Raw genomic sequence first — 60,948 nt, 5'->3', positions numbered from 1 at the left:
TTCCTACTGGCAGAGTAGGAAATAACTAACCCCATGGCATCGGCTTTGGCAGTTTCCCAAAGGATGGATGGGCTACTAACTGAGCTTGAGTTAATGTCTAGGAACACCCAAAATTCCCTAAAAAAAACTCCAAAAACTTATTATCCTTCAGGATAAAGGGATCCATTTGCCAGTGCCTCGGACCCACTGTAACATCCTTAATCTTAACCAACAGATACACTGGAGCACGATTGGAGATGGTAATATTACCAATCGCACAAGATGCCACCAAATCCAGGATTGCCATGGGGATCGGAAAAAAAAAATCAATCCTGGTGTGACATCTGTATGAATGAAAAAAATGTAAAATCCCTGCCTGTAGGATGGAGACACCTCCAGACGTACACCAACCCTAACTCAGATCCACTAATTGTTTAGTTTGTACAGAGCGTATCGGGGGCCTTTGGGCAACCTGTCTACTGTGCGACTCATGAGACAGTTAAAATCTCCCCCTATAACGATATGCTGGGACTCAGGACTGATCAATTTAGAGAATGTATCTACCAGAAATTTGAGGGGATGGGCCGAAAGGCAATAAACATTTAAAACAACATATTCTTCCCCGTTTATCAGAGAATTACAAACCTCCTATGTATGTCTTTAACACACTCTAGTAACATAAATGGGAGATTTCTCCTAACCAATATAGCCACTCCCCTCCTTCTGGTATAAAAAGATTAAAAGTAAACGTAATCAAAGCCATTCTGCTGTAGTTTCAAATGCCCCCTTTCATCCAAGTGTCTCCTGTAATAAAGCAATATCCACCTTTTCCTTTCCCAGACTCTTCTTCTTCTTAATTGGTGAGTGACTCCCTTGATGTTCCAGGTACAGCATTTAATCAAGTCATTAGCCATAACTTTCTGCAATAATATTTAAATTCCAGAGAGGAGGAACTCAAACCACAAATCGCCGAGCCTTATTGTCGCAAGATCCATCAAACATAAAAACCACATAAACTAAAACTACTACAGTTAACAAACCTACAAAGCTATCAAAGATTACATACAACAAGAACCAAAAAGCAAGCTAACATATAAAGTGCAAACAGGGCTGAATAGGGGTACCCACCCCCTGCCAAAGGGGGCAATTACCCATCCCAAAATCCAATTTCCCATTCCTGCTGCCAAGACTGAAGCCTGGGCATTTAAATACCCAAACTGGGTAAAAACTGTCCGTAAGTCGGCACCTAGCCATCCCAACCATTTTCCCTCCTCCTAGCTGGAGCCGCACTGCAAACACAAGCAGAAAAGAAAGAAAGTACACCATGGAATAGCCATGTGAATAAAGAGATTTTGAAAAAAAAGGCTAAATATCCCACCCATCCTTTGGTATAACTTAACTGAGAAATTGAAAGCACACATCTCAACCCCCGCCAAACATGAAAGCTTAAACCAGATTATTAGTGGGCGGCACGGTGGCACAGTGGTTAGCACTGCTGCCTCACAGCGCCAGAGACCCGGGTTCAATTCCCGCCTCAGGCGACTGACTGTGTGGAGTTTGCACGTTCTCCCCGTGTCTGCGTGGGTTTCCTCCGGGTGCTCCGGTTTCCTCCCACAGTCCAAAGATGTGCAGGGTCAGGTGAATTGGCCATAATAAATTGCCCGTAGTGTTAGATAAGGGGTAAATGTAGGGGTATGGGTGGGTTTCGCTTCGGCGGGTCGGTGTGGACTTGTTGGGCCGAAGGGCCTGTTTCCACACTGTAATCTAATCTAATCTAATCTAATCTAATATTACCAATAAAAAAAGGAAAAGAAAGCCCCAACCAGACTTCCTCTGTTTTTTAAAGAAAAAAAACAAAGACATACCCAAACAACACGACTATTTGTACATACTAAATTGTCCAGATTAAGTTAATTTGTCCACAAAGTCTCATGCCTTCTCCGAGGTATCAAAGAGATGTACGGGTCCACCTAAAGTGAGATGAAGCACCACCGGATACCTCAGAGAGTACTGGATCCCAAGCTCCGTCAGTCTTCTCTTGACACTCTCATAAAATTTTCTTTCTGGATCACCACCGCTGAGAAGTCCTGGAAGAACATGATCTTAGAGCCCTTGTAAATTAGGACCTTCGGATCCTTCCCCTGGATTCTGGAAGCTTCCACCATTCTATCCTTATCTCTATAATGATGAAACCGCACCAAGAGAGGACGAGGATGTTGAGCCAGACCTGACCTCCGCGCCATGATCCGGTGAGCCCTTTTGATTTCAAGCCTCTCATTCCAGCCTCCAAGATAAGGAATTTCAGCAACCGGTCCTCAATAAATTCCGCCAGCCACTCACCTTCCTTACTCTCCAACAGACCGAATATTTTTACTCCTGCCCCTGTTCTCGAGGTCATCAACTTGGTCACGCAAATTATGGACCTGCGTCTCTAGGGCTTGGATCCTGTCCTTGGAGAAACTGGGATCAGCTTTCGCTTCTGTGACTCTGTGCTCAAGCTCATCCATCCTTTTTTCCAGGTCTCCCAGCTGCTGTTCATGCTTCTGCAGCATGATAGAAATTGGAGCCAGCTTCTCATCTAGCTGCTTACCCAGCGTCTCACAAGATTTCACGAGCTCCTTTACTTGGTAAGTAATCGAGTCCAAGGATCCTGTGGACTGGATCGCAAGTCTGACCTTCGACACTCCTCCTCCCTTCTTCAGCATCCCTGGACAGCAAAAACTCAGGTAGGTTGATTTTCTACAAGACCTTTCCAGTGCCCCAGGGTATCGCGATGGTCCGGGTTGGGCAGGTTAAAAGTCCATCCCGCTTATGCTGCAGTGCAGAGCTCTACAACGTGATCCTCCTAGATTGGCGCCATGTTAGATCCCCCCTTTCATTTCTTCTTGACCAATCCTGAATCTGTGATATTTGGTTAGGGTTGAGTCATATGCACCTTACCTTCATTTTGTGTAAGAAAATCTTAACTCTCAATCTGATGAAGTATTTAAGTGCTTTAATTTAACAGATTGTGTAAGTTGGACATTTTCATTGGCCCTGGAGCGTTGGAGGCTGAGGGGTGACCTTATAGAGGTTTACAAAATTATCAGGGGCATGGATAGGGTAAATCGGCAAAGTCTTTTCCCTGGGGTCGGGGAGCCAGAACTAGAGGGCATAGGTTTAGGGTGAGAGGGGAAAGATATAAGAGACCTAAGGGGCAACTTTTTCACGCAGAGGGTGGTACGTGTATGGAATGAGCTGCCAGAGGAAGTGGCAGAGGCTGGTACAATTGCAACATTTAAGAGGCGTTTGGATGGGTATATGAATAGGAAGGATTTGGAGGGATATGTGCTGGTTGGGTTGGGATATCTGGTCGGCACGGACGGGTTGGACCGAAGGGTCTGTTTCCATGCTGTACATCTCTATGACTCTGTGGGTGATTTTCTGGTGAATTAGATATTTTCACATCCTCAATCGTGTTATTCCAGGTTTACAGCTTATTTAGTGTTACTTCAATGAAACTGACAGTTCTCCTCTGAAGATGGAGGATTAAGATCTTCCTCTTGAATTTGGGTCATCTCATCACCTGACATTAAAGTCAAATCTGCTGCACTGATTTTTTTCACCACAATCCTTTGCTGTCTGAATAACTTCAGTTAAAGATTCAACCATCAGCTCAAGTGGGTTGCAATGCAAATTCAGTTTCTTCTCATCTGCATCTTCTTGAAAACGTTGTTGGTTTTGGTCATCTGAATCTTCTTCAGTGATGATACGAATTGAAAATTTATGCAATCCTGTGTAGTCATGGATTTTACAATGGTTTGTGAGATCTTCAATCTCTCAGGAGATTTCTGAATGCCAGACTACTTACTGGGTCCTGGCTATACATCGGACAATATTGCAATGATCCCAATCTCTTTTCAAGAAACTGGAATAATTTGTCTTTAATCAAACACTAAGATGTTGTCCATAATTTTGAAATACTGCCAGTGCTCAAAGTATGTGTTCTTGGCCAACTCGCTAGACATTTAGTGAAGGTTTAATTTCATTTAGAACAATGGAAACACCTTCTTTCTCTCTTTTTCTTATAAAATTTGCTTGAAACTCTGTGGCTTGCTGGACACTGGTTCTTCTTGGCCATGTGAAATGTTATATTTGTGCCATTATGGGTATATCCATGGATTTCTTGTTTTTTTTTTTGGCTTCTTCCACAAGTCTCAGAAGCAAAATTAAATCTACCTTTCGCCCATTGACTGGCTGGTCAACAAGTTAGGAGCTGGAAACTGATTCAACTAGTTCTGCTACTTCAAGGAAACTCAGCTGTGAACTTGTATGCAGCCTCAAATGTAAGCGTTGATTGTGAATTGTGTGGTATGCATTTTCAGCTCTCAGGCTGTTTGTGTCACACTGTTACTTGTTGAAAATTTTTAATGCTGTGATTTATTCCACCTGGAATAGGCAGTCTCATCTGATCTGACAAGGTAGTGACACTCGTCCCTGTGCCACGCCAAAATTAATGAAATGTCCATTGACATAAATAGTTGTTCAAACTGAGTTGTTTGAATTACAGTTTCCTTTTGAAATGCCTCAGGTGATTTTCCAGCGATGGTGGTTCTATCACATCAACATTGTATGAGAAAGCAATTTGCCTTTTTGTTGCTCTGAAACTGTGTGCTAACATCTGCATCTTCCTGTAAAAGTGGCCTTTCTTTAGTCATGGCTGAGGATTTCTTGTGCCTAAGATTCTTCTTGGTACACAATGCTGACACTGAGTCTTAAATCTGAGGTCTCCTAATTGGTTTGGCTTTTTGTGTGTGTTTTAGAATGTTCATACTTTATAAAGCGGATAGATTCTGTTGCTCTTTTGCAATAAGGTAGATCTTCTCCTCTCAAGATTTGTCTGTATATGCCTGGTTGATGCAAATGACTTTCTCCAAACTGAAATATTCTTTTTACTAGAATAAATGTGACAAAGATTCATCAATAATTTCAACAATAATCTGATCTGTTATGAATTCTAGTTTCAAAGCACCATAATCAGTTATCCACTTATCTGCAGACATCATCAAAATTATGTATGGATTTCTTGGATGCTGAACTCTTTGGGTCAATCTTGTACTTGTAAGAATTTTGTTTCTTCTCAGATTCAAATAATTGTGAAAACTTGTAAAACTTCTTCAAATGTATCTGTGTCTGTATGTTTTGATGATTTATAACATCATCCACTATGGGTCCTGTTGAATACAATTAGAAATGTATATCTTCAATTCAGGATTTAATACATTAATTAGAAGAATTTTTGCGTCTTATTGTTTTCTATAATATATCCAATCCTGTGATATTTTGGATCGTACTGGTATAAAATCTTTAAAGCAGTACTTACTTCTCCTATCATTTTCTTTTAAGACATTTATCTTATGATTATCTTAAATTCTGCAATGTTTGAATATTTGGATATGAAGCTTTTAATCATGCAGTAGATAAATGCTGTTATTTTCTAGAACAAAGAACAATACAGCACAGGAACAGGCCCTTCAGCCCTCCACACCTGGCTGACACATTTTGCCTTTCCATGCTAAAATCGTCTTCACTTACAGGATCCCGTATCCCTCTGTTCCCTTCCTATTCATGTATTCATCCAGATGGTTCTTGAATGCTGCTATAAACGTGTCTGCTTCCACTATCTCCTCTGGCAGCGTGTTCAAAGCATTCACCATCCTTTGTGTGAAAAATGTGCCTCGCACATGTGTTTTAAACTCCCCCCACCACACAGACACACCCATAGAACCTGTGTCTCCTACTAATTGACCCCTCCACCCTAGGAAAACACTTCATACTTTTCACTGTATCCATGCCATTCACAATATTGTAAACTTCTGCAAGGTCACCCCCCAACCTCCTGTATTCTAGTGAAAACAAACCCAGTCTATCCTACCAAGCAACATCCTGGTAAACCTTTTCTGTACCCTCTCCAAAGAATCCACATCCTTCTGATAGTGCAGTGACCAGAACTATACACAATATTCCAAGTGTGGTCTAACTGAAGTTCTATAAAGCTGCAGCATAGCTTGCCAATCCTTATACCTGTGCCCCTTCCAATGAAGACAAGCATGGCATAGACCTTTTTTTTTACTGCTTTATCTATCTGCGCTGCCACCTTCAATGACCTGTGGACCTGCACACCCAGATCCCTCTGCATGTCAATACTCCAAAGGGTTCTGCCATTCACTGTATAATTTCCACCTGTACTTGACCTTGCAAAACGCACCACCTCACATTTGTCCAGATTAAACTCCATCTGCCATTCTTCTGACCAACCTCCAACTGATCTATATCCTGCTGTATCCTCTACAATCCTCCTCACTATCCGCAACTCCATCAATCTTTGTATTGTCCACAAAAATACTAATTAGACTAGTCACGTTTTCCTCCACATCATTTATGGGCAGCACGGTGGCACAGTGGTTAGCACTGCTGCCTCACAGCGCCAGAGACCTGGGTTCAATTCCCGCCTCAGGCGACTGACTGTGTGGAGTTTGCACGTTCTCCCCGTGTCTGCGTGGGTTTCCTCCAGGTGCTCCGGTTTCCTCCCACAGTCCAAAGATGTGCAGGTCAGGTGAATTGGCCATGCTAAATTGCCCGTAGTGTTAGGTTAGGGGTATGGGTGGGTTGAGCTTCGGCGGAGCGGTGTGGACTTGTTGGGCTGAAGGGCCTGTTTCCACACTGTAAGTAATCTAATCTAATTTATGTCAACCATGAACAGCAGAGGTCCCAGCACTGATCTCTGTGGAACACCACTATCACAACCCTCCATTCCTAAAAGCATCCTTCCACCACTACCCTCTGTCTCCTATGACTAAGTCAGTTCTCTATCCACCTTGCCAGCTCACCCTGATACCATATGACTTCAACTTTTGGACCAGTTTGCCATGAAGTACCTTGTCAAAGGTTTTACTGAAGTCCATGTAAACGACATCAACTGCTTTTCCCTCATCAATCAGTTTCATCACCTCCTCAAAAACTCAATCAAGTTAGTGATGCAAGACCTCCCCCTGCACAAAACCATGCTCAGTATCGCTAATAAATCCATTTGCTTCTAAAAGTGTATAGATCTTGTCCCTGAGAATCTTTTACAATGATTTCCTTACCACCAAGGTGAGGGTCACAGGCCTGTAATTTCCTGGATTATCCCTGCTACCCTTCTTAAACAATGGACAACATTGGCTATTCTCCAGTTCTCTGCGACCTCACCGGTGGCCAAAGAGGATACAAAGATGTCTGTCAATGCTCCAGCAATTTGTTCTCTTGCCTTCATCAATATTCTGAGATAGATCCCATCAGGACTCGGAGACTTATCTACCTTAATACTTTCTAGGATGCACACCACCTCTTCTTCCTTTTTAATAGCAACTGGCTTAGAAATTTTGTCTCTGAGTTCTGAAGAAGGGTCGCAGGATTTGAAATGTTGACTCTGCTTTCTCTTCACAGATGCTGCCAGACCTGCTGAATTTCTCTAACAATTTTTGTTTATGTTTCAGGCTTCCAGCATCCACATGTTGTTTTTAATATCTTGGTCTTTTAAACTTTGTGACTTTGTTCCATTATTTATCTTCCTTTAACACTTTAAATTCTGCATTGAAGCAATGCTGCATTTCTATTCTGCTTACTGGGGGTCCCATCTTAAGCAGAAGAGGCACTTGTCTGAGCAAGGTGTAATTTATAACTTAGCAAGTCATATTGGCTATTAAATAAGTCATGATAAGTCAGTTTATCTGGAAAGTTTTCCTCGGATGATGGTGGCTAGCACGAGGGGACATAGCTTTAAATTGAGGGGTGATAGACATAGGACAGATGTCAGAGGTAGTTTCTTTATGCAGAGAGTAGTAGAGACATGGAATGCACTACCTGTAACAGTAGTAGACTCGCCATCTTTAAGGACATTTAAATGATCATTAGATAGTTATATGTACAAAAATGGAATTGTGAAGGTAGATGGGCTTCAGATTGATTTTACAGGTCGGTGCAACATCAAGGGCCGAAGGGCCTGTACTGCGCTGGAATGTTCTATGTTCTATGAAATAATGATGACAAGTTGTCTCCATTAGGATCTCAAGCTAAACTCCACTTCTCCACACCCAAGACTGTATGATATCAGGATTGGGTGGAGCTTGATGCAGGCTGCAACATGAACTCTTTCAGAAGCACCACCTTACACAACAGTGTTATTAAATCGAAAAGTGTGGTATTGGAAAAGCATAGTCAGTCAGGCAGCATCCGAGGAGCAGGAGATTCAACATTTCGAGCATAAGCCCTTCATCACGAATGAGGGGTTGGCCAAGGGGGCTGAGAGATGAATTGGATGGGGGATGGGGCTGTGGGGAAGGAAGCTGGGAATGCGATAGGTAGATGAAGGTGGGGGTGAAGATGATAGGTCAGAGAGGAGGGTGGAGCGGATAGGTGAAAAGGCAGATGGACAGGTAGGACAGTTCAAGAAGGCAGTGCAGGGTTGGTAGGTTGGATCTGGAATAAGGTGGGGGGAGGGGAAGGAAAATGGTGAAATCCACATTGATCCCGTGTGGTTGGAGTGTTCCAGGGTAGAAGGTGAGGCATTCTTCCTCCAGGCATCGATTGGCAAGAGTTTGACCTCCTAACTCACCACCTCTATCTCAAACTGTCCTAACTGTTCATCTTCCTTCCCATCTATCCACTCCACCCTCCCCTTTGACCTATCACCTTGACCCCCCCCCACCTTCATCTACCTATTGCCTTCCAAGCTTCCTCGCACCCAGCCCCACCCCCCACCTGTCCAATTTATCTCTCAGCCCCCTTGGGTCAACCCTCATTCCTGATGAACAGCTGATCGAAACGTCGACTCTCCTACTCCTCTGATGCTGCCTAACCTGCTGTGCTTTTCCTGCACCACACTTTTTGTAAGAAATGGGAAAGTGTTGTTTTACGCATAAGAAAAAGGGTCTAAGCAAGTATTAGGAAATAACTTTAATGTAGAATTATTAAAGAAAATAATTCCTTTTAACATAATATTTAAAAACAACAGTTTCCGCAAAAAGCTAAGATTACTGAAACATATAAACGAGGCAATAAAAGATACATTGTTAAGATGTATGTACAAGAATGGAATGTACCTGTGGACAATGAAAGAAGTTACAAAGGGAACATCGAGATAAGAGTTTAGCCTTATGACAGCACATGCAAGAGGGAAAATTGCCAACTTGGAAAGAAGGGGGCAATGGGCGTGGAGCGTAGATGGGCAGAGGCGAAATGGTAAGAAAGATTGCGTAATGTAGGGATCGGAAGAGGTGACCTCACGCAACTCAAAGGTTGAAACTGTTGTAGAAATTTGAATTTTCTTCACTTCATTTGCTCTCTGCAAATTGAAGTCCTTTCTTGCAAGATCGTAGAATAAATTGTCTTGTTTCCAGTTTTGGTGGTCTCGTCTAAATTTTATTGAATTTTGTTTCTAACAGATTCGACTCTGATTTCCAGCATCTACAGTCCTCACATTCTCCATGTTATTAAATCAATCAAGACTCTTTGCCTCAATTGATCTCTTTTAATAAAAGCTAGCAAATTCTTTCGTTAAGAAATAATTTGACCAAGAGAGATGGAGAGCTTGGTGAAAATTGCCCCATTCACCTTGTGCTTCTCTCTCCTATGTCTGTCGGTCCCACTACTGCACAACAGCACTCCCTTGGATGCTGTGGGTTTTCCTCTTCCAATCTATCAGACACATCCCACGCTGATGTTGTAAGTTTGAAATCCTCTGAGGATGAAGAATGCTATTTTCATACTAGAACTTTCTGTCAAATGTTTACCAGGAGAACTGAGGTAGCAGCTGAAATATGAGGCTTCATTCAGATGGTACAATGACAAGTTTAAATCTCCATGTAATCTGCTTCTCAAAGTCATCACCATTTCACTGTTCAGTTTCCTAAGCTTCTGGAAACTCATGTTGTTAATATTCGGAGCAACTTAAATTTTAAACATATGTAAAATGGCTACTGCTCTTAAATCTTTATTACATATTACATCAGAAATCACATAAATATGGTTAGGTGCAGTGTAAAAAGTAATTTATCAAAACATCCCCTTCCCATAACAAAAGGAAAAAGATTCCTGAAATGTCATTTGCAAGTTGTTTTGCAACATTGTCCAGACAAATCTTATATTTCATAGTCAAGTTGTTACACTTCAATTGCACTTTTAACCTTGAAGGTGTTCAAGTATATAATCCCAAGCAATATCTCTGCAAATTAAGTAACATCATTTGCAAATGTTTTGGAGCAGACAGAAATAGTTTACGAAACATACATTGAAATAGCTTGAGGTCAGATTTGACTATCAGTCATTCTCACGCAAACAGGTCCTAGCTGAAATGCTTGCAAGTAAAACAATGAATGGTCTCTCTTAATCTGTGTAGTGTTGTTCAGTTTGTGTTAATACTCTGGATACAAACACAACGGGTTGTCCTCACTGCATGGGGGTTACTCCAAGTCCTGTTTCACTGACATCACACTGCAGGGTCACTCCATTGTTACATCATAATCCCTCAGCACTGGTGATGTCATCACTAGTTGTTTAATGGGAGTGAAAGCTGCTTCTTGTTCTGTGTCCCAGTCCCATTGATCTATCCCTTTCAACCTGCCTTCACCTACCTATTGCATTCCCAGCTACCTTTCCGCACCCCCCCCCCACCCACCCACCCAGCCCCACCAATCCCATGCAGCTCTCAGCCCCTTGGGACTGCTGAGTGAGACTGTGTACAGTTCACACGCTGATGAAAAGTTAGCCAAAAGTATGGGCTGGTCATTCCTCTGTGGGTTCACTGATGTTCCACAAGGTCCAAGAATTATGTGAAAGCTTCATTACAGAACTCGCACCAATGGAGATTTCTCTCCTCTATGTGTGTTGATGGTGCAGGGAATACACTGACTATACAAAAGCCTTGTTACAAATACCTGAAGAGTTTCCTCCATGTGAACCGAGTGTATTCCAGATAGCCAAAGATATCAAGAAATGCTCATCACAAACCTCAGTGTTAAAGGGTCACTCTGCTGTGTGGATCCTCTGATGAAGCAGGAGTCTCGATGATCTTGAGAATGATTTGTTACACATATTACACCTGAATGGTCTCTCCCCTGTGTGAATGTGTTGGTGTGTACGGAGGGTTGATGATCTCGAGAATGATTTGTTGCACACCTCACACGTGAATGGTTTCTCCCCTGTGTGGATACGTTGATGTATATGGAGGATTGACAACTGAGAGAATGATTTGGCACAAACTTCACATCTGAATGGTTTCTCCCCTGTGTGAATCCTCTGATGCCGCAAGAGGTTTGATGACTCCGAGAATGATTTGTCACATACCTCACAAGTGAACGGTTTCTTCTCTGTGTGAGTCCTCTGATGGAGTAGAAGGTTTGATGATCTCAAGAATGATTTGTTGCACACACTGCATGTGAATGCTTTGCCCCCCTTATGAATGTGTTGGTGCTTGCGGAGGGTGGATAACTGTGAGAATGATTTGTCACACAACTCACAGGTGAACGGTTTCTCCCCTGTGTGAACTCGTTGGTGTACCCGGAGTGCTGATGATGACGAAAATGACTGGTCGCACATCTCACATCTGAATGGTTTCTCACCCGTGTGAATCCTCTGATGGAGCAGGAGTTTTGATGAGTTGGAGAATGATTTGTTGCACATTGTACACGTGAATGGCTTCTCCCCTGTGTGAATACGTTGATGTATGTGGAAGTGTGATGACTGTGAGAATGATTTGTCACACACCTCACATGTGAATGGTTTCTCCCCAGTGTGAATACGTTGGTGTATGCGAAGGCTCGATGACTGTGAGAATGATTTGCCACACAACTCACACATAAATGGTTTCTCTCCTGTATGAATATGTTGATGTATGAGGAGATGTGATGATTGCAAGAATGATTTGTCACACAGCTTGCACAAGAATGTTTTGTCCCCTGTGTGAATGCGTTGGTGCACTTGGAGGCTTGATGACTGTGAGAATGATTTCTCACATACCTCGCACATAAATGGTTTCTCCCCTGTGTGGCTACGTTGGTGCACAAGGAAGTGTGACGACTGAGAGAATGACTTGTCACAGATCTCACATCTGAATGGCTTCTCCATCGTGTAAATGCATTGATTTGCACGGAGGTATTGATGTCTATGAGAATGTTTTGTCAAAGACATCACATGCAAATGGCTTCTCCACAGTGTGAATGCATCAGTGAATCATTAATTTTGGACATCTCACACTGGATTCCTTTCTCTGATGTGTCACAAGATTTCACAAGTTGTGAGTACTCCTCTTGAACTGCCTCTCCCCTATAGGAATGAGTCAGTGATTCGTGAAGCTCAGTGAAGGATTGAAGCTATCACCACGCTTCTTCCCAATCTCACCCTGACCCATCACCCACGGTCAAACCTTCAGAAAGGTTGGTTCTGATGGAAGGCGGCACACCACTGACCAGTTTCAGATCTGATGATATGTCAAAGCTCCCTGACCTGACCAATTTCCAGATGACGGTTTCACTGCCCAACCTGTTCTGTCTTGAGCAATGCTGTGAAGGAATAGGATGTCTTCCCACAGTTGTGCAGTTGTTCCTTTGGTGATGGTCGGGATCTATCTGTGTCTGTCCTCTCTGTATTCTCTGGTGTAGTACGGCACAATCCTTCTGTAAAACAGGAAAAGAAAACATGATTTTGTCGAATACTTTCTCCTCCTTTACTGACAGATCTGACTCCTCAATTTTCTTCTTCTTTTCAGAAACACAGAAATTGGTAGCAGGAGTAGGCCATTTGGCTCATTGAGTTTGTTCACCAATTATCATTTCTAACACTCTGTATCAACAGCATGTATTTGCTTTCCACCAATATCCTTGACACCTTTTCCTTCTAGAAATCTAAACATTTCTTTCTTAAATATATTCAGTGATTTATACATCTCTAGATTTAGATGCATCTAGTGAGACCAATATTTGATGCTTATCCCTGATTGCCTTTGAGAAGTTTGTGGTAAGCTGTATTTTGAATATCTATTGTTAGGTAGCTTCTCAAGCTTTGCTGGACCTTCACCATCCAGGCCAAAGAAACAGGGTGATTGTAGTATTCAATCACCTTGCTGATTTATACGTTGTACTTGGTGAACAGGGACTGGGGAGTCAGGAGGTAAGTTATTTACCTCAAACTTCCCAGACCCTGACCTGCTCTTCAAGCCACACTATTTGTATGACTGGTCCAATTCAGTTTGCGGTCAATGGTAACCCCTGACATGTGACAGTCGGGACTCAGCAATTGAAAAGCCATTGAAAATCTCTCAATAATGGGGAGATGGTGCACTGTTTTCCAGAAGCACTTATCTGGTATCAAATGTTACTTATCATTTATCAGCCCAAGTCTGAATGATATCCAGACAGGATAGCTTTAGCATTTGAGAAGTCACAAACGACACAGAATATTGTGTAATCATCATAAAACATCCCCAATTCAGACCTTATAATATTGGTAAAGTCACTAAAGCAGCTGAAGTTGGTGGGCCCCAAGGACACTTCCTGAGGAACTGCTACAGAGATGTCTTGGAACTGAGATCATTGCTCTTCAACAACTAACTTCCAACATGCTGGGGGAACATCAATCAGCCAAGGGCTTTCCCCTCGATTCTCAAGGATTCCTGCAGAAATTGCTGGAGAACTACAGTGGGTCTGGCAGCATCTGTGGAGAGAAAGCAGTCAGCATTTTGAATCCAGTGATCCTTCTTCAGAACTGTTTTGAAGATTCACTAGACTCAAAACATCAACTATGATTTCTCCAGAGATGCTGCCAGTCTTGCTAAATTTCTCACCAGTTTCCGTTTTTGCTTCCAGCATCCACAGTTCGTTGTTTTACTTTATCCCAATGACTCTATTTTTGCTCAGAAATCTTAATAAAACACCTGGTCAAATGCTGTCTTGATGTCAAAGGCAGTCACTCTCCCATCTCACCTCTGGAATTCAGCTCTTCTGTCTAGGTTTGGACCAAGGATGTAATGAGTTTAGGAGATGGCAGAGTCCAAGCTGAGCATTAGTGAACAAATTATTGACCGTAATATAGATTACCCTTTCACCACTTCACTGATGATTGAGAGTAGATTGATGCGGAAATATTTGGCCAGGTTGGAATTGTGCTGTTTTTCATACACAGGCAATTTATATAGCTAGGCAATTTTCGACACTGCAGGAACGATGCCAATGTAATAACTGTATTGGAACAGTTTAGCTAGCGGCACAGCTAGTTCTGGAGCGTAAGTCAGAACGTTGTAAGGGCTGATTTCTTTTCCAGTCTCCAGTACCTTCTGCTGTTTCTTGCTATCATGTGAGTGAATCGACTTGACTGGCATCTTGATTCTGGGACTTCTGTAGGTGTCTGAGATGGAAGAGCACTTCAAACTGTAGGCGGATGGAGATGTTTCAGCCTAGTCCTTTGAACACATTTACTGGGCTCTCCATCATAAAGTGTAGGGATATTTGTAGAGTCTCCTTCAATGTTAGATCTTGTCTGTTGGTTGAAAATCAATTTGCCCTATCTTCTGCTCGCTGCTTATGCTTTATGGCATGCAAGTATACCTGTGTTGTAGTTTCGTCAGGTTGAAACCTCACTTTTAGATATGCTTCGTGCTGCACCAGCAAATGTGATGTTAAAATCGAGTGGAGAATACGCTGGGTCAGGAGATTACAAAATATGGTTTAACTGAATTCTGCTGTTGCTGCTGATGTATACAGTATCATAAAGTACAGAAACAGATCCTTCAGTCCAACTCATCCATGCCGACCAGATCTCCAAAAGTATTCCAGTCCCATTTGCCAGCACTTGGCCCATATCCCTATAAACCCTTCCTATTCATGTACCCTTCCAGATGCTTTTTAAATAAGGCCATTAAGACATACGAGCAGAAATTAGGCCAGTCAGCCCATTGAGTCTGCTCTGCCAATCAGTCATGACTGGTAAGTTTCTCAACCGCAGTCTTCCACTTTCTCTTTATAACATTTAACCCCCCTGATAGTCAAGAACCTATCTATGTCAGTACCTGGCCTCCACAGTCTTCTTATGGCAATGAATTCCAGTGATTCACCACTCTCTGGCTGAAGACATTTCTCTTTATCTCCATTCTAAAAGATCTTCCCTTTACTCCAAGATTCTGCCCTCGGGTCCGAGTCTCTCTAATCCAATGGAAACATCTTCCCAACATATACTTTGTCCAGGCCATTAAGTATTTTGTAAGTTTCAACTGGATCCCACCCCCCCCCCAATCATCTTTCTAAACTCCACTGACTGTAGACCCAGAGTCCCTAAATGTTCCTTGTCTGCTAAACTTTTCATTCCTGGGACCACTCTCATGACCATCCTTTGAACACGTTCCAATACCAGTACATCCTTCCTGAGATATGGGGCCCAAAACTGAACACAATACTCCAAGTGTGATCTCACCAGAGCCTTACAAAGCCTCAGAAGTACATTCCTGCTTTTATATTCAAGTCCTCTCAAAACAAATGCCATCACTGTGTTTGCTTTCCTAACTAATGACTCAACCTGCAGTTTACGTTGACAGAATCCTGGACGAAAACTCCCAAGTCTCTTTGCACCTCAGACTTCTGAATTTTCTCCCTGTTTAGAAAATAGTCCATACCTCTATTCTTCCTACCAAAGTGCATGATCTCACATTTTCCCATATTGTACTCCATCTGCCCCTTCTTTGCCCACTCTCCTAACCTGTCCAAATCCTTCTGCAGCCTCCCTGCCTCCTCATGCTACCTGTCCCTCTACCTGTCTTTGTATCATCTGCCAGAATGCCTTCAGTCCCTTTATCTCAATCTTTAATGTATAAAGTGAAATGTTGTGGTCCCAATACTAAGCCTTGCGGAACACCACTTGTTACCGGCTGCCATCCTCAGAAGGATCCTTTCATCCCTACTCCCTGCTTTTTTCCAAACAGCCAAGCTTCTATCCACGCTAGCACCTTGCCTCGAACATCATGGGTCCTTACATTATTCAGTAGCGGCACCTTGTCAAAGACCTTCTTGAAGTCCATGCAGATAACATCCATTGGCTCTCTGTGGTCTAATTTGCTTATTACTTCCTCAAAGAGTTCTAGCAGATTTGCCAGTTAAGACCCACCCTTAATGAACCATGCTGACTTTGTCCTATTTTACCAGACACTTCCAAGTATTTAGACATCCCATCCTTTGCAATAGATTGTGGGTGGCACGGTGACACAGTGGTTAGCAGTACTGCCTCACAGCGCCAGAGACCCGGGTTCAACTCCCACCTCAGGCGACTGACTGTGTGGAGTTTGCACATTCTCCCCATGTCTGCGTGGGTTTCCTCCAGGTGCTCCGGTTTCCTCCCACAGTGAATTGGCCATGCTAAATTGCCTGTAGTGTTAGGGGCGGGGGTAAATGTAGGGGAATGGGTCTGAGTGGGTGGGCTTGTTGGGCCGAAGGGGGCCTGTTTCCACACTGTAAGTAATCTAATCTAATCTAATCAGATTAGGATCTTACCCACAACTGAAGTTAAGCTCATCAGTTTGTAATTTTCCCTCTTTTGCTGCTCTCCTTTTTTAAACAGGGGTGTCACATTAGTGAATTTCCAGTCTTCTGGGACCCTCTCTGATTCTAGCAATTCCAGAAAGAACACCACTAAAGCCTCCACTATCTCTTCAGCTCGCTCCCTTAGAACTCTGGGGTATAGTCCACCTGGTGCAGGTGATTTATCCACCTTCAGGCCATTCAGATGTTTTAGCACATTCTCCTTGGTAGTGACCACCATACTAAGCTATGCCCTCTCACTCTCTTGAATGTTTGGGACATTACTCGTGTCTTTAACTGTGAAGACTGATGCAAAATAATAATTCAGTTCCTTAGCCACTTCCTTGTTCCCCATTATTATCACTCCAGCGTCAGTTTCCAGTGGTCCAATGTCTACTTTTGCCTCTGTTTTGCTCTTTATATAGCTAAAGAAACTCTAACAGTCTTCCTTTATATTACTGGCTAGCTTACCCTCATGTTTAATCTTCTCCATCCTTATTTCTTTTTTGTTGCCCTTCTGTTGGTCTTTGTAAGCTTCCTAATCCTCTGGTTTCCCACTGCCCTTTGCCACATTATATGCTTCCTCTTTTGCTTTTACGCTATCCCTGACTTCCCTAGTCACCCATAGTTTCCTCATCCTCCCTGAACCATGCTTCTTTTTCCTCGGGATGAATTTCTGCTGTGTCTCCTGCATTTCCCAGAAACTCCTGCCTTTGCTGTTCCATTGCCTTTCCTGCTAGGTTACTCTCCCAGTCAATCCTACCCAGCTCCTCCCTCAGTCTCTTTCGATGCCTTTGTTCAGCTGTAATACTTCTGATTCTATCTCCTCCCTCTCAAATTGCAGAATAAATTCAGTCAGGTTATGATCACTGCTTCTTCAGGGTTCCTTCACTTTAAACTCCCTTATCAAGTCTGCCTCATTGGATAACACTAAATCCAATATTGCTTGTTCGCTCGTGGGCTCCAAGACAAGCTACTCCAAAAAGCCATCTTGTAGACATTCCACAAATTCCTTTACTTGCAATCCACTACCAACCTGATTTTCCCAGTGCTCCTGCACATTGAAATACTCCATGATCACTGTAACTTTGCTGTTCCTGCACATCTTTTCTATGTCCTGGTCTATCATTCGGTGGTGGGTTTCAATCCATGTCATGAAACCATTCTTCTGGGCCTCTGGATTATGAGCCCAGTGACCATCTCACCACCATCTCCTCAGTTCCAAAGTGATCGAGTCTGCTATTCCGTGGTGTAAAGGAGGTCAGATACAAGTCATAGAGGTTTACAGTACGGAAACAAGCCCTTTGGCCCAACTTGCCCATGCTGTCCAGTTTTCACAATTAATCTAGTCCCATTTGCCTGCACTGGTCCAAATCCCTCCATACCTATCCCATCCATGTACCTGTCTAAGTATTTCTTAAATATCAAAATTGTACTCGCCCCCACCACTCACCACATTCCATGCGAAAAACCTGCCCCTCTGGACTTTTTTCTATCTCTCCTCTCTCACCTTGCCCTGTAGTATGAGACTTCCCTACCATGGGAGAAAGCTGTTGCCTAATGAACTTATCTGTGCCTCTCATGATTTTATCGACATCTCTAAGTTGACCCCTCAGTCTCTTATACTCCAGGGAAAAAAGACCCAGCTGATCCAGCCTCTCCTGATGGGCGGCACGGTGGCACAGTGGTTAGCACTGCTGCCTCACAGCGCCAGAGACCCGGGTTCAATTCCCGCCTCAGGCGACTGACTGTGTGGAGTTTGCACGTTCTCCCCGTGTCTGCGTGGGTTTCCTCCAGGTGCTCCGGTTTCCTCCCACAGTCCAAAGATGTGCAGGTCAGGTGTATTGGCCATGCTAAATTGCCCGTAGTGTTAGGTAAGGGATAAATGTAGGGGGTTTGGGTGGGTTGTGCTTCGGCGGGGCGGTGTGGACTTGTTGGGCCGAAGGGCCTGTTTCCACACTGTAAGTAATCTAATCTAATCTAATCTAATCTGATAACTGAAACCCTTCAGCCCAGGTCGACTCCCAGCAAATCTTTTCTTTTCAAGTCATTTCTTTTTCCTCACTCAACTGTGACACACACAGTATGTTTAGCAAAGGCACTGGATAGTGACCAGAAGCAGCCATTGAGGTTACTTTCTTCCCTCTGCCCAGCATCTCCCACACACACACCCCATTTTCTCAAGCATTGAGAAGGTGGGTGGAGTGTGAAATAAGCTCTCAGTTGATGGTTGCTCAAGACATGCTGTCGTGGTTAAGTTTTACCCTGAAAGTATTTCTTGAATGCAAAAATGCACTCAGCAGAAATAGTAATTCAGTGGATATGTTGAAATGTTTTGCCTTGTTTGCAGAAGAGAAATTGCTTCAGTGTAGCTGATAGAAGGGTTCTGGTTTATCCTAGGAAATCAGATACAATGCACTCATTCAGAGTGCACCTTCCAAATTCAGCCATCAGCCACAGCACTGGGCAAAAAGATCAAATCCAAGTCCAGGCTTTTGCGAAAGGCCAAAGTTTCAGGGGGAAAAAATCTCGAAAGGAGACATTAAATGGCACTGCTATCAATGTGTCTCCAAGTATAGGAGATGAATTCAGTAATCAACAAAACTCATCCTGTAAATCAAAGGGACGTGCTTCCAACAAACACTCTCAATTTCCAACACACACAGCTCCAGTCAAACAGTTCAGCACAAAGCACCGAGTAAACAGCTCTCTCAGCTGGATCTTCTCACACAGCATAAGGGACATTTCCACCCCTGACTGCCCACAGGATAGTCAGACTGCCTGAAGATTGGTGTGGATATTATGGGATACAATTTGTATAAAAGCTGCTCCTTCACTCACCATCTCCTCACTTGGATTTCAGTCCCTATAGGAAGTGAACCAGCTCTGGAAGAGGAGACAATGTGCAGAGTGGGTGGGCTCTCTGATTGACGTCTCTCACAGTCAATCCAAATATTTCTGGAGCAACATGAGTTTCCAGAAACTTGGGAAACTGACCGGGGAAATGGAGGTGACTTTGAGCATCAGATCAGGCGAGGATTTAAATTTATCCCATCTGAATAAAACCTCACTTATTGCAGCTATGTCTCAGTTGGCCTGGTCAACGTTTGATAGAAATTTCTAGTGTGGGATTAGCATTCTTCATCATGAGATGCTTTCAAACTGTGAATATCAGTGTGGGATATGTGTGATAGCAGATCAGAAACTTCAATAAGTACATCATTGCCTCTAAAATACTTTTGGATACCCTGAGTCCCCGACGCACACCTGGTCACCCTCCGCTTCTGTTTAAACATACCACACACAGAAAACAGGTGTCTACACAGGAAGAAGCTGTCACAGAAGTTTTATTGCAAACCTCATACACGATGGATGGGCCTCTCCCCTGGTACTGCAGACGGCTGTTTAAATCTATCTGGGCTTTGTCTCACACTTCACAGTTGACTAGTTTCTCCCCTGGGTGAATGTGTTGGTGTGCGCAGAGGTTTGTTAAATGCAAGAAAATTTTGTCACATTTCTCACATCTCGTTCTTCATGGTGGGAATCATCTGCTATATCAGGAGGTTCAATGTTGTCCAAAAAGTTTTATGAAAATATCACACCTGAAGACTTTATCTCCAGTATGGACCAACACTCCAGTGAAGGACTTCCAGGCTCAATAATCATGTGAAGGCTTTGTCATATACCTCTCATTCAAAGGACTTCTCCCTTCATGAATCCTCTGGTGTCTCACAAAAGCATCGGAGTCAGTAAAAGCCTAATTAGAAATCTCACGTCTGAATGGTTTCTCCCCTGTATGTAAACGTTGGTGTCTCCTAAGGTTTGACGACTGTGAGAATGATTTCTTGCACACGACACACATAAATGGTTTGGCCCCTATATGAACACATCGATGCACACGAAGGGTCGATGAGTCTGAGAATGATTTGTCACACACTTCACATGTGAATGGTTTCTCCCGTGTGAGTGCGACAGTGTATACGGAGAGTTGATGAGTTGGAGAATGATTTGTCACACACTTTGCACATGAACGGTTTCTCCACTATATGAATGTGGAGGTGCGTTGATTGTAAGAATTATTTGTCACAAACTTCACATGTGAATGGTTTCTCCCCAGTGTGAATGCGTAAATGCAAGCGGAGGTGTGATGACTGTGAGAATGATTTTTCACACGACTTGCACTTGAATGGTTTCTCCCCAGTGTGAATGCGTAAATGCAAGCGGAGGTGTGATGACTGTGAGAATGATTTTTCACACGACTTGCACTTGAATGGTTTCTCCCCAGTGTGAATGCGCCGGTGATTCACAGGAGTCAACGACTGTGTGAAGGCTTGGTCACATATGTCACACCTGTAAGGTTTCTCCCGTGTGTGGATCCTCTGATGTATCTGCAGTACAGAAGAGTGAAAGAAAGATTTATCACAAACCTGACAGCTGAAGGGTTTCTCCCCTGTGTGAGTGCGTTGATGAATCAGGAGGGTCATAGATGTTGCAAAAGCTTTATCACAAACTTCACATTTAAATGGTTTCCCCCCTGTACGAACATATCGGTGATTGTGAAGGTGTGATGACTGAGAGAATGATTTATTGCACACTCCACAAGTGAATGGCTTCTCCCTACTATGGATATTTAGGTGTTTTGTGAGCATAGATGACTGCATGAAACCCTGGTCACACACCTCACATTTCCTCCTGTTTAGTGACGCAGCTTTTGTGCTAGATCGTGTGAGCCTGTGGAATCCTCCTTACACACCTCACACATGAACAGTTTCCACCTTGTCGAAATGAGTCAGTGGTTCAAGAGGCTCAGTGAATGATTGGGGCCACTTCCTCTTCTTCCTAGCCTCACTCTGATCGATCGCCCACAGCTGAAGAATCAGAAAGGCTGGTTCTGATTAAAGGCTCCACATCACTGACCAGTTTCAGATCTGGTGATATGTCAGAGCTCCTCTGATCTGACCGATTTCCAGATGATAGTTTCACTGCTCAACCTTCTCTGTGTTGAGCAATGCTGTGAAGGAATTGGATGTCTTTCCACAGCTGAGTAGTTGTTCCTTGGATGATGGTCAGGATCTGTCTGCGGTGTCTATTTTCTCTGTATTCTCTGGTGTAGTACAGTGCATTCTTTCTGTAAAACAGGAAGAGGAAACATGATTTTCTCCAAATCCTCTCCTCCTTTGCCGAAGGGTCTAACTCCTTGGTATTTGTTTGTTTGTAATTTCAGAGGATCTGACTACCGAGCATTTATTGCCCATCCTTAACTGCCCATGAGAAGCCTTCTGGAACTGCTTCAGTTCATCTGGTGTAGATTGATTTCCTGCAATTGGGTGGCATGGTGGCACAGTGGTTAGCACTGCTGCCTCACAGTGCCAGAGACCTGGGTACAATTCCTGCCTCAGGCGACTCTCTGTGCGGAGTTTGCACATTCTCCCCGTGTCTGCGTGGGTTTCCTCCGGGTGCTCCGTTTCCTCCCACAATCCAAAAATGTGCAGTTTAGGTGAATTGGCCATGTTAAATTGCCCGTAGTGTTAGGTGAAGGGGTAAATGTTGGGGAATGGGTCTGGGTGGGTTGTGCTTCGGCAGGTCGGTGTGAAGGGCCTGTTTCCACACTGTAAGTAATCTAAACAGTGACAGAACAGTGAAGTAGTCTCAAGTCAGGTTAGTGAAAGTTTGGAAGGAAATTTGCAGAGATGATGTTCCCATGTATCTGATGCTCTTGTCCTTTCAATGATAAAGGTTTCAGGTTTAGAAGGTGCTATCAGAAGGTTTGTGAATTGTTGCTATGCTGTGGTGGGGTGGTTATGTGGAATGGTGGCAGGGAGGCTTTCAAAGAGGAGGACAGTGAAATTCAGGAGAAGGGGCATGGAGAGCAAGAGTCAGGTCATGTGTGAGGGGGAGTAGAGTTGGTCCTGGGGTGTTTGTGATATAGATTCTGGATTAGTGGTGCTGGAAGAGCACAGCAGTTCAATCAGCATCCGAGGAGCAGTAAAATCGCCGTTTCGGTAAACATCGATTTTACTGCTCCTCGGATGCTGCCTGAACTGCTGTGCTCTTCCAGCACCACTAATCCAGAATCTGGTTTCCAGCATCTGCAGTCATTGTTTTTACCTAGTTGATTTTAACCCTACTGCAAATCCTCTTGCAAGGAAGCCTGCCTTGAAGAAATTTTCCTCATCTCTCTACAAGGATCTCAGGGAGTCCCTCTCCCACTGCAACTCCCAGGTCATTTCCTCTGCCCTGAAGCTCTTCAACCATGTCCTGAAACAAACTCCCTACCACAGCCACATTTGCTTCCTCGGTGCCTGCCTCCGTAACAACTATTCCCACACGGACTACAGTCCACCTTTAAACCAACAGAGTTCGGACCCAAACAGAACAAACAGTACAGAGCTTTATTCCTGATGAAGAGCTTTTGCCCGAAACGTCGATTTTACTGCTCCTCAGATGCTGCCTGAACTGCTGTGCTCTTCCAGCATCACTAATCCAGAATCTGGTTTCCAGCATCTGCAGTCATTGTTTTTACCTGTTTGTGATATAGAGACAAGGTATGGGTAGGGAGTGAGATGGTATTGGTAGGATCATAGTTGGGTAGGTCTCTCCTCCTCCCTTGCCTGGTGACCAGGATTTGAGATCTGGCCACTCCATATTTTTGCTTCTTAACCAGACAGCAAGTTTATTGTGCTGGCCAGAAGTTTTGCTATGCTGGCCATTTTTAATAATTATTCATGTAAATTATCAATTTAATGGATTGGAATTGTTTTTCCCCAGCCTCCAACCACTTCCCACCCCCTGAAATACAGGTTCACATTCATGGCAAACCTTCAAACCTTGCCTTTCTAAAGTTTGCATATTCCTCCCAACTAAGTGAAAAATAGTAATAAGGCCCACCTAGCGAGGAGGTTGGCCAAGCTGATATTTTTAAATTCATTCATGGCATGTGGGTGCCTCAGGCTAGGCCAGCATTGATTGCACATCCCTAATTGCCCTGAGGGCAGTTAAAAGCCAACCACATTGCTCTGGGTCTGGAGTTACATATAAACCAGACCAGGTGAGGATGACAGATTCCCATCCCAAAAACCAAATGAATTTTTGCAAAAATCAACAATGGTTTTATGGTGGTAATTCCAGATTCTTTTATTGAATTCAAATTACACCATCTGCCATGGTAGGGTTCAAACAAAGGACTCCAGAACATTAGCTGAATTTATGGATTAATAGTCTAGCAATAATACCACTAGGCCATTGCCTCCGCTTATAATTGAGAGTGGTACACATGCTGCAAGTGTCCCTCACTGGTAGAATGAATGTTGAAGGTGGTGGATGTGGTGCCAATCAAGTGAGCAGCTTTGTCCTGGACAGTGTCAAGTTTCCTAAATGTTTTCAGAGTTGCAGTCATCCAGTCAGACGGAAAGTATTCCATCACATTCCTGACTTGTACCTTATAGATGGTGGACAAGCTTTGGGGATTCCTAGCTGCTGCCCTGTTCTTGTTGCCACTGTACTTAAATGGCAAGACCAGTTAAGGTGATGGCTGAGTGTGTGTTTGGAGGGTGACTCGATGTGTATGATTGGGGGGGCAGATGGGGAGTTATGGGAGACACAGACAGTGATGATCACCAGGACCCAGGAAAAGGTTGTTCATAAAAATAATGAGAGGTAGACACAAAGTTAATGGTAGTTGTCTTTTTCCTAAGATGGGCAATTTCAAGCTGAGGGGGAACATTTTTAAGGTGAGAGGAGACAGATTTAAAACGATGAGGTGTAAATTATTTAGAGAAAGGGTGGTTCATATGTGGAATGAACTTCCTGATGAAGTGGTAAATGTGGGTAAAATTACAATGTTTAAAAGACATTTGGGTAGGTACGTGAATTGGAAAGATTTGGAGGGATATGGGCCAGCAGCAGGCTGGAATTTAGTTTGGAATTACGTTCAGCATGGACTGGTTGGACCGAAGGGTCTGTTTCCATGCTGTGTAACTTTCATGACGCTGCACTTCTCAAATAACGACACCTCACCTTCTCATATTCAGGAATGATCCATCAACAAAACTCAGCCTGAAAATCAGAGAGAAATGCTTCCAATAAACACACTCAATATCCAACACACAGCTCCAGTCAAACGGTTCAACACAAAGCACTGAGTAAACAGCTCTCTCAGCTGGATCTTCTCACACAGCATAAGGGACATTTCCACCCCCTGACTGCCCACAGGATAGTCAGACTGCCTGAAGATTGGTGTGGATATTATGGGATACAATTTGTTTAAAAGCTGCTCCTTCACTCACCATCTCCTCACTTGGTTTTCAGTCCCTATAGGAAGTGAACCAGCTCTAGAAAAGGAAGAGGAGACAATGGGCAGAGTGAGTGGGCTCTCTGATTGACATCTCTCACAGTCAATCCAAATATTTCTGGTGCAACATGAGTTTCCTCAGTTTCTCCTTCGACAAGGCTAAAATTTGAGAAGGAAAGCCCTTTATAGTAACCTCAGCCAGTGCAGGAATTGAAATCATGCTGACAGCATTACTCTACATTGCAACTGTCCGAGGTTACCACAAAGGACTGGTCTCGATTTCTCCCCTGGCATGATTTAACCCTTCAGGTTAAACTATGACCAATCATCTCCTTTTGATGAGCGAGCAACCCTACGGCTTGGCAGGACTATGGGGGCTTTACCTTTTTTACCTTTTATGTATGACTGTTTAGAAAGTTTGGTTAACAAATTTTTATTGCACAATTTAGGGGATCCTCTTAGCTCCTCCATAAGTCTCTTCAAAAGGACTGAATATTATGGAATCATCACAGCATCCTTAATGGTAAACTGTAGCAAGGAAATTCCTTTATCTCAATGAATTTGTGCATTCTTAACAGGAAATTGAAATTATGGTCCCTCAAGTTCAATGGTATTCATCTAATGCTCCTTGAGATGAGGGATGATAATCTTCAGATTTAAATTGTTTCCCTGCAACTATGCAGGATTTATTTGAATATTTGTGACACAAAATTTGAACCTTAATATGATTGGATTTCTTTGTGTAATCTATATTTAAAAAATAAATTTGGATAACCTTTCCACTCCCACTTTTTGTCATAATTTTCCCCAAAGGCATTGTTTCAGGAGATCTTGTTGAAACATATATAATTGTTTTAAAAGTTGCAATTCCCAATACTGAACTCAGGTTGGGTTTTATGCATTCTATTGAGGTGCTGTTTAGTGGTCCTTCACGAGCTGGCACTGGAATTAAAAACGCAACTTTAATTAATGGTTGGGATTTCCCTCCTTCCTGACATGAATGGCATGTCTGACAAAGTCCTTATGTAATCTTGTTGTTCAACAAAAATATTTTAGTACTTTAGCCGGAATTTTCCTAATAGCTAAGTGAATTGGCATTGAAATTTTGTGAGCCATTCATACTCATTTGGGACCACTACCAGATTGACCAAATCCCATTCCTTATTGGCTGATATCTGGAGTGCTCTCCATTTTCTCATTAACATTTTATCTTATAAATAATAATACTCAGTTGTTGGTTTTGATTCAGTTTCTGAGTAGGCTGCCTGATATGCTTTGATCAAGATCTGTCTTGTGCATTCCTTCAAAGAAGATGAGTTAATCCTATTAGTCTTACTCTTTTTACTTAATCCTTTTTATCTAAATTTTTGAAACCTTGTTGGATAACTGAGTTCCCAAATCACTTCCTACCCTAGACACCTCTTCCAGTCTAATTCTAATTCAGTGTGCTCAAGATTTAGTCAGATCACAGTCAGGAAACTATCCCAACGTCTGCAGTGAGGCCAATAGTTTGGAATCAGCCAGGTTGTCCTCCAGGATAATATCAATTTCGGGATCAATTACCACAAAGGACTGGTCTCGATTTCTCCCCTGGCCTGAATTGTGGTGCCCTTCAGGTTAAACCACGACCAATCATCTCCTTCTGATGAGAGAGCAACCCTACGGCTTGACAGGACTATGGGGCTTTACCTTTTACATGTATGACAGTTTGGAAAGTTTGGTTAACAAATTTTTATTGCACAATTTGGGGGATCCTCTTAGCTCGGGATTTGTTGCACGACTCCAACTACATTGTCTTTATCACTATTCATTCTTTAGTATAAGTCTATATAATTGGATCAGTTTGTAACCTCCATATATATCTCCAGTTAATACTTCCTTCTTCATTAACCCCACTGGATGAGAAATTGTATCATCGGCCAACATCAGTAACTGTCTTGCTCCAGTAACTCTCAACATCTTTGTAGCTTTAGCTCCTTGAATATAAGAATGAGGAAATAGCCCTTGTTGTGAAATAAAGTATTCTGTGACATTCTTTATCACTATCAATGAAGAATTTTCTTGACTGTCCAGAGGCACCACTCCCCAGTGTATCCCAAGGAAACACATTTCACCAGTATCAGCGCTGCTGTTTTAATACCCATTTCTTTCCTGGTACATGTCTATACAGTGTTCCGACAACTGTACTAGGTTTACCTCTAACTTCCAGCAAGAAGGTTAAGTACATCGAATTTAAAAGGGATCTGAAGGGCAACTTTTGCACACAGAGGGTGGCACATATTTGGAAAGAAAAAACTGCCAGAGAAAGTGATAGATGCAGGTTCAATTACAACATTTAAAAGACATTTACAGTGGTACATGAATTGGAAATGTTTAGAGGGATATGGACCAAATGCAGGCAAATGGACTAGTTTAGTTTGGGAAACTTAATTACATGGACAAGTTGGACTGAATGGTCTGTTTCTGTGCAGTATGACTCCATGAATCTAAGCCATCCTTTCCATCGCCGACATGTGCAAGGCTTTCTCCTTTATTATTTTAGTGTCCTTCTATTTGTTCCCTAAAATTATATCTTTCCCGTCCCCAGAATTTCTATTTGGAGTTATAGCGTAGCGACATGAATAGTGCTCACCACTCTCAGGCTGTGGCCAACAAGCCAAAAGTATGTGCTGCCTACCTTAATAAATGAGCAATGGTGGATATGAATTTCAGTGCTAGTGTGATGCTGGGTAATTAGGTAATCTTCCTATAGCCTGGTGGCTCATATGAAACAAACGTAAGTTTTTTGGTTGTTCACAATAAATAAAGTATTGACTGTACCATTCTCAACTCATCAAAAAAGATGGTTTTCTGGTTAATTTCTCAGGACAATATCTTGACCTATCAGTGACAAGTTAAAATTCATACAAGCTTAACAATTTTCTGTCACTGATCATTAACTTGATCATTATCCATAGCACTGTCAGTACCATTCAGAGTTCACCTGCCAACCAGCACTCTCCACTCAAACATTATGAATGTTGCCTCTCCTTGAATTTGGTATTTCTTGCAAAGTGTCCTGATGAATTCAAGACCTCATCCCATAGACAGATCCGCTTCAGGTGACAGGTATTTGACTAATACCATGGGTGATGTTTGTACTCCTGCCTGGGAGGACAGCTATCCTGAGTATGCGGACAGAGTTGGGGTTTGAGTCTCTGCAGACCTGGGTTCCCTCAACCTATCATATTTCAATGTAATAATGGTGTGATATGTTCACCTTACACTCTTCCGAGATTCATTTCATGTAATAGGAAAGATCTTGAGTCATTTTCAAATGCTTTGTCATTTTGGTTGATTCAGAGTTTAGTATTGTGGTGTTGTCTGTCTGCTGTTTTATCTATCCTCTCTATTGATTTATAACTCACAATAAATTTATCCTTCTTAATCCAAATGCTCTAATTTGTCAGCATAGTGTGTCCCAATTCATTGAAATACTCTACTTTATTGATCAGTCTCACTGTGGGTATTGTCACTATCTCCATCAATGGGTTTATAATTTTCAGGAAGCAGAATGTTTCCTTAAGAAAAAAAAAGACCTTTATCTATATAGCAACTTTGACAAATTCAGTGTCTAAATGTGTTGTTTGTTACAATTGTTATTTAGGAAATGCAGCCTCCCCTTTGTATACAATGAGCTCCTACCAACAGTGATATGATAATGACCACGTAATTTGTGTTCATGACATTCATCATGACATTCATATTGATTATGACATCAGGGATAACTCATTTTCTCTTTCACATAACACCTGATTGGGCAGATAGGGGCTTGGTTTAATTTATATAAAAGATGGTACCTCTGAAAGTGCAGCACTCCCTCAGTCTGCACTGGAGTGTCAGCCTCAAAGCTCAAATCTCTGGACTGAGTCTTAAACCTTCAATCTTCTGACTCAGAGATGAGAGTGCTAACTAAGTTATGTATGACAAAGGCATGGAGTTGATCACGGAGTCCCCTCAGCATTGACTCTGGACCCTGTGAATTCTCATGACCACATGCTAAACTGCTGATTACCAGGTACCTGATGAATCAGTACTCCTCCACGTTGTGTGTCTTGGAGGAAGCATTGAGGATGGCAAGGACATAAAATGTGTTCGAGGTGGAAGATTTCAATGTCCATCACCAAGAGTGGCTTGGCAGCAGACGACTGATTGACCTGGTTGGATCCTGAAGACATTGCTGCTGGACTGGGTCTGCAGTAGGCGGTGGGAGAATTAATAAGGGAAAAACATACTTGACCTCATCTTTACCAATCTGCCAGCTTCAGATCCATCTGTCCATGAGAATATCCTTCATCATGTTGTGTGGCACCATCACCTGTTTGAAATGGGCCAGACTTTGAACAGATCTAGCAACTCAAGACCTGGCATCCATGAGGCACTGTGGGTCATCAACAGAAGCAGAATTAACTCCAGCACAAGCTGCAACCTCATGGCCCACATATACCCCACGCAGCCATTATGATATAGCCAGAGGATCTACCCTGGTTCAATAGAGAGTGCAGGAGGGCAGGCCAGAAAAAGCACCAGGAGTACCTAAAAATAAGGACTTCTGAGGAATGGTCACTCAACCCGAAACATTAATTCTCTCCACAGATGCTGCCAGACCTACTGAACTTTTCCAGCAATTTCTTTTTTGATATCTCAAAAATAAGGTGTAAACCTGGTGAAGCTACCAAACAGGAATACTTGCATGCCAAAAATTAAAAGCAGCAAGTTATATACAAAGCCAAGCTCTGCAGTCCTGCCACATCCAGTCATGAATGGTGGTGGACAATTAAACAACTGATTGAAGGGGGAGGCTCCACAAATTCCCCAACCTTGATATAAGAGCTCAGTACATCAGTGCAAAAGATAAGGCTGAAGCATTCGCACTGATCTTCAGCCAGAAGTGCTGAGTGGATGATCCATGTTCGCTTCCTCCAGTGATCCCCAGCATCACAAGTACCACTGTTAAGTCAATTTGATTCACTCCGTGTGACATCAAGAAATAGTTGGAGGTTCTGAGTACCACAAAGGCTATCGGCCTTGACAACATTGCAGCAGTAATACATGAAGACCTGTCCCCCTGAACTTGCTACTCTCTTCACCTGTTTGAGTAGTTAGAAAACTGGCATCTACCTGGCAATGTTGCCAGGTATGTCATGTACACAAAAAGCAGGACAAATCAAACCCAGCCAATTACCGCCCCATCAGTCTACTCTCAATCATCAGTAAAGCAGTGGAAGGCGTCATCAACAGTGCTATCAAGCAGCATCTGCTCAGCAATAACCTGCTCAGTGATGCCCAGTTTGGGTTCCACCAGGGCCACTCAGCTCCTGACTTCATTATAGCTTTGGTTCAAACATGGATAAAAGATCTGAGTTCCAGACGTGAAGTGAGAGTGACAGCCCTTGACAGCAAGACCACATTTGATCAAGTGTAGCATCAAGGAGCCCGAGCAGAACTCGAAGGACTACTCTGCTAGTTGGAGTCATACCTGGTACAAAGGAAGATGATTGTGGTTGATGGAGATCCGTCACCTCAGGTTTAGGACATCTCTTAAGGAAATCCTCAGAGTAGTATCCTAAGCCCAACCATCTTCAGCTGCTTCATCAAAGACCTTATTTCCATCATAATATGAGGATGTTTGCTGATGATTGCACAATGTTCAGCACCATTCACAACTCCACAGATGGTAGTCCATGTTCAAATGGAACAAGATCTGTTCAATATCCAGCTTGAGCTGACCAGTAATAAGTAACATCCACACCATACAAATGCCAAGCAATGACCATCTCCAAAAAGAGATGTCAGACAACAGTGGCACATTGTTTTTATCCAATCCTCTCTGATCTGTGATAAAGATAAAATACTGTGCATGCTCAGAAAAAAAAACAGAATGCTGGATAAACTCAGAAGGTTTGGCCGCACCTGAGGACAGAGAAACAGAGTTAACATTTTGCATTCAGTAAGATTTCCTCAGAACAGTTTCTGTCTGCTCTGGAATTGTTTCCAGGTTGTTGTATTCACATTTGGCCCTGCCCATCTTGTGGCTTTTTAAGGCAGTTCTTTTCAGGGTCATCAGATTTTGACTTTTAATTATAAAAAAACTTCAGCACTCATTATCCAAGGATTTCTTAAAAGTAAATAGCCGCAGTTCTTATCTTGTCAATTAGAAAATAACAAGATCTTGCAGATATTTGAAGCGAAAAAACACATCTTTTCGACCCTTGTCCACTAAGTAGTGATTAGAAGGCTGTCCATTGTCGATCTCTTCAGACACTGTTACTTTCCTCTCTTCAACCACTCTTTTGTCCATTCCCCACATGTGGGATTTTGAAGTAATGTCTACAATTCAATATCCAAGTACAAAATCCACTACCAAATGCTAATAAAAATCAGCACATAAATTACTAAAATGATGAATTCCTTGGGCTAAAAGTCAATGAAAAGGGGTATAAAATACATCTCAATTCTTGGAACATGATCCAGTGGATGTTTACGTGGCTGCAATGATCATGAAACTAATCAGATCATTAATGTAAGACTCTTAAATAAAATTGCCTCAATTGTCACATAATTTTTAAAAACAAATTGATGGCTTTTGAAAATCACCTTGACAACAAACTCAAGCACATCAATTGTGACTGAAAACTTGCATTTCGCTTTGTCACTTTTATCAGCGTAATCCAGCTGAAATTGACTGTATAGGGAATTGTAAAGATCAGTTGCATTTCGGTCCAACTCATCCATGCCGACCAGATATCCCAACCCAATCTAGTCCCACCTGCCAGCACCCGACGCATATCCCTCCAAATTCCTTCTATTCATATACTCATCCAAATGCCTTTTAAATATTTCAATTGTATTTGCCTCCACCACTTCCTCTGGCAGCTCATTCCATACACCGTATGGGTTCAATTCATGCTGTACATCTCTATGACTCTCTAAGTGGAAATTGAACTTTTGTGATCTTTAATGTTGGTTTATTAAACATCAACCTGGATGCTGTCAACCCCAGAAATGGCCTTGGCCCCAGATGGGAATATTGAGATTGTTGATTTTCTGCTAATTGCGCTTATTTAGCCTTTTCAGTGTTGTTCAGTGTTGAGGCACCAACAATCATATTGATAACTCCAATATATATTTAAAATAAAAGCAGAAAAACTGAAGAAATGCAGCAGATTTGACAGCATCTGTAGAGATAGAAACAAAGTTAATGTTTGACATCCAATATGATTCTTCTTCAGAACTGAAGGGGGCTGATAAGTGACGGTTTTTACGCTGTTAACAAAGGGGGCAGTTGGAACAGATGGTGAGGGTGCCCAGAGTAAAAGGCTAAGAAGTTTAGGGTAGTAGAGAAGTGACATTGATGCAGTATAGGTATTAAGGAAATAGGGAGCATACTCAGCAAACAAGACAATGGGAGTGGTGAGTGAATGGAGGGGTTGTAATTAAAATGGAAGACAGAGTTCACAGTCTGAAATTGTTGAATTCAATGCTGAATTCTGATGGCTGTAAAGTGCCTCAGTTGTAAATAGGTGCTGATCCTCCAGCTTGCATTAGGCTTTGCTGGAATACTGCAGTGGGCTGAAAACAGGAATGTTAGCGTGGCAGGGCATGCCATGAAATGGCAAGCAACTGGAAGGTTAGGGTCATTCTTAAAAACAGAGAGATGTCACAAAGTGGTTACCAATCTGCATTTGTTCTCTCCATTGGAGAGCAGCAAATAGAATAGACTAGAATGTTTGGGCCCTGAGGCACTAAGGAGGGAGGAGTAAAATTGGCCAGTGGTATACTTTCTACATGAGAAGGGTGGGTGAGGAGGTGTGTCAGAAGAGACAGTGGATTGGACTACTGGGAATGAGAGGAGGCAGCTGAACAAGAAATGGGTCGGATACAGCTGTCAGCCATGATGACTGGGGGAATCCTTCACTGAGATAAAAGGTTGAAGCACCCCTGAGGAAGAAATGGAGACCTTACAGGAAACAGATTAGAAGAACTGTATTCAAGATAACTGGGGGAGTTGGTAGGTTTGTAGTGGATTTTGGTGGACAGTAATTCTGTCCCCATTAATGGAAATCATGAAATCAAGGGAAGGGAAGATTCAGAGATGGATTAGGTGAAGCTGGGAAAAGGATAGATTAATCTTTCTAATTCAAGTTGAGACCAGGAAGATCTCAATGATGTAATCGATGTATTGGAAAAGGGTTGTGGGATGGAGTCAAGTTAAATTGGAAAAATGAATATTTCACATATACCCTAGACAACTGAATATCCGGTACAAGCATAGGTACAACCCATTGCGATACCCATAGCTACTGCTCTGACTTGGACATGGCGAGATGAGCTAAAGGACAAATTATTCAAAGTGAGAACATGCTCTTTGTGAATGGAGACTGACGAGGAAGAAATGGAAAGTTTCAGACCATCCTGATGGGAGGACAGATGTGTAGAAGGACTGCATGGTCCGTGGTGAAAAGGAGATGGCTGATACCAGGAAACTGGAAATTGATGAACTAATGTAATGCGTCAGAAGAACCATAAATATGAGTGGGAAACGACTGGACAAGGTGGGGGGGGGGGGGGCGCAAACAGAATCAAGACAGAAAGTGATAAATTCATTGGGCAGGAAAAGGCTGAAATGAGGATCTGCCAGGTTCGTCTTGTTTATAGAGTTTAGGAAGAAGGTAGTAGCGAGCTGTCTGGTGTTGGGAGACTATTCAGCGGGAAACTGTGGAGGGAAGGTCAGTGACAGGAGATGAGATCAGTGACAACCATGGAAATGCCAGTTTGATGACGAGTGGTGGGGCCATGGTCCAGAGGGAAATAGGTGGAAGAGTCTGATAGCTGATGCTCAGCCTTTGCAAGATAGAGATTCAGGAGCTGTGGTCAGCAATTACTTAAGCAGCATACAAACCCACAGATAATAGCCAGGCTTTTGTTCTGTCACATAGAGGAGAAAAAGTTAAAAATCGTTTGATGTAGTCCTAATAACATTGTTAACCAAATGCTATTGAATGGAATTTCTGCTTCGTTTTCACAGTTTAAAATGGGGAACTTTCTCACTATCCCTGGTCATTGTGATGGTGGAATGGAGAGATAGACAGAGAGAGATGAAGAAAAGGGAAAAGAGAACAATTGAAGAAGTTGATGTAGAAAACAGCAAGTTTCCAGGAAGATTGTGTGAAGCCTTTATTACTGAGACCACACTGACAGGGTTTCTCTCCTGTGTGAAAGCACTGACAGAACAGGAGATATTCTGACTGTGCGAAAGCCTTGTTACAAGCATCATACCTGAAGAGTTTTTCCCCTGTGTGAATCCTATCTTTGACCAGGTCGTCAAACACATCACTGGGTTCAACACTCACCCCATAATTGAAGGATTACTTCCCTGTGTGGATCACCTGATGGAGCAGGAGGTTCCAGCACCTAGAGAATGACTTGTTGCACACTTTACATGTGAATGGTTTCTCCCATGCAGCTGCATTTACGTTGGCAGAGGCTTCTGACTGTGAGAATGATTTGTTGTATACATCACATGTGAATGGTTTCTCCCGTGTGAATTGTCCGATGGAACAGGAGTCTTGATGGGTCAGAGAATGATTTCTCACACACCTCACACTTGAACAGTTTCTCCCCTGTGTGGATGCATTGGTGTCTTCAGAGGTTCTCTGACTGTGAGAGTAATTTGTTGCAGATGTTACATGTGAATGGTTTCTCCCATGTGTGAACATGTTGGTGTTTCTGGAGTTCCATGAACATTGAAAATGATTTGTCACACACCTCATATTTGAATGGTTTCTTCCCTGGATGAATATGTTGGTGTGTGTGGAGATTCCCTGACTATGAGAACAATTTGTCACACACTTTACACCTGAATGGTTTCTTCCCTGTGTGGATGCATTGGTGCATGAGGAGGGTTGATGATTGTGAGAATGATTTATCACACACCTCACATGTGAATGGTTTTTTTACCAGTGTGATTGGTGATTCACCAGGCCTAACAATTGTTCAAAAGCTTGGTTACACTTCTCACACCTAAATGGTTTCTCCCGTGTGTGTGTGCATTGATGGTTACAGAGATTCCCTGAACATGAGAATGATTTGTCACACACCTCATACCTGAGTGGTTTCTCGCCTGTGTGAATACACTGGAGTGTCGAAGATTGCAAGAATGATTTGTTACATACCTCACATGTGAATAGTTTTCTTCCAATGAGCCAATGCTTCAACAGACCTGACAACTGTGCAAAGTTCTTGTCACACACCTCCCACGTGAATGGTTTCTCCCCGTGTGAGTGCGTTGATGATTCATGAGCATCCATGATCTTGCAAAAGCTCGCTCCCACATCTTACACTTGAAGGGTTTCACTTCCATTTACCTATCTTTGTGCTTAAGGCAGTCAACAGATGGACCTTGTGTTAGGAAACCTTATGGCCTGTCAGTTATCCTTACATGCCTCTCCCCTGTATAAATGAGTCAGTGGTTCATGAGGCTCAATGAATGATTGAAACTCTCATTTCTTCCCAGCCTCACCCTGACCGATCACCCACAACCGATCACCTTCAGAAAGGTTGGTTCTGACGGAAGGCTCCACTCCACTGACCAGTTTCAGATCTGATGATATGTCAAAGCTCCTTTGACTGGACTGCTTTTCCAGATGTTGGTTTCACTGCCCAACCTTCTCGGTGTTGAGCAACGCTATGAAGGGACTGGATATCTTCTCACAGTTATGCAGTTGTTCCTTGGCTGATGGTCGGGATCTGTCTGTAATGTCTATCCTCTTTTTCTCTCTTTTATAGTACGCTGTAATCCTTCTGTAAGGAGGAAAAGGAAACATGATTTACTCCAACTCCCATTCCTCCTTTGCTGAAGGGGCTGACTCCTCAATCATTTCTTACTCATATATTCACAGGATATGGCTGCCACAATTGTTCATCCACATCTGCCCTTTATCTTCAGCTGCCTTCTTGAACCACAACAGTTCATTGGGTAAGGGCCTTCTTAACAACCCTATTAACTTGGGTGGCACCTTTCAGGGATCTATGTACATGGACACCAAGATATCTCTATCCATCTACACTACCAAGAATTTTACCATTAGCCCAGTACTCTGTATTCCTGTTACTCCTTCCAAAGTAAGCCACCTCACACATTTCCGCATTAAGCTCCATTTGCCAACCTCTCAGCCCAAATCTGGAGCTTATCTATGTCCCTCTGTAACCCACAACATTCTTCGGCACTATTCACAACTCTACCGACCTTAAGTGTAATTCGCAAATTTACTAACCCATCCTTCTCTGCCCTCATCCAGGTCATTGTGCCTCTGTGGCTTGTATTGTTTGTTAGTACGGAGTGAGAGAGGCAGTCAGCTTGTCACAGTGGGGAGCAATGAACAGTCAAGGAGAGGCCTGTCACTGTACAGCACCATTCTTACTCAATGACAGACCTGCAGCATTTTCCAGCCGCTTACGTGGCAAACTCATTGTATGTGCTTCAAGTAAATGGTCATGTATGAAAGTCAAATGGGAGCAGACCTGGTGAGGTGGAGGTCAGGAACAGATACTACCACAATCAGCCAAGAAACTTTGATCACGTTCTGTCAGACACTTGGTCCTCCCAGAATTTGGGGATCTACGATCTGAAGCTGAAGAGGACTCAGTCCAGGGATTACAGGCAGGTTAGTCTGGGTGCTGTGGAGACATCAGTCTGGTGGGGTGGACCTCTTTTTCTGACATTGAGACAAAGGGAGGAATTGAGTATGATTGAAGTCAATGGAAGAGCAGTTGGTGGTGATGTATGAGCAGGAGAGGCAGTGAGGTGTCACCAGTGAGGGAGTAGGAAATGTAGAGTGCAGGAAGGGTTCGCAGTATGGGGTTGGTGAGAACGCACATAGTACGTGCAATATTGAGAGTTGCATTCCATGAACCTTGGCGAGAGGCATATGGAGTGGCAGAGTTACATTGAATGGTGACCCTGTGAGTGCGAGATGGCTGAGAAGATCTTTTTTTTTCCTTATATATTGCTGGTGTCCCTTTGTACTGGGATGCATCACCAACACAGGCTGAAATTTGGGTTCAGACTGTCCTGGGGCTGGTTGTATGGCCTCCTGTGGTCCATCACTGCCTTCCACTCCACCACCCCATCCAGCAACACCTACCTGTCCCTGTCCGTGAAGCGGGAGCTGCTGGGCCATGTCCCAGATAATAACAGTCAAACTCCACAGAATGAAGGCGAGTTCTTGCTTTGGAGTGTCTGAAGTGGGTGAAGCATCAGTGCGTGAACACGAGAAGGTCACGGCAGTGGTGAGCACTTCTACCTCTCTGGTTGTGTGATTCTTTGAGAAAGGCACCCAGCAGACCAGTTGTATAATCAAGAGGAGAAGTGTGGGAAACAATGAAAAATGTTACCCTGAGCCATGGCAGATTGGGAGCCAGGAACCTCACTTGACAAAAACTTTTAACTGAAAGACGGAAAATTCACACTTCTGTTCCCTTTCCCTGTTTTACAGAAGGATTGCACTGTCCCTGACCAAAGTGGATAGACATATCCTGAACCTCACCCAAGGAACATTTGTACAACTGTGGGAAAACATCCTATCCTTTTGCAGCGTTGCTGAACACAGAGAAGGTTGGGCAGTGAAACCATCTGCAAATCAGTCGGGTCAGGGGAGCCTGGATGTATCATCAGATCTGAAACTGGTCAGTGCTGTGGAGCCTTCCAACAGAACCAACCTTTCTGAAAGTTTGGCTGTGAGTGATTTGTCAGGGTGAAGCTGGGAAGAAGTGAGTCTCCCCAAGTGTAATGAGAGTCATGAGGCTCATGACTCATTCTTACAGGTCAAAAGCTAGTCAGGTGTGAGATGTGTGAGGACAGATCCACAGGCTCATAAAATTTCTGAACAAGGTGCATCTTTAGAGCAATGTGGAGGCAAAACCATTAAAGTGTGACGTGTGGCCAAGTTTTCATAGAGTCATCAACACTCAAGAAACACAAACACATCCACACTAGAGAAAAGCCTTTTACATGTGAAGTGTGTGACAAACTATGCTCTCATAGATCGACCTTGCTTGAGCACCAGCGCATTCATACTGGGGAGAAGCCATTCACGTGTGAGGTTTGTGACAAATCATTCTCTCATTCATCAACTCTCCGTCCACACCAGCGCATTCACACTGGGGAGAAGCCATTCATTTGCAAACTGTGCAACAAATCGTTTTCACGTATATCAACCCTCCTTGAACATGAACGCACTCACACTGGAGAAAAGCCATTCAGATGTGATGTGTGCAATAAATTGTTCTCCCACTCATCATCCCTTCGTGCTCACCAACGCACTCACAGCAGGGAGAAGCCATTCGCATGCGAAGCGTGTGACAAATCATTCTCCGAGTTATCAACTTTCCGCAGACATCAATGGGTTCACACAAGAGAGAAACCATTCACGTGCAATGTGTGTGACACATCATTTTCACAGTCATCAAGCCTCCGTGCACACCAACGTGTTCACACAGGAGAGAAACCATTCACATGTGAGGTATGTGATAAATCGTTTCCACAGTTAACATGCCTACGGGTACACCGTGCTGTGCACACAGGAGAGAAACCATTCAGATGTGAAATGTGTGACAAAGCCTTCACGTGTTCATCAAGCCTCCTGGTCCATCAGACAACCCACACAGGGGAGAAACCCTTCAAGTGTGAGATCTGCAAAAAAGGGTTTGCAATATCAACAAGGCTCCTGAAACACCGGAGGATTCACACAGGGGAGAGACTTTTCAAGTGTGAGGTCTGTGACAAAACCTTTGGACAGTTATCAACCCTCATGCAACACCGACTTATACACACTGGAGAGAACACGTTCACAGGTGAGAAACCCTTCAAGTGTGAGGTTGGTTATAAAAGCTTTTCGGATATCTTCAAGGCTGCTGAGACACCAGAGGATTCACACAGGGGACAAACCATTCAAGTGTGAGATCTGTGAGGTGGCTTTCAGTCAATCTTCCAATCTCTTGACACATCAGACAATACACACAGGGGAGAAGCCATTCACATGCAAGATGTGTGACAAGTCATTCTCACGATTATCAAACCTGCGTGTACACCAACGCATTCACACAGGAGAGAAACCATTCACATGTGAGGTGTGCAACAAATCCTTCTCACGGTCATGGTACCTCCTTCTCCATCAGAGGATCCACACAGGGGAGAAACCCTTCAAATGTGAGGTTTGTGAAAAAAGCTTCAGACAGTCATCGACTCTCATGCAACACCGACTAATTCACACTGAAAAGCCATTTACATGCATGTAACCCTTCAGGTATGAGGGTTATAATGAAGCTTTGTGATGCATTTGACCCTTTTGTTTTAACTCTTGGCTGCAACTGATGTACATGTTATTGTTGCATCTTTGTTAAAAGATTTTTTGTAACAATCATTTAAAAAATGATACTATGACCAATGACCTGATTGGCTTCCTGATCAATCCATTGTATAAACATTGAATGGATAATGTCTCCACTCATCTTACAACATGTTTGTTTCAATAAAAGCCAATGGGAAATGTTTGTGGAGGGGCCCTGAACCTGAGGAATTAGTTTGAGATAGACATTTTTTTTAATTATAAGAGGATCAATGGGGTTATGGGGAGTGGGCATAAAAGTGAAGTTGAGGCCAAGATGAGATCAGCTATGATGGTATTAAATGGCAGAGCAGGCTCAAGAGGATGAATACCTACTCCTGCACCTAATTTTTATGTTCTTGTGTGACCCTGGCAGCAACTCTAATCCTTGTTCATGAAACAATACATCTGGAGTTAGACTTGAACCTCCAGCCTTGTTCTTTGAGTCAGAAGGTTGTGGGTTCAAGTCTCGCTCTCTGACTACAGTGCAAAACGTCCTGGCTGACACTCCAGTGCAGTAAGGGGGGAGATGGAAGAGATTATACAGATAGGGAGGGGCAGTTCTGCACATAAAGCAGAGAAAACACTGTAAGGATTGTCGTTTTATTTTCATGCTTTTTAAAATTATGGTCTGAAATGAGTCAGAATTGTTTTGAAATCAGTGTTTTAAAGATTTGCTGCATGTTTTAAAAAGTGAGTAACCTGACACTTACGGCATGCATTGTGCTTGTACAGCTGTTCGAACAAGCGGTAGTTGAAGTAGTTGCAGATAAACAGGAACCAAGGGGTTGCATTGGTCCATGGACCAGTTATCAAAGACAAAGGTGTGTGATTGGTTCTTGGGTAACTAAACACCTCTGGGCTGGGAACAAGATAGAAGTGATTTGACATCTACTGGCACAGAAGCTGGGTCTATTTGCTTTTGCCTTCTGCATTCAATACCAACTTGAAAGCTGAAGAAAACCAATTTATCATTCCTTTAGCAGTTGTCACAACTGGTAAACTAGGACTTTTAACTGTTAAGTCAGAGACCTATTATAAGGCAAGCAACCACCTTGTATCTCTTGCAAACCAGTGGAAGTATTTGAAGAAAGACAACCAAAAAGCAATGTTCTGACCAGCAAACAAAACATAGGAATGGCTCAAACTCTCCTGAATAGAAACCACAGAACTACTCCATAGTTCTCCTTTGCCACAACCTGTTTTTCCTTGACTGTTTGTTGTCTGCGTTTGTATGAAAGGTGGAGTTATTGTGATTAGGATTTCATTTTGCCTTGTTATTTACCGATGGTTTATAATTGTTTATCTATAGACAAAATCTAATTACTTGTAATAAATAGTAATTATTCTTCAGTACAGAAACTTGGTCCATTCTTTCTATCAAACTGGATCTGCCAATCAGGTAAACTGGGAAACATTGTGTACTTATATTCAAATGTTTAAATTTTGTGACAACTCCAGGAGCATTGGAGCTAAATTTCCACTGGTCTACCTCAGTGAAACATGACAGTATTATCTTTAATATTCACCGCATGGTATGTAAGTTGGATTTGAGCTCAGTTGAGATAACATAAAGTAACTGAAGACATTGCCGAGTTTCAAGCTAAGAGGAAGAAATCTACAGTGGTCCTCAGAAAGCCTTGTGTCAGAAAGCAGTCAGTAGGGGTTAGCTTGGAAGTTAAGAAGGCAACGTGACTGTGTAGCTGAGGCATCTATAGTACTGAAGTATTAAACAAGATTTGGAGTGTCACGTAGCGAAAATTCTAATGAAAACATCCTTATAAAAATACCTCAAAGAATAGCTGGAGCACTGATGAGAATTTTCACTGGAGTGTAGGAGGTTAAGGGGTGACCTTGTAGAGGTTTATAAAATAATGAGGGGTATAAATAAGGTGAATGGCAGTGTCTTCCCTAGGGTGGGAGATTTCAAGACTAGGGAGTGTGTATTTAAGGTGAGAGATGAAAGATTTTAAAAAGACTTGAGGAGATATATTTTTACACACAGAGTGGTTCGTGTGTGAAATGACCTTCAGAGGAAGTGGTGGATGTGAGTAAAATTACAATGTTCAGAAGACATTTGGATAAGTGCATGAATAAGGAATGTTTGGAGAGATATGGGTCAAGCACAGGCAGGTGGGATTAATTTAGTTTGGGATTATATGTCGACATGAACTGGTTGGACCAAATAGTCTATTTCGGTGCTGTATGACTCTATGACATCACATTATCAAAGAGCATAAGTGTTATAGTGGCCCAATGCATGGGCAGCATGATGGCTCCGTGGCTAGCAGTGCTGCCTGACAGCGCTGGAGACCCGGGATTCCACCCTGAGGTGATTGTCTGTGTGGAGTTTGCACATTCTCCCTATGTCTGCATAGGTTTCCTCCGTGTGCATCCTCAGACAAAAACGTGCAGGCTAGGTGGATTGGCCACGCCAAATTGTCCATTGTGTCCAAGGATGTGCAGGTTCAGTGGATTAGCTATGGGGAATACAGAGTTACTGGATAGGGAGGGGGTAGATATGGGTGAGATGCTTTGAGAGGGTTGGTATGAATTCGATGGGCTCACTGGCATACTTCTGTACTGTAGGGATTCCATGATCCCTAATATCCTGCCCAACATGGATCACATTCGCTGTCATAATGACAGATAATTTAGTTGTTATCATATTGGAGTTTGGAACTTGCTGTACACAAACTGGCCACATTTTCTATCTAACAACTAACTACAATTCATTGGCTGGAAATTGCTTTCATAGTTTATAGAAGTTGATATCTTTATGCCAATCTTCATTCCTCAGGGAAATGTTCTGCTTCCTGTGAATGGGAAGGGATAAAAATGTTAGTGGCGAAAATACACCAGCTCATAGTGATATTGGTCAATGTATTGTGTATAGGACTCTTACTGTTGAATCTTGAATATTTCAGTGAATAGGAACACAGCATGCTGACAAATCAGGAAGTTTTGGTTAAGCTGAAAAACTGAATTTATTACGAATTATAAATCTGCACAGATAATAGATAAAACACCAGATAAACAACACAATTTTCAGCTGATATCAAATACTGAATCAATCAAAATAACAAAACACTTGAAAATTACTCACGTTTGTTTCTAGAACATGAAATGAATCTTGGAAGACCGTAAAGTGAACATGCCACTTTGTTATTACATCAAGATTTGACGGGCTGAGGAAACTCAGGTCTGTACACTCCCTCACCATACTCAGGACAGTTGTCCTCCAGCTAGGACAGTACAAACATTACCCATGGTATTAATCAAACATTCACCATCTGAAGCGGATCATCGAATACACATCACCAAGTAAAGTAGGGGTCATTCTACATCCGGAGAGTTGGGTCACTTCATTAACACACAATGACATCGGGGGAAATTCTCAGACTACTACATTTGATAGGTTTATTGCCTGGAAAGGGGATTAAGGGTTACAGAGTTGAGATGTGTAAATGCAGTTAAGATATAGATTTACCATGATTTAATTGAATGACGCAACAGGCTGATGGGATTAGTCCTGTTCCTACATTCCTTAATTTCCTCTGGCTTACTCTCTCCACTTTCATCACCAGGAACAATTGGTCAGTGTCATCCTCTTCAACATTTACTTTGGTTTTGTCTTCACTAAAGAGGGCACAAATAACCTCCCAGAAATATTAGAGAACCAAGGATCTCGAGAAAGAGCAAAACTGAAAGAAACGTATTAGTAAGAACATAGTGCCAGGGAAATTAATGGGGTTAAAAGCTGACAAATCACCAAGACCTATACTAATCCCAGAGTACTAAATGAAGTGACCCTGGAAACATTGGATGCATTGGTTTTCAGCTTCCAAACTTCCGTGGACTCTGAAGCAGTTACTACAGTGGCAAATGAAATCCCACTATTTAAGAAGGGAGAGAAAATACTGAATTACAAACCAGTTACGAACATCAGTAATGGTGAAAATACTAGAGTCCATTATAAAAGATGTGATAACAGGACTTTTGGAAAACATTAATGGACAAAGCCAGAATGTGTTCATAAAAGGCAAATGATGCTTATCAAAGCTGGTGGAATTTTATTTGAGGATACAGCTAGTAGAATAAATGAAGGAGAACCAGTGGATATGGTGTATTTGAATTTTTAGAAGGCTTTTGATAAGGTCCTTCATAAGAGGTTTGTAGAATTAAAGCATATGGAATAAGGGTTAATATATTGGCATGCAGTAAGAATTGGTTGACACAGAGAAATCAGAATGGAAAAAAATGGGTATTTTACCAAGTGACAGGCACTGACTAGAGGGGTACTGGATGGATCAGTGCTTAGGTCCCAGCTGTTCACAAAACAGGTAAATTAACTGGATAAGGAAACTACATGCAACATTTCCAAGTTTGCTCAGGATACAAAACTTGATGGGCTTATGAAATGTGAAGAGCATGCAAGGAAACTGCAAGGTGATTTAAACAAGTTGATAAGTGGATGAATATGTGCCAGATAAAGTACAACATGACTAAATGTGAATGTGTACACTTTAGTATGGAAAACAAAAAGGAAGAGTATTATTTAAATGGGGTCATATTGGGAACTGTGAATGTAAAAGGGGATCTGATTGTCCAATTGAGGAAGACAGGCAGGTGCATCAAGCAGTTTAGAAGGCAAATAGTATACTGGCCTTCATGACAAGAGGCTTTGAGTTCTGAAATAGGGGTGTCATACTGCAATTATACAGGGCCTTGGTGAGACCGAATCTGGAGTAATGTGCACTGTTTTTGTCTCCCTTCCTCAGAAAGGATATATTAGTCATTGAGGGAATGCAATGGAGATTCACTAGACTAATAGTGGGATTACAGGACTGCCTATGAGACATTAGTTGGATTGGGCCTGTATTCACGTGACTTTAAAAGCATGAGAGAAGATTGAAAAATATAAAATTCTACCAGGGCTTGGCAGACTAGATGATGGTGGATGTTTTCCCTCATTGAGGAGTCTAGAACTAGGGCGTCTGAGCGTCCAGTTGGGTTTCAGCTACTGGGTGCTTTTGCTTGGTTGCATCATTAATCCCATGTACCAGACAGTCTGTCAGCATCTCATTAAGAGTTAAACCAAAGACACATGCCTCTGCCAGTCGTCTTAATGTCATCAAAAATCCAGATACCAATTCCCCTGGTTCTCAAATTGCCGAGTAAAACCGACAGTGTCAATTAATGAAAATTTTCAAGGTGTTCAGTTACCCCATACAGACCAGCTAGCCTAACATCTTTGGTGGACAAATTGTTCGAGTCTATAATCAAGAATGGGGTAACTGAACAACTTGATATTTTTCACTTATTCAGGAACAGCCAGCATAGATTGATGATAGATATGTCATGCCTGACAAACCTCATTGATTATTTTCAAGAGATGACCATGCTACTGGGTACGGGAATATCCGTGGTTGTTTATATGGACTTCCAAAAAGCATTCCAAAAGATAAATGAGGAATATTGGGTAGGTACTCAAATTGTCAGGATGTGACCAGTGGTGTCCGCATGATGTGTGTTAGGGGCTCAATTATTTACATTATTTATTAATGACTTAGATAATGGCATAGAAGGTTATATCTCCATATTTGCTGATGACCCAAAGTTAGGAGACACTGTGGATAGTGTCGATGATAGTGTCGATAAGTGAATAGGTAAAATGGCAGATGGAGTTCAATGTAGGCAAGTGTGAGGTTTTCCATTTTGGATCAAAAAAGGAGAATTCAGGCTACTATTTTTTTTTTTTGAGTGGGAGCAGCGGCCGAGTTGAGGTGAACCCGGGAGACTACAGCTAAGGTAAGAGTTTTTTTCAAAATTACTTACCTGTAGCGGGCATCGGTGTTTTGTTTTCTCTCTCCTTCACAGAAAGAGCGGGAGCAGCAGAGGAAGTGACGGCAAGCAGAGGGGCAGCCGGGAAGGAGAACTGTGAGTATAAATACTCACTGTTTCACCACCAACGGTCATTTGAGTGGGAGCAGCGGCCGAGTTGAGGTGAACCCGGGAGACTACAGCTAAGGTAAGAGTTTTTTTCAAAATTACTTACCTGTAGCGGGCATCGGTGTTTTGTTTTCTCTCTCCTTCACAGAAAGAGCGGGAGCAGCAGAGGAAGTGACGGCAAGCAGAGGGGCAGCCGAGACCCGGAAGCAGTTAGTGTAAGCTTAGCTGGGTTAGTTTTTTTCCCCCTTTAAAAGCGTGAAGGAGAGGTTTTGTGGGAACGAGAGGGACTCACGTTTGGTATGTTGCCTCCCAGGTGCAAGGGTACGTGATGTCTCTGATCGTGTTTTCCGGGTCCTGGAGGGGGAGGGGGAGCAACCCGAAGTCGTGGTCCACATTGGCACCAACGACATAGGTAGGAGGAGTGCTGAGGATGTTAGACAGGCTTTCAGGGAGCTAGGTTTGAAGCTTGGAGTTAGAACAAACAGAGTTGTTGTCTCTGGTTTGTTACCCGTGCCACGTGATAGAGATTCGAGGAATAGGGAGAGAGAACAATTAAATGCGTGGCTTCAGGGATGGTGCAGGAGGGAGGGGTTCCAGTTTTTGGATAACTGGGGTTCTTTCTGGGGACGGTGGGACCTCTATAAACAGGATGGTCTACACCTGAACCTGAGGGGAACCAGTATCCTTGGGGGGAGGTTTGCTAGTGCTCTTGGGGGGGGTTTAAACTAACTCGGCAGGGGCATGGGAACCCAGATTGTAGCTTCAGGGTGCAGGGCCTGGAGTGTAGGGAGGTGAGGAACATGGCATCAATTTCCAAGGAGGGTGCCTGTAAACAGGGAAGTGGCTTGAAGTGTGTATACTTCAATGCAAGAAGTATACGAAATAAGGTAGGTGAACTTGCAGCGTTGGTTGGTACCTGGGACTTCGATGTTGTGGCTATTACGGAGACATGGCTAGAACAGGGACAGGATTGGCTGTTGCAGGTTCCGGGATTTAAATGTTTTAGTAGGGTCAGAGGTGGGGGTAAAAGAGGGGGAGGTGTGGCATTGCTTGTCAAAGATAGTATTACAGCGGTGGAAAGGACGATGGATGAGGACTTGCCATCTGAGGTAGTTTGGGCTGAGGTTAGGAATAGGAAAGGTGAGGTCACCCTGTTAGGAGTCTTTTACAGGCCTCCTAATAGTCCTAGAATCATTGAAGAAAGGATTGGGAAGGTGATTCAGGAGATGAGTGACAGTAATAGGGTGGTTGTTATGGGGGACTTTAACTTTCCTGATATTGATTGGGAAAGCTATAGCTCAAGTTCGTTAGATGGGTCAGTGTTTGTTCAATGTGTGCAGGAGAGTTTCCTGACACAATATGTAGACAGGCCAACAAGAGGTGAGGCCATACTGGATTTGGTTCTGGGTAACGAACCAGGCCAGGTGTTAGAATTAGAGGTAGGTGAGCACTTTGGGGATAGTGACCATAATTCGGTGATTTTTACACTCGTGATGGAGAGGGATAAGTGTGTACTACAGGGCAAGAATTATAGCTGGGGTAAGGGAAATTATGATGCGGTGAGGCATGACTTAGGATGTGTGGCTTGGAAAAGTAGACTCCAAGGCAAGAGTGTAAATGATATGTGGAACTTGTTCAAGGGGCAACTATTGAGTGTCCTTGATAATTATGTACCTGTCAGGCAGGAAGGAAAGGGTTGTGCGAGGGAGCCGTGGTTTAATAAGGAATTGGAATCCCTTGTTAAATGGAAGAGGGCGGCCTATCTCAAGATGAGACGTGAAGGTTCAATTGGGGCGATTGAGAGTTATAGGGTAGCCAGGAAGGACCTGAAGAGAGAGCTAAAAGCAGCAAGGAGGGGACATGAAAGGTCCTTAGTAGATAGGATTAGGGAAAACCCTAAGGCTTTCTATAGGTATGTTAGGAATAAAAGAATGACTAGGGTAGGAATAGGTCCAGTCAAGGATAGTAGGGGGAAGTTGCGTGTGGAGGCGGAAGAGATTGGGGAGACACTGAATGAATACTTTTCTTCAGTATTCACTCAGGAACAGGGCATTGTTGTCGATGAGAATACTGAGGAACAAATAAGTAGAATGGATGGCTTTGAGGTATGTAGAGAAGAGGTGTTGGAAATCCTGGAAAAGGTGAAAATAGATAAGTCCCCTGGGCCTGATGGCATTTATCCTAGGATTCTCTGGGAAGCAAGGGAGGAGATTGCAGAGCCATTGGCCTTGATTTTTATGTCCTCTTTGTCTACAGGAGTAGTCCCAGAAGACTGGAGGATAGCAAATGTGGTTCCCTTGTTCAAAAAGGGGAGTAGGGATAGCCCTAGTAACTATAGGCCGGTGAGTCTCACTTCTGTTGTGGGCAAAGTCTTAGAGAGAATTGTAAGGGATAGGATTTATGCACATCTGGATAGGAATAATGTGATCAAGGATAGTCAGCATGGTTTTGTGAAGGGCAAGTCGTGCCTCACAAACCTTATTGAATTCTTTGAAAAGGTGACGAAGGAGGTTGATGAAGGGAAAGCGGTAGATGTGGTATATATGGATTTTAGTAAGGCGTTTGATAAGGTTCCCCATGGTAGGCTACTGCAGAAAATACGGAGATATGGCATTGAGGGTGAGTTGGAGGTTTGGATTAGGAATTGGCTGGATGGAAGAAGACAGAGGGTAGTAGTTGATGGCAAAGTTTCTTCATGGAGTGCCGTCACTAGCGGTGTTCCGCAAGGATCTGTTTTGGGACCATTGCTGTTTGTCATTTTTATAAATGACCTGGAAGAGGGGTTAGAAGGTTGGGTGAGCAAGTTTGCGGATGATACGAAAGTCGGAGGAGTTGTTGACAGTGAGGAAGCATGTGGCAGGTTACAGCAGGATATAGAGAAGCTGCAGAGCTGGGCAGAAAGGTGGCAGATGGAATTCAATGTAGCTAAGTGCGAGGTGATTCACTTTGGGAAGAATAACAAAAAGATGGGGTACTGGGCTAATGGTCGGATACTTGGTAGTGTGGATGAGCAGAGGGATCTTGGTGTCCATGTACACAGATCTCTGAAAGTTGCCACCCAGGTAAATAGTGCGGTGAGGAAGGCATATGGCGTACTGGCTTTTATTGGTAGAGGAATTGAGTTCCGGAGTCCTGAGGTCATGATGCAGTTGTATAAGACTCTGGTACGGCCGCATCTGGAATATTGTGTGCAGTTTTGGTCGCCATACTATAGGAAGGATGTGGAGGCATTGGAACGGGTGCAGAGGAGGTTTACCAGGATGTTGCCTGGTATGGAAGGAAAATCGTATGAGGAAAGACTGAGGCACTTGGGGCTGTTTTCACTAGAGAAAAGAAGGTTTAGGGGTGACTTGATTGAGGTGTACAAGATGATTAGGGGGTTAGATAGGGTCGACAGTATGAACCTTTTCCCGCGTATTGAGTCGGGTATTACAAGGGGGCATAGCTTTAAATTAAGGGGGGGTAGATATAGGACTGATGTTAGGGGTAGGTTCTTCACTCAGCGAGTCGTTAGTTCATGGAATGCCCTGCCAGTAACAGTGGTGGACTCTCCCTCTTTATGGGCATTTAAGAGGGCATTGGATAGGTATATGGAGGATAGTGGGTTAGTGTAGTTTAGGTGGGCTTGGATCGGCGCAACATCGAGGGCCCAAGGGCCTGTACTGCGCTGTATTCTTCTATGTTCTATGTTCTATGTTCTATGAATTCAAATGTCCACAGGATATCCATAGATTTGGGGGTTCAGGTGCATAGATCTTTAAAATGTTACAAACAGATGCAGAAAATAATCAAGAAAGCTAATGGAATGCTGGCCTTAATATCTCGAGAAATGAAGTACAAGGATAATAGACAATAGGTGCAGGAGTAGGCCATTCTGTCCTTCGAGCCTGCACCACCATTCAATATGATCATGACTGATCATCCTCAATCAGTATCCTGTTCCTGCCTTATCTCCAAAACCCTTGATTCTACTATCTTTGAGAGCTCTATCCAATTCTTTCTTTAACGAATCCAGAGACTGGGCCGCCACTGCTTTCTGGGGCAGAGCATTCCACACAGCCACCACTCTCTGGGTGAAGAAGTTTCTCCTCATCTCTGCCCTAAATGGTCTACCCTGTATTTTTAAGCTGTGTCCTTCGGCACTCACCCATCAGCGGAAACATGTTTCCTGCCTCCAGAGTGTCCAATTCTTTAATAATCTTATATGTCTCAATCAGATCCCCTCTCAGTCTTCTAAACTCAAGGGTATATAAGCCCAGTCGCTCCAATCTTTAAACATAAGATAGTCCCGCCATTCCAGGAATTGACCTTGTGAACCTGAATGTCTTTCCTCAAATTTGGAGAACAGAACTGCACACAATATTCCAGGTGTGGTCTCACCAAGGCGCTGTACAGCTGCAGAAGAACCTCTTTGTTTCTATACTCAATCCCTCTTGTTATGAAGGCCAGCATGCTATTAGATTTCTTCACTACCTGCTGTACCTGCATGCTTGCCTTCATTGACTGGTGTACAAGAACACCCAGATCTCTTTGTACTGCCCCTTTACCTAACTTGACTCCATTTAGGTAGTAATCTGCCTTCCTGATCTTGCCACCAAAGTGGATAACTATACATTTATCCACATTAAACTGCATCTACCATGCATCTGTCCACTCACCTGACCTGTCCAGGTCACCCTGTAATCTCCTAACATCCTCCTCACATTTCACCCTGCCACCCAGCTTTGCATCATCAGCAAATTTGCTAATGTTATTACTAATACCATCTTCTATATCATTAATATATATTGTAAAAAGCTGCGGTCCCAGCACTGATCCCTGCGGTACCCCACTGGTCACCGCCTGCCATCCCGAAAGGGAGCCGTTTATCACTACTCTTTGTTTCCTGTCAGCCAACCAATTTTAAATCCAAGTCAGTACTTTGCCCCCAATACCATACGCCCTAATTTTGCTCACTAACCTCCTATGTGGGACTTTATCAAAGGCTTTCTGAAAGTCCAGGTACACTACATCCACTGGATCTCCCTTGTCCATCTTTAGAGTTACATCCTCAAAAAAATTCCAGAAGATTAGTCAAGCATGGTATAAATCCATGCTGACTCTGACCTATCCTGTTACTGCTATCCAAATGTGTCATAATTTCATCCTTTATAATTGGCTCCAGCATCTTTCCCACCACTAAGGTCAGACTAACTGGTCTATAATTTCCTGCATTCTCTCTCTCTCTCCTTTCTTAAAAAGTGGTACATTAGCCGCCCTCCAATCCGCAGGAACTAATCCTGAATCTATCAAACTCTGGAAAATAATCACCAACGCATCCACGATTTCTAGAGCCACCTCCTTCAGTACCCTGGGATGTAGACCATCAGGCCCTGGAGACTTATCAGCCTTCAGACCTAACAGTCTCTCCAACACCAATTCTTGGCAAATATAAATTCCCTTCAGTTCATGTCCATCAGCCACTGTTACTTCTGGGAGATTGCTTGTGTATTCCCCAGTGAACACAGATCTGAAGTACCAATTCAACTCTTCTGCCATTTCTTTGTTCCCCGTAATACAAGGATGCAGAAATTAAGCTGCACTTATACAAAACCACTTGGACAACTGTGAGCAGATCTGGTCACCAGATCTTAGGAAGGATATAATGGCTTTGGAGGGAGTGCAACGTATGTTTACAAGAATAATATCTGGATTTATGAGGAGAAACTATGCAAATTAAGTTTGTTTTCTCTAGCATTTATAACTTAAGGGGTGACCGGAAGAGACCATATCACAGTAGAAAACAACATATTATTATGGGGAGCAAGAGCAATTGTCCCGAGCAAACGTCGCTGCCAGATACTGGCTAAACTCCACCAGGGTCATCCAGAGGTTTCCAAAATGAAGATGCTGGAGAAAGGTTATGTCCGGTGGCCAGGATTGGATGCAAACTTGGTTACATTGGTGGACAGTGGCCAGAGTGCCAACAAGGACAGAAATTACCACCACCAGCTTCCTCCATTTTTACGGGAGTGGCCTCGTAAACCCTGGGCTTGGTCACACATTGACTGTGCGGGTCCTTCCATGAGCTCAATGCTCTTAGTTATTGTGGACACCCACTCAAAGTGGTTGGTCACACAAAAGGTTAATTCCTCAAACATTGGGATGACAATAGAAAACTACATGCAGCTTTTGCAATGCATAGACTCCCAGAGTCGTTGGTCACAGATAACGGGCCAGATGCTCAGACACAAATTGCCCCATGGCCTCAAACCCTTCCTATCTCTGTCACCTCTAGCCCTATTTCCCTACCTAACCGTGGTCAAAATACTGAGGGCTCTATGCGAGATTTCCTCAAAGGCAATGTTTCTATTTTCAGGGGCTCCATAGAGCTGAAGTTTGAAGAAATTTGAAAAATCAAACTAGTCTGGAAGCGGCAGTTTCCTGGAATGTTGGCCTCTTCTCGATCGACTGGACTCCAACACATCAAAAGTCACCTAACACAGACAGTCAGGAAAAGCCGATCCTCAGACAGACACTTCTGTAGCAGAGACATTGAAAGAAAATCAGAAGGGGGACAGAACAAAATTGGACATACTCCAGAACAGGTTTTCTTCTCTCTACCCCAAACCTCTCTACATTAAGCTTTACTCACAACATAATTTACCAAATAATGGACTAACATTAAAAAAAAGTTGCAAAATCATAATTAAATAAATTACACTGTAAATGTGTAAAGTGAGTATTTTTGAATGTTGGTCATAGCTTCTCTCTCTCTCTCTTTCTGTCCTGCCCCAAGCCACATCCCCACCACTTCCAAACTTCCTCAATGTCTGTCTCTATTCCACTCCTTTCTCTATCTCATTCTGTACTTCTCATCTGCACATTCCCTCTGATCTTTTTCTCTCTATTTCTTTCTTCACTGGTTCTACTACCATTCTCAAGACACAATGGCTTCTGCAGAAGCAAGAACTTGTATATGTACAGATGTCTTCTTTTGGTGATATTTGGTGATTGGGTCAAAGATTACTATGACCTTCTTGAATCAATGAGACTGATGGTGGGAGAGGTTTGAGACAGACCCTGCTGAGACAGACAGTGCTTTGGAACGGAAGCTTTCCTTGTGTGAGTACTGGAGGAGAAACAACACAGACAGCCCTCAGTAAGCAAGTGACCCAGCTCTGAGTCCATTTAGAGAGGGAAGGAAGAGGTGAAACAATCTTGCCACAAGTCGCATTGGAAAAGCTACTCTGCCATGTAGATTCACTGATATTCCAGGAGGTCTGACAACTGTATCACAGAATTCACTGACAGGGCTTCTCCCCTGTGTGAACGTGTTGATGGATCAGGAGACATGCCGATGCGAAAGCCTTATCACACACTTCACACATGAATGGTTTGTTACCAGGATGGATGGATGTTCCTTCAAGAGGTGAAAGAAAGAGCTGACAGGTTTGTCAGAAACAATACACCTGAAGAATCTTTCTCTGTGCAAATCTCCGCATTGGACAGGAGGTTCCAAAACTTTGAAAATGATTTATCCCACTTGAGCAGCTTGTCCGTCATGTGAATGTGTTGATATGTGTGGAAAATCGATGAGTGTAAGAAGGAGTTGTTGTACACCTCACTCTTGAAGGGTTTCTCCCTTTTGTGAATCCACTAATGTATCAGGAGTGCAGAGGATTTGATGAAAGACAAAGCTCACACTTGATTTTTTTTCCCTCTCAGTGAGTGCTCTGGTCCTTCAGGAGTGTCAAAGATGTCACAAAGCTTTATCTCAAACCTCACACATGTACGTTTTTTCCACTATGTGAACGATGGTATACATAGAGGGGAATGATTTGTTCCACACCATGCTCTTAAGTGGTTTCTACCATGTGAACACGTTGGTGTTTGCGGACGTGCGATGACTGTGAAAACAATTTGGCACACACCTCACACTTGAATGGTTTCTCCCCTGTATGAATGCGCTGGTGTCGGTGGAGGTTCGATAGCCGTGAGAATGATTTAACGCACACCTCACACCTGAAAGGTTTCTCCCCTGTGTGAATTATCTGATGGACCAGGAGGCTCGATGATTGTGCGAAGGCTTGGTTGCACACCTTGCACCTGAATGGTTTCTCCCTCGTGTGAATGCATTGGTGTCGAAGGAGGTTTGAGGGCCACAAGAATGACTTGTCACACACTTTACACCGAAATGGTTTCTCTCCTGTGTGGATCCTCTGATGTATTAGAAGCTTTGTTGATGTTACAAAAGCTTTACTGCAAACCTCACATCTGAATAGTTTCTTCCCTGTGTGAATGTGTTGATGCCTGCGGAGGGTCGACGAAACAGAGAATAGTCTGTCACACAGCTCGCACTTCAATGGTTTCTGCCCTGTGTGAATGCGCTCATGTACACGGAGAGTTGATGAAACCGAGAATGATTTGTCACACACCTCACACGTGAATGGCTTCTCCCCTGTGTGAATACGGCTGTGTTTGCGGAGGGTTGACGAGTCTGAAAATGATTTGTCACATACTTCACATATGAATGGTTTCTCCCCAGTGTGAATGCGTTGGTGGATCTGGAGGCTGGTTAACTGCAAGAATGATTTGTCACACAATTCACATGGGAAGGGTTTTTCGCCCGTGTGAATAAGTTGATGTTTGCGCAGGGTTCCTGAGCGTGAGAATGATTTGTCACACACCTCACATGTGAATGGCTTCTCCCCTGTGTGAATGCGTTGGTGGATCTGCAGGTTCGTTAACCGTGAGAATGATTTTTTGCACACCTCACATATGAATGGTTTCTCCCCTGTGTGAATCCGCTGGTGTCTACGGAGGGTTGATATGCCTGAGAAAGACTGGTCGCACAGCTCACATGAGAATGGTTTCTCTCCTGTGTGAAAACGTTGGTGCACACGAAAGTCAGATGAGTTTAAGAATGATTTGCTGCACACATTGCATGTAAATAGCCTCTCTCCTGTATGAATCGTTTGATGCATTAGCAGCCTTGTAGATGTTGCAAAAGCTTTATTGCAAACCATACACTTAAAGGGTTTCTCCCCTGTATGGACTGTCCGATGGACCTTGAGGCTTGATGACCGTGTGAATGCTTTATCACACACCTCGCACATGAATAGCTTCTCCGCAGTGTGAAAGTGTTGGTGTTTCTGGAGCATTGCAAGTTGTGCAAAGTCTTGGTCACACACTTGACACTTGAAATGTTCCTTTTCCATGTAGCTGTACAACAGATACACCTTGTGTTTTAGGAGATCTTTATGAGCCCATCCAACACTTTATATACACCTCACACTTTAACAGTATCTCACCTTTTGGAGTGAGTCAGTGGTTCATGAAGCTCGATGAATGACTGAAGTTCTCACCACACTTGGAGCCACTCACACTTCTTCCCAGCCTCACCCTGACTGATCACCCACTGCCAAACCTTCAGAAAGGTTGGTTCTGATGGAAGGCTCCACACCACTGACCAGTTTCAGATCTGATGAGCATCAAAGCTCCCTGACCTGAACCGATTTCCAGATGTTGATTTCACTGTCCAACCTTCTTTGTGTTGAGCAATGCTTCAAAGGAACTCAACGTATCTCCACAGTTTTGCAGTTGTTTCTTGGGTGATGGTCAAGATCTATCTGTAGTATCTATCATCTCTTTATTCTCTGATGTAATATGGTGCAATTCTTCTGACTCCTTTGTTTCGAGACTATTCCACAGTGAGTGGCAGTCTGCTATTGCCTGTGTGGGGGAATAAGGTATAAGTCCTTTCCTTTTCCTCACTTGACAGACACACACCATCTGTTTCCAGCACGGATCCTGGACAGTGACCAGGAGCAGACAATATGGCAACTTCGTTTTCTCTTTCCAGCGCCTCTCTTCCCAAATGCTGTTAGGACGATGGAAATTATAATCAGGCAGTGTATTACAAGGCTATCACATGACAATGTGCTCAGTTCATGCCACAGTTGTATGCCTTACATTTTAAACAGTCAGCGGAAGTTATTTCAATGGAGATTTTGAAATTTCATCCACTTGGTTTCACCACACTGGGCTAAAGTTAAGGAAAAAATTGCTTCAGAGTAGCCAATTAAAGGGTTCTGGTTTATTCTCAGAAATTAAAAACACTGTACTCACTCAGACTGCACATCCCAATTGCAGCTCTCAGCCACAGCATTGGGAAAAAAATTATCAAATTCAAGTCAGGCTTTTGGGAAAGGCCGAGGCCTTCAGGTAAAAATCTATGAAGAAAACATTAAAATAACTTCAATAAACATGCCTGTAGGTAAGCAGCTAAATTGTTATGTTCATGGTTTAACAGTCCTAAGATTGAGAGTTCAAATCCAACCACGGAGAGTTACATAGACAGAATTACAGTGAGAAACAAGCCATTGATTCATACTACTTATATTCCGGAATGAGCCATAAACAAATCTCAGTCTGGAAATCAGAGGGAAATGCTTCCAATAAACACACTCAATATCCAACACACAGCTCCAGTCACACAGTTCAGCACAAAGCACCGAGTAAACAGCTCTCTCAGCTGGATCTTCTCACACAGCATAAGGGACATTTCCACCCCTGATTACTCACAGGATAGTCAGACTGCCTGAAGATTGGTGTGGATATTATGGGATACAATTTGTATAAAAGCTGCTCCTTCACTCACCATCTCCTCACTTGGTTTTCAGTCCCTATAGGAAGTGAACCAGCTCTGGAAGAGGAAGAGGAGACAATGGGCAGAGTGGGTGGGCTCTCTGATTGACGTCTCTCACAGTCAATCCAAATATTTCTGGAGCAACATGAGTTTCCTGAAACTTGGGAAACTGACCGGGGAAATGGAGGTGACTTTGAGCAGCAGATCAGGTGAGGATTTAAACTTGTCATTGTCCCATCTGAATAAAACCTCACTTATTGCAGCTGCTGTCTCAGTTCCCCTGGGAAATGTTTGACAGAGATTTCCAGTGTGGGAACAGCATTCTTCATCCTTGGAGGCTTTCAAACTGTCAACATCGGCGTGGGATGTGTAGCCTCTGATGTTTTTGACAGCAGATTACAAGAGGAAGATTCACGGAATCCAAGGCAGTGATAGTATGCAGTAGTGGGGTTTGCACATGAGAGGGCCACAGGAGAGAGTGACACATAATGGAGGCACACAAGGATTAGTGGCAAAGAAGGAAGCAAGAGAGGAGACTGATTATCTTTAGTGTTCTATGAGATTTATGCATTGTCTCAATGACTCAGAAAATAAGATGTGACTCATTGTGTATCTACCCTGTGAGTTGATACCTGACAGGCCGCCCTGTCTAGCAGTCACCTCCTGTACAGGTCCAGCTCTTCTTCAGCTCGAATTTCCAACTCTCAACATTCACATCTTCTTGTGCCCCTCCACCTCCCTTCACCTCTCTTGGAATGTCCTGATTCACTTACCTATCGTAGAAATGTTGAAAATAGCAGCTGTAGTTGACAATTGAGCCCTTCGTGCCTGCTGCACAATTCAATCTGATCATGGTTTATCATCCTACTCAGTACCCACCGCTTTCTCTCTGTATCCTTTGATCCCTTTTGTCTAATCTACCTCCTTCTTGAAAATATTCAATATTTTGACCTCAATAACTTTCTGGAGCAGAGAATTCCACAAGCTCACAATTTTCCGATGAAGACATTTCTCCTTATCCCTGTCTGAACTTCAGCTGCTCACGACTGGCTACACCAAACTGGGAAAACAAATTGGAGCAATGTCACAGAAAATCGATGAGATAGTTGGCTGGTAAGGATCTACCATTGGAGACTGTCTCTAAAATTGTAAAGTTGTAAATTAGAAAAATTGAGGTATTCTCCAATCAACCTGTTATTATACACCTCTGGAACAGGTGGGACTTGAAGCCAGGCCTCCTGGCTCAGACATAGGGACAACACTACCATTGTGCCACAACTCCATCTTAAAAAGTATATTATTAAGGGATTAACTGAAAACACAAGGGATATTTGAATGCAGAGCCACCACCACAGAGGAGCTAAGTAATAATAATAAGGAATAATAGGATAACAAGACAGGGGGAAGTGTTAGCTAGTAGGTGAAGGGGTGAAATGTAAGGGAATGGGTTTGGGTGGGTTGCGCTTCAGCGGGTCAGTGTGGACTTGTTGGGCTGAAGGGCCAGTTTCCACACTGTAAGTAATCTAATCTAGTACTGTTGCTGGACTATTAATCCAAAGACCTAAGGCCTTCAGTCCTGATGAAGGGCTTTTGCCCGAAATGTCGATTTTCCTACTCTTCGGATGTTGCCTGACATACTGTGCTTTTCCAGCACCACGCTAATCTAGAGTCTGATTTCCAGCATCTGCAGTCCTCACTTTTGCCTCCTTACCTGGCCTGCCCAACATGTGACTCCAGACTCACAACGTGGTTGACTCTTAACTACCCTCTGAGCAATTAGGGATGGGCAATTAATAATGGCCTAGCAACGCCCCATTTCCATCAATGAATTTTTAGAAGAGTAAATAAAGTTAATGTAAATGGAGTAACTTTAAGACTAATTAAGAAACTTACAAAGTAAGTTTAAGATATAGCAAGATATATAGTTCAGGTCGGTCAAGTAGAATGTGTGACCTGTGATATGTGGGAAGTCTCCTCAATAACAACATGTTGAGGAAGTGCTCCATGCTGCAGAAACTTGAACTCAATGACAGTGCATGTGAAAGTTCAGATAGTGTTCAGATACAGAAGAAAGACAGGCAACAATCCAAAGTAAGAAAACAATTGGCAGAAAGCCTACTTTAATCAGGCAAGAACAGAGCTGAGATGAATTAATTGGAAACAGGAGTTAATGGAAAATGATAAACTGAACAATGGGCTACCTTCAAAGAGCAGATGGTTCATATATAGTCAAGGTATATTCTGTTTAATGACAACGGTAGAACAAGCAAATCCAGAGTCCCCTGAATGACAAAGAGAATGGAAATTAACATTAGGGGAAAAATAGTGTGCTATGAGAGCTGTTAGACAGAAAATCCAATTGAAAATCAACAGGAATACTGAAGTCATAGGGGAGGAGGTGAAAAAGCAAAGACTAAATCTTTGAAAAGAATAAGCATAAAAGGAAATCCCAGAGTCTGTAGTAGGTGTCCAAACAGTAAGAGTGGTCAAAGGAGGAGTAGGGCTAATCAGAGACTAAAAAGGGGATTACACATGGAGACAGAGGGCATGTCTGAATAATTTGTACCTGTCTTTATAAAAAAAAGAGGACATTGTCCAGGCCATGGTGACAGAGGAAGAAAGCCTGTGATTAGTGAGGTTCAAAATGAATGATACTTAAAGTTAAGATACAGGGACCAGATGAGATGTAACCAAGAATTGTGAAGGCAGTGAGGGTTGAAATTGTGGGGTCACTGGCTGTAACCTTCCAGTATTCCCTGTATGTTTGGGCGGTGCCAAAAGATTGGAGATTTGCAAATATTATAGTCTTGTTGAGAAAGACTGGAAGGATAATCCCAGCAATTACAAACTATTTAATCTTATTTTGGTGGTGAGGAAATTTGTAGAAAGACATTATGCAGATAGAATTAGTATTCACTGAAAAAGGTAGGTTGATTAGGAAGAGTGAGCACGGATTTTAAAAGTGAAAATCATGTTTCATAGAACATTTGAACTAGCTTGCTGGAGTATTTTGAAGAGGAAACAGAAAGTGTCGATAACAGTAATGCTGTCAATGTGGTATACATAGATTTCCAGAAAGCATTTGTTCCAGTGCCACCCAACGTGAGAAACGTTAGAGGAGATGGCATAAAGTCGACAGAAAAGAGTAATGGTCAATCAATATTTTTCAGGCTGGAGGAAGTTCGAAAGTGGAGTTCCCCAGGGATCAGTATTGCGTCCCTTGCATTTCCTAATATATATATGAACCTTCTGTATCTTAGTGTGCAAGGCACATTTAAAATTTTGAAGATGACAATAAACGTGGAAGAACTGTAAACTATATCCAAAAGGACATTGACAAATTGATGGAGTGGGAAGATAGTTGGCAGATGAGGTTCAATGCAGAGAAGTTTAAAGTGATTACTTTTGTTCCGAAGAACATAAGAACTAAGAGTAATTAAGCTCCTAGAGCCTGCTCCGTCATTCAAAATGATCATTGCATTGATCTCACCTCAACTTCAACTCCATTGTTCTGTCTGCTCCTCATAACCCTTCATCCTGTTGCTAATTAAAAATCTAAATATCTCCTCTTTAAATTTACTCAATGTCAGGCATTCACCACACACTGCTATAGTGAATTTCATAGATTCATCTGCCAATTGTTTGCCCATTCACCTAATCTTATCCATTTGTAAATTTCTTATTTCTTTATTATAAATTTATGTCATTCCATCTATTTTAGTATCATCTACAAATTTGGTTTTCACACTTTCGATCCCTACATCTGTATTATTCATCTAGATTGTAAAGACTTGGGGCCCAAAGACCTGCAGCACGGCACCAGTTATATCTTGCCATTTATCCCAACACTGCTTTTTGTTGGTTAGTCAATCCTCTATCCAAACTAAAATTTGACCTTGCATCCATTGTGATCTCACCTTGCGTATTAACCTTTTCTGTGGAACCTTATCAAATGCCTTCTGGAAGTCCAGATATATTACATCTACAGGACCCCATTATCCACTTCACTTACAGTCATGGAGTCATAGAAATGTACAGCATGGAAACAGACCCTTCCGTCTAACTTGTCCATCCCAACCCAATCGAGTCCCACCTGTCGGCACCTGGTCCATACCTCTCCAAACCCTTCCTATTCGTATACCCATCCAGTTGGCTTTTAAACATTGCAATTGTACTAGCCTCCACCACTTCCTCTGGCAGCTCATTCCATACATGTACCACCCTCTGCGTGAAAAGGTTGCCCCTTTATATCTTTTCCCTCTCACTCTAAACCTATGCCCTCTAGTTCTGGACTCCCCCACACCAGGGAAAAGACTTTGTCTATTTATCCTATCCAAGCCCATGATTTTATAGATCTCTATAAAAGGGTCACACCTCAGCCTCTGATGCTCCAGAGAAAACAGGCCCAGCATACTCAACCTCTCACTATAGCTCAAATCCTCCAACCCTGGCAACATCCATGTAAATTTTTTGTGAACCCTTTCAAGTTTCATAACATCTTTCTGATAGGAAGGAGACCAGAATTGCATGCAATATTCCAACAGTGGCCTAACCAATGTCCTGTATAGCTGCAACGTGACCTCCCAACTCCTGTACTCAATACTCATGACCAATAAAGGAAAGCATATGAAACGCCTTCTTCACTACCCTATCTACCTGCGACTCTACTTTCAAGAAGCTATGAACCTGCACTCTAAGGTCTCTTTGTTCAGCAATACTCCCTAGGACCTTACCATTAAGTGTATATGTCCTGCTAAGATTTGCTTTCCCAAAATGCAGCACCTCACATTTATCTAAATTATATTCCATGTGCCACTTCTCAGCCCATTGGCCCATCTGATCACGATCCCGTTGTAATCTGACATAACCTTCTTCACTGTCCACTACACCTCCAATTTTGGTGTCATCAGCAAACTTACTAAGTGAACCTCTTATGCTCACGTCCAAATCATTTATATAAATGTTGAAAAGTAGTGGACCCAGCACCGACCCTTGTGGCACTCCACTGGGCACATCCCTACTTGTTACATCTTTGAAGACCTCTATCTAATTAATCAAACATGATTTACCCTTCATAAAACCATGATGACCTCT

The 60,948-nt window shown here is 42.9% G+C and overlaps 2 protein-coding genes and 2 pseudogenes across 2 annotated transcripts in view; 1 reads left to right on the top strand and 3 right to left on the bottom strand.

The window, feature by feature from the left end:
• Positions 1-10,718: 10,718 nt before the first annotated feature.
• LOC122541647 (uncharacterized) lies at positions 10,719-19,419 on the bottom strand. Its single transcript, XM_087978744.1, has 2 exons — positions 19,398-19,419; positions 10,719-12,671 (listed from the first exon to the last, which is right to left on the bottom strand). Exon 2 carries the CDS (start codon positions 12,184-12,186, stop codon positions 11,023-11,025), a length of 1,164 nt encoding a protein of 387 aa, XP_087834870.1. The 5' UTR covers positions 12,187-12,671; positions 19,398-19,419; the 3' UTR covers positions 10,719-11,022.
• Positions 19,420-19,572: 153 nt separating this feature from the next.
• On the bottom strand, positions 19,573-21,198 carry LOC148141035 (uncharacterized; annotated as a pseudogene).
• Positions 21,199-36,860: 15,662 nt separating this feature from the next.
• LOC148141034 (uncharacterized) lies at positions 36,861-39,253 on the top strand (annotated as a pseudogene).
• A 9,675-nt stretch (positions 39,254-48,928) lies between these two features.
• LOC122541621 (uncharacterized) overlaps positions 48,929-60,948 on the bottom strand; it is a 19,135-nt gene continuing 7,115 nt past the window's right edge. The window contains exon 3 of the mRNA XM_087978802.1: positions 48,929-54,410. Within this exon, the coding sequence (XP_087834928.1) occupies positions 53,063-54,410 (1,348 nt within the window). The 3' untranslated portion in view covers positions 48,929-53,062. The remainder of the gene's footprint in view (positions 54,411-60,948) is intronic.

This window comes from Chiloscyllium plagiosum, unplaced genomic scaffold (assembly GCF_037043375.1).
Source record: "Chiloscyllium plagiosum isolate Xiang-an unplaced genomic scaffold, Cpla_swu_hap1 HiC_scaffold_35, whole genome shotgun sequence".
Lineage (NCBI taxonomy): Eukaryota > Metazoa > Chordata > Chondrichthyes > Orectolobiformes > Hemiscylliidae > Chiloscyllium > Chiloscyllium plagiosum.
Note: the sequence above shows the minus strand (reverse complement) of the source record. Positions and strands in the feature narration are given on the sequence as shown.

Excerpts from the sequence above, each read along its gene's own strand:
- LOC122541647 (XM_087978744.1), bottom strand. The coding sequence starts at position 12,186 with ATGTCTTTGACAAAACATTCTCATAGACATCAATACCTCCGTGCAAAT.